This window comes from Lathyrus oleraceus, chromosome 1 (genome assembly GCF_024323335.1).
Source record: "Lathyrus oleraceus cultivar Zhongwan6 chromosome 1, CAAS_Psat_ZW6_1.0, whole genome shotgun sequence".
Lineage (NCBI taxonomy): Eukaryota > Viridiplantae > Streptophyta > Magnoliopsida > Fabales > Fabaceae > Lathyrus > Lathyrus oleraceus.
In genome coordinates this window covers 425,228,214-425,300,302 of record NC_066579.1, presented here as the reverse complement: position 1 = coordinate 425,300,302, position 72,089 = coordinate 425,228,214, and the positions used below count along the sequence as shown (strand labels likewise).

At 38.3% G+C, this 72,089-nt stretch overlaps 2 protein-coding genes, 1 long non-coding RNA gene and 1 other non-coding gene across 7 annotated transcripts in view; 3 read left to right on the top strand and 1 right to left on the bottom strand.

The window, feature by feature from the left end:
* Window positions 1-3,058, top strand: part of LOC127079031 (sugar transporter ERD6-like 16) — a 3,675-nt gene extending 617 nt beyond the window's left edge. The window contains exons 3-19 of one of the 2 annotated variants that reach the window (XM_051019450.1): window positions 16-78; window positions 151-240; window positions 321-380; window positions 464-529; window positions 644-709; window positions 799-874; window positions 979-1,043; window positions 1,145-1,237; window positions 1,324-1,404; window positions 1,487-1,571; window positions 1,653-1,699; window positions 1,791-1,853; window positions 1,930-1,989; window positions 2,196-2,249; window positions 2,378-2,437; window positions 2,553-2,667; window positions 2,749-3,058. In XM_051019450.1, the coding sequence (XP_050875407.1) occupies window positions 16-78; window positions 151-240; window positions 321-380; window positions 464-529; window positions 644-709; window positions 799-874; window positions 979-1,043; window positions 1,145-1,237; window positions 1,324-1,404; window positions 1,487-1,571; window positions 1,653-1,699; window positions 1,791-1,853; window positions 1,930-1,989; window positions 2,196-2,249; window positions 2,378-2,437; window positions 2,553-2,667; window positions 2,749-2,864 (1,260 nt within the window). In that variant the 3' untranslated portion in view covers window positions 2,865-3,058. The remainder of the gene's footprint in view (window positions 1-15; window positions 79-150; window positions 241-320; window positions 381-463; window positions 530-643; window positions 710-798; window positions 875-978; window positions 1,044-1,144; window positions 1,238-1,323; window positions 1,405-1,486; window positions 1,572-1,652; window positions 1,700-1,790; window positions 1,854-1,929; window positions 1,990-2,195; window positions 2,250-2,377; window positions 2,438-2,552; window positions 2,668-2,748) is intronic. The other variant, XM_051019454.1, reaches the window with a different exon arrangement.
* A 9,777-nt stretch (window positions 3,059-12,835) lies between these two features.
* LOC127079021 (LEC14B homolog) lies at window positions 12,836-16,364 on the top strand. Of its 2 annotated transcripts, none has more exons than XM_051019442.1 (10): window positions 12,836-13,016; window positions 13,288-13,697; window positions 13,999-14,118; window positions 14,204-14,281; window positions 14,646-14,819; window positions 15,032-15,109; window positions 15,214-15,389; window positions 15,494-15,649; window positions 15,768-15,828; window positions 15,961-16,364. In XM_051019442.1, exons 2-10 carry the CDS (start codon window positions 13,308-13,310, stop codon window positions 16,165-16,167), a joined length of 1,440 nt encoding a protein of 479 aa, XP_050875399.1. In that variant the 5' UTR covers window positions 12,836-13,016; window positions 13,288-13,307; the 3' UTR covers window positions 16,168-16,364. The 2 variants fall into 2 exon arrangements, with proteins under 2 accessions (XP_050875399.1, XP_050875396.1); XM_051019439.1 differs by having other exon boundaries at window positions 15,491-15,649.
* A 7,822-nt stretch (window positions 16,365-24,186) lies between these two features.
* LOC127116213 (small nucleolar RNA R71) lies at window positions 24,187-24,293 on the bottom strand. Its single transcript, XR_007801184.1, has one exon. It is a non-coding gene; the product is annotated as a small nucleolar RNA R71 (small nucleolar RNA).
* Window positions 24,294-30,017: 5,724 nt separating this feature from the next.
* On the top strand, window positions 30,018-42,306 carry LOC127079012 (uncharacterized). Of its 2 annotated transcripts, none has more exons than XR_007787891.1 (3): window positions 30,018-30,482; window positions 41,977-42,074; window positions 42,163-42,306. It is a non-coding gene; the product is annotated as an uncharacterized LOC127079012 (long non-coding RNA). The 2 variants fall into 2 exon arrangements; XR_007787890.1 differs by lacking the exon at window positions 30,018-30,482 and adding an exon at window positions 41,592-41,806.
* Window positions 42,307-72,089: the final 29,783 nt, after the last annotated feature.

The window sequence follows — 72,089 nt, the reverse complement described above, 5'->3', positions numbered from 1 at the left end:
TATTTTCGTTATTAGGTGGGTTATTCAGCACCTACTCAAGCTGCTATAAGGGAAGATCTTAATCTATCTCTTGCTCAGGTAATTACTATACTATTCTTGTTTTTCTATTATCTTTTATACTTTTAATAATTGAATTTTTTGGATTTGCAGTTTTCAATGTTTGGTTCTTTGGTGACCATTGGTGCAATGCTTGGAGCTATAACAAGTGGTAGAATTACTGATTTCATTGGCAGAAAAGGGGTATGTACTATGTATGTCACACTTTATTCTGTCGATTTTTACACACGAATAGAAAAAATTGTGAAACAACAAACAAACAGGCTATGAGAATTTCAACCGGATTTTGCATTATAGGGTGGTTAGCTGTTTTCTTCTCTAAGGTATATATCTTTTGAACAATGTGTTCATCTTTTGAATAGTTGATGCAAAAAAAAAACTTATTGCGTTATTCCGTCTAATTCAGGGCTCTTCCACACTTGATTTAGGAAGATTGTTTACAGGATATGGAATTGGAGTTATCTCATACGTGGTAATTAATTCATCGATTAACTTCGATTTATTTTTATTCAACAGAGATTAGTTAAATGCATGTAGCGTTACTTAACGTATAGTTTTACTAACAAAAATAAGAAGACTTGATCAGGTTCCGGTATATATAGCAGAAATAGCACCGAAAAATCTTCGGGGAGGACTCGCAACAACAAATCAAGTGAGGAAATGTTAAAAATTTCCGTTCTGTTAATTAAGTGTCATTGAATTGGATAATACTAATAGCATTGACTATGCTTATTTTTGCAGCTTATGATTGTTATTGGTTCATCGGTATCATTTTTATTAGGAAGTGTTCTAAATTGGAGAAAACTAGCACTAGCAGGTAGTAATTCATAACAGTAGTTTTGAATTTTTGCCTCAAGGATTAGATAAACTAATAACTAATCGTTGATTTGGTTTGGTTTGATTTGCCTTGAAATTTTGAAGGAGTAGCGCCTTGCATTTGCTTGTTGGTTGGTTTGTTCTTCGTTCCCGAGTCTCCTAGATGGCTGGTAAGGAATAAGCTATAATGTCTGGTTGATTAACTTATTTGAGCTTATCTACTAATATAAGCACTTAAGAGACTATTTGAGAGATGATCATAATTTTTAAGGCAAAGGTTGGTCGTGAAAAAGAGTTTCAACTAGCTTTAAGGAAACTTCGTGGTAAAGATGTTGATATTTCTCATGAAGCTATTGAAATTATGGTACATTCCAAGCTTTCTCAACTGATTAAAGTTCCAATTCACTTGACATGTTTGATGACAGAAGCTGAATTCAATCTTGCTTACAGGATAATATTGAAACTCTTAAAAACCTTCCTAAGACTAAGATGTTTGATTTGTTCCAAAGCAGATACGTGCGGTCTGTAGTTGTAAGTAACATACTTTACTTGTAGAAATTAAGCTCATTCAACAATCTGTGTGCATAATAAAAACTTTTTGTAAAAATCTCAGATCGGCGTTGGACTAATGGCATTTCAACAATCTGTTGGAATTAATGGCATAGGATTCTATACGGCTGAAACTTTTGTTGCAGCAGGTAAGTAAAACGGTGATTCCAAACATGTTTCGTTTGTCATAGTTGTTATGGATTCTGTTCTAACTTGATTTTCTGTTTCAGGGCTTTCTTCAGGAAAAGCTGGTACCATAGCTTATGCTTGTATACAAGTAATTGATTTCCTTATCATTTCTAAAAAAATTAACAATATAATTAATCATGATTTGTCTAATCTTTATCTGTTACATTGAATTATGACAGGTTCCATTTACCATGTTGGGGGCCATTTTGATGGATAAATCCGGAAGAAAGCCTCTTATAACAGTAAATCTATTTGCAAACTACATCTAAATGAAAAGGAAGTAACAACTTTAAGCTTAATTGTTATATAAATGTTCAGGTTTCTGCAAGTGGAACATTCTTAGGCTGCTTAATTACCGGAATTGCTTTCGTTTTCAAGGCAAGTCTTTCCCAAAAAATTTCCTTCTCAAGTTTTTACAATAAGTTAGAATGAACTCATATCACAACTTATTATTATAAGTCCTTCCAAACACTCACAATTATAAGGCCACCATTTCAAATAGCTCTTTGAACTACTCCCATAGCGTGTTTCGGTATATGTATGTATCAATTCAAAGTTCATCTTTATGGTTTCATATTGATCAGGACCAAAGCTTATTGCTTAAGTGGGTGCCAACATTAGCAGTTGCAGGCGTGTTGGTGAGTTTTCTTCCTCTTTGCTTTCCTTTTCAAATCCTTGGAATAATTAATAAAGTAACTTTACATTTCTTATACTATAACTCATGTTTAATCTGAAATTCACTCATTTTTTTTCTTCTTATAATCAGATCTACATAGCATCATTTTCAATCGGGTTAGGATCAGTTCCTTGGGTGATGATGTCTGAGGTATGTATGTATTATTTGACACAACACCAAAATTTAAAACGGTTTAGCTACACGTCGAGAAATAAGAACATAAGACGAACATTTTGCATTAAAAAAACCAATTTTGATATTGCAGGTGTTTCCTATAAATGTTAAGGGAATTGCTGGAAGTTTGGTGGTTTTGGTAGCCTGGCTAGGAGCTTGGGTAGTTTCATATACCTTCAATTTTCTTATGAGTTGGAGTTCTCCTGGTAACAATTAGTCAACAAACACCGATGCTTATGACAGTTATCTGATGATTGTGATAATAATTGTATTGTTTTTGGACACAGGTACAATGTTTTTGTATGCTGGATGTTCCCTTTTAACCATTCTATTTGTTGCAAAAGTAGTTCCAGAAACCAAAGGAAAAACATTGGAAGAGATTCAAGCTTGCATTAGTTCTTAGAGAATAGGCTAAAAATATATATGAATTGGATACATTTTGGACATTGTATCTCTCATGATTTGCATCAAGTTTAAGGCATGAAGAGACTAGGAAGAATGACATTCATAGCATATGTTAATTTAGTTTGGACATTTTTTGGTACAAAATTAGGATATGTTGTTGCCATATTAATAAGAACTTTTCACATTCTTCAATTCTGTTTATTTAATTTGCGCCACAAATGCAAAGAATGTGAAAACTCCACCACTACTTATATTACCTTTTAACAATTTAATTTTTATCTACAAGCTTACCTGTGATCAAAATAGTAAAATAATTTTTTTTTAGTTTCATTTTTATTCAAAACCTAACGACACAAGAGTGGCATTTGGAATTGTTAAAGAAAAGGAGAGGTTATAGAAATTTTTACAAAAATAATCTATTTTTTCAAGAAAATTCAAAAATATCTCTAGTTTCAAAAAAAAATTCAAACTATCCCACTTTTAGGAGGAGGCGTCAATTCAATTGGCGACTTGGATTGACTAGGGCATGTGCCATAGCCAATCCAATTGGCGTCCATGTGTATTACTTGAGAGGAGACGCCAATTGGATTGACACCTCAGTGTAAAATGCATTTTTTTTTGGTAAATGGTATACGTGATAGATAAATTTGAAATATGATCAATTGATATTAATAAAAAATTTCGTTTACACAAAAAAGCCTAATGGTGATGACCAGGATCACCTAACCGACCTCCGGTCCCACATCCCCTAGCTACCCTAACCCGTGATCCTAACCCACGTTGATGATTCACCACTAGTGTTTGAACATCTGAGAGGCCAGGAGCGTCACTACTAAATACAGGAGATGGTCTGTTGAGGTAGTCAGACAAGTCGACATAGTCTTCAGTATGCATCGATCAAGTTGTGTGTATCCGGTCTGACATTGTTGTTGGGGGTTTGATGTTGAGGTGTCAGGTGTGTAAGTCATCTGGCGTGGGTCGTACAAGTACATATCCTCGGCGATGAACTGAAAACCAACCGATCTGTACCAAGCCATATAAGTACGACTTGGTTTTTCTTCAGTTGACATGACTGCGTCAGTTAAGACATGGTCATGGCGGTGCTTCCATTTGCGACACTCCGATCTTGCGAAGCTTTGCCATGGATTGAAGTTCCATTGGTCTTTAACTTTGCGCAGATGCCATTCTCATAGGCTTGCTGGGGGATCTGGGATATTTTCGGGCATACCGAACTGCAACTTCACACGATCACTGTTGTGTATCTCCACAGTTGTGAACCGTATTATCGGTGTGCGTGCAGTCCATACGACCGCGTCTTCAGCGTTGACCTCATGGTCATGATCCAAATTAAGGTATGGACGTCAAATGAACTAAAATGTGAAAGAAGATAGGATTATGATCTAGGTAGAAGAAGTTAACAAAATATAACGAAATAATTAAGTTATTATCCTTACGTATGTCGGTCGAAGGTGATCCAACATGTTGCGATACTGAGAAATACAGTGTCTTGGACATCTGTTGTAACTCATACCACGTGCAGACCATCTAGACCAAAAAGTAAAAAAATATTAGTTAGAGATAATAATCTTTAAAGAAGTAAGTAAATAACAATTTAAACAACTTACTTTTGTGCATACGGAAATGTGAAAGGGTTGTTGTTGACGGGTGCTAGGGACGGTAGTCTTGACCAATCTCATGCTTGTAGTAAAACAACACATCCAGAAAATGTAGATGTGTCTTTGTGTGAGTTTTTGCACAAGGAGCTATAGAGATAGGCTAGACAAGCAAATCCCCAACTGTAACTTCCTATTCTATCTACATGTCCAAGTAAAGGTAAATACATAATATGCATGCTAGAACAACTACCTTCGGGAAATTAAAAAAGAGCCAATTAACAGCATAATGTAACACCTAATTTTTATTATTCGAGCATCTTCGGTAGAATGTTCATCTAAGTATAAACTATTATAGTACGACTTAAGGCGTGAAAGTTGTATACATTGACCTCTTGCATTATCATCTAACAAATCAGTCTCCAAGAGATCCATGCAAATTGAATTTGCATAGTTGGTTTTACCATTAACAACCTTACCTTCAATGGACAGTCCCAAAAGCATGTAGACGTCTTCTAACGTCACAGTACACTGACCGGTTGGGAACCAAAATGTGTGTGTCTCTGGTCGCCATCTTTCGCATAAAGCTAGAATGAATTTGTTATCTACGGACCAAGACAAAATCTTGCTTATATGACCAAAACCAGCGAGTTCAACATAAGGTTGAATCATCGGGTCCATATGGACATATTCGTGGACCCGAGTCCGAAATCTTGATACATCTTATAAAAGAAAGAACAAAAAACTTGACTAAGTTGGTATGTTAAAATAAAAGGGGGTTGGTGAAGATGAAAGAAAAAAAGTTAACAAAAGAAAAAACCTACATATGTTGCGATGTTTGCAACCGTTCCTCTATGTGATTCGTCCATTGTGAGGATAGACATTTTGTCGGAGGGTTGGTGCAGATGAAACTACAAGAAGTTGTTGCAGATGAAATTGTAGAAGAAGTATTGTAGAAGAAGTAGTGAGAGTGATGGTATGGAAAAAGTGTTGATGGAGTGGATGTATTTATAGGCAAATGGATGGAAGCATGAAAAGTTGTGCTTGCATGGTGTCTCCACTTGAATTGGTGACCATGTACAATGTAACACCCTTCTAAAATACCCCAAATATTTAATTAAAATAACAACATATATATAAATCAGAGTAATTATGCATCCAAGGGTGTCACACAACATTTCACACTATTCATCAAAGTAGCTTGTCATGCTCATTTATTCATCAAATAAAACAGTTGCATAATACGCAGCGGATAGAGATCAAATTATCATTCGAAACATGTAACATATTACATGTAAAATGGTTCACAACCAATCAATAAAATATTCAAAACATCCCATCCCGATGTTACATCTATCAGAGCATGACCCACTAAGGAGACTACACTAGACTCCAAGTATTAGCTTCTACTCAACTCATTGCTCGTTACCTGAAAAATAGTTGTAAGGGTGAGTTCCTCAATCGATATAATAAGCATTATAAATTATCATGTCATGTTAAGTAAATAACACATTTCATCACCCAAATCAGATTACACATTCAGCAACGGCAATATCAACTCAATCATACTCATACTCAATGTCAACACAACCACACATATAATATTGGAATACATCCATTCATATTATACGCCATACATACGTTATGCAATGAGACTCCACACATGCGGTACCGACTATTCTTGAACATATAGTTCAAGCTCACCGATCAATCCAGATACGGCTACTAAGCTCACTAGTCCCACTCATTTGAGATCTAATGACTCACTCACTAATTCCTCACCATGGGAATTAGCTACAGCCCCGAAGGCTATGCTATGCACACTAATCACCTAGTATGCCAACATCAACAACAATTTCACAATGATTCACTCACTAATTCCTCACCATGGGAATTAGCTACAGCCCCACAGGCTATGCTATGCACGCTAATCATCTAGCAATGCAACATCAACAACAATCCACAATGGACATATGCTCACACTCTAAGCCATACAACAGTCCATTCACAAATACATGCATAATATATACATTCACAGCATTATGCATATCATCATACATCATCAACACAGGTATCAACACATCATATCATGTCAAATAATTAAACACAGTATTAGCACACTCTACTAATACCTATACTGCTCAAAACAGCGGGAAATAATCCCTACTATATCACACACCAATATAGGCAACCACGAATTAGGCACACAACATTTTAATTAACAATTTTTCCACTCTGCAACAGTGTTAACCGGTTAACGCCCTGGGTTAACCGGTTAACGCAGGCAAAACACGCTCACTGCCCAGAACTTCTCAGCGTTAACCGGTTAACGCCCTGGGTTAACCGGTTAACGCAGGCAAAACAACACAAATTCTCAATTCGTAACAGTGTTAACCGGTTAACACCCTGGGTTAACCGGTTAACGCAGACAAAACAGTAGTTCCTGCGCTAACACAAAGCAGAATGCAGAATTCTCCGCATTTTCCGCCGTTAGAGGACTTCCGGACCTCCGATTCCAATTCCGTAAAAAGCTATACGTTAGGGAAATTACAACACACTCAATTACAGGTTCAATTTCAGTTTTTACACAACATATCCATCACAATTTTCAGCATTCGACAATCCCAATTAGGGTCAATTCAACGGTTTATCACTACCCATTACATGCTAACCCATAATACCCATTAAACGACGATAACCCCCCTTACCTGAGTTAATCTGGCAATCTCTAAGCTCCAAGCTCTTCTCTTCTCCAATCTTCTTCCTCTTGCTCTGCCTCTTTGCCCTTTCTCCTCTTTCTCAATCGCTTCTCTGTTTCACGTGAAAACCTTTTCTTTACCAATTGGGCTCTTTTTCTTTATTTCACACTTATATATTTTCCAATCATTTTATTATCCCAATAAAATAATAATTCAATAATTCCAAAATAATAATAATAATAATCCAATTATCTAATTAAATTAATAAATATATTATTAACTTAATTTAAATAATTATCATATTATTATCGGGGTGTTACATACAACCTTTAAGAGGTGTCGCCATTCAAATTGGCGCCTCCATAGGGACATGCATGCAAGACCTAGGTCTGGTTGCTTGGTTTCGAGGTCTGCATGCATGCTTTGACAAGGTGTCGCCAAATGGATTGGCGCCTATGTGCAAGGAATGAATAGGGGCGCCAATTCATTTGGAGTGTGTGTCTGTATGTCTGACACGTGGATGTCCTCTCTCTTGCATGCTGAACATGTCACTTCTTAATAGCTTGCATGGTTGACACATCATTTTGTAGTAGCTTGCATGTGCGACACGTCACTTCGAACTAGCTTGCATGTGCGACACGTCACTCCGAACTAGCTAGCATGTGAGACACATTATTTCCCTATTTAAGTGTCTTACTATCAACATCCAAGATACTTCACTCACATTCGTCTGCAGCAAGAAAATAGTTTTCATCTGCACAATGTCATCTTCACCAAAATACAGTGTCAACGTTCACTGCAACGGTGAAACATACGAGTCTGAGTTATATGGTTTTTATTTTCGAAACACTGATACCATTAGACTCACGATCAAGATAAATGCAACCTTCTTGCATTTGAAAAAAAGAATACAATCCTGTATAGGATCGGGTATTATGTCAAAGATCACATATCAAAGTCCAATATTTTTTGAGAATAGTCAATGCAAGTTTTTTCCCCTTAAGGTACGAGACGATGAAGATGTTGAATACATGTTTGTTAGTCATGAACATTCAGGCTGCAACTGTATTGAGTTGTACATTACTCTTCAACCATGTATACCATCTCAACAGTCTCAAATAACCAGTCAGGATGAATCTGGTGAATTTGATCTACAATGGTCAGATGAAGTCAACCCAGAAACAGAAGCAGAAGTGGACGTCGTTGATGAAGAAGAAGAGGAGACCGAGATACAGGTTGATCACATGCTGAACAACGACATTGAAGATGATGATCAACCACCACCAATACCTCATTGTCATGTCTACAATCCGCCTAAACATATGACAAATATGGATCTGCACGACGATGAAACATCCAACAATATTTTCTATAATCCGTATCCGAGATCAGAAGGCGAATTAAAGGTGGGAGACATGTTTCGTACCAAAGAAGAATGTGTTCTAGCTATCAAAAATTTCCACATGAACAACTTTGCTGATTTTACAGTGAAACACACTGATTCTAGAAGGTATGTCATCGAATGTCGTAACATGCTTTGTAAGTTTCGTTTGGCTGCGTCTTACAAAAAGAAAAACGACTCTTGGCAGATCACTTCAATAGACCCACCTCACAGTTGCATTGCGTCTAACGTTGAACAAGATCACCGTAAACTAAGCGTTGCGTTGATATGTCAAGACATTCTACCGTTGGTTAATAAAGACCCATCAGTGAAGGTGAGTATAATTATATCCCATATCAAAACAATATATAATTATACTCCATCTTATAAGAAAACCTGGATTGCGAGAACAAAGGTTGTTGAACAAGTATTCAGCAACTGGGAGGATTCATATAAGGAATTGCCACGGTTTTTATGGGCACTAAAAACATATGTCCCAAGAACATATGTCATACAAGATACTGTCGAGTCTCTCGATACTTCTAATTTTTCTCCCTTCTGGTATTTTCCTATATAACCAACAAACCAGCTCCCTCTTCAGTTGATCGAACATAGTGATGTTCCAGAACAGCATCAGCATCTGAGGTTTGTCTCTCGCATAAATCACATTTCCGTATCGGCGACGAATATCAAACATGATTGCCAAATGATTAATTGAGATGTGGAACAATGACTCACACATCACATCTATTTATAACATAAAAATTACATTTTACACAGAGGCGCCAATCCAATTGGCGCCTCCTCTCAAGCTATACACAGGGGCGCCAATCCAATTGACTAGGGCACCTGCCCTAGTCAATCCAATTGGCGTCTGCATTCAATTTTTAAGAGGAGTCGTCAATTGAATTGGCGCCTCCTCCTAAAAGTGGGGTAATTTGAGATTTTTTTTGAAATCAGGAGTATTTTGAGAATTTTCTTAAAAAAAATGAATTATTTTTGTAAAAAATAAAAGAAAATTCATATCATATTATAATTTAGTTTGGACATTTTTTGGTACAAAATTAGGATATGTTGTGCCATATTAATAAGAACTTTTCACATTCTTCAATTCTGTTTATTTAATTTGCGCCACAAATGCAAAGAATGTGAAAACTCCACCACTACTTATATTACCTTTTAACAATTTAATTTTTATCTACAAGCTTACCTGTGATCAAAATAGTAAAATATTTTTTTTTAGTTTCATTTTTATTCAAAACCTAACCACACAAGAGTGACATTTGGAATTGTTAAAGAAAAGGAGAGGTTATACTCTATATTTACTGAAAAGGTGAGTCTAAGCATAATAGATAGACGTTTGAAATATCCTAATATAGATTGGAAGGTACTATTAATATAAAAATATATATATTTATATTTTAATGAAAACACTTTACTAAAAAAATGGAAGAAAAGAAAGATGAGGGGACTTAAAATCTCATAAAAAAAATTAACAAAATGATAGTTGATCATGTCCAATCTATCTTTAAAAAGAATTTTAAAAACAAAAATAAGAGTGAATTTCGTCAAATATTTGAATCAATAAAACTTTTTTTGCATTAAACTATCGACTCATATATTTCATTTTCTAAAAATATAAGATATATTACATATTTAATAATTTCATTCTCTAACTCCTAACATATTTTGTAAACCCATGAAAACTATTTGATAATTTACTAGAGGATTCAAAACTCCTAACTTAAAAATGCATATTTTAAAAGAAACAAATTATTAATTTTAAAAAAATAAAAAAGAGAAACTTCAAAAATTAAATGAAAATCATATAAATACTATTTGAAACTTGCATAACTTATATTCAAATTTGTTCATGCATAAAAAAAATACCCTTCAGTGATACTTTTAAAACAAAAAAATGACTCTTTTGAAGCCTTAAAAATATTCGGTAAAAGAGTTTAAAATGAGAAAAAACAAAGATGATAGGGGTAAGAAGTGACTATGGAAAACAACTTCTTCTTCAACTATGGGTTATGCAATTCAACATCCCTATCATAAACACTTGTTAAAAACTAAAATGTATCAAAACATGTATGACTATATAAATCTATTGGTGGTTCCTTCTTTGACCTTTTCTTATTTGGTTCTCTTTCGGCGCCGATTAACTTGGTGAACTCTTCCATCCTTTCTAGAAAATGATCCGACCAAGTTTCAACATCTTGTGTGAAATATGTCGTCCACCCCGGTGATGTCTTTGGTACAGAACAATCCGGTTTCAAATAAACCTGAACAAAATGTTGTATTTTTTAAAGTCAACCAATACATATGATCTGATTGGATGGATTTTGAAGTGGCCAACTTCGAAGTGGATTTTTTTTCTTCTAAGAAACTATATAGTGTAAATCAATACACGCCCTATCATAAGCACTTGTTATAAGTTATCCCATTTTCGGGAAGCACGTCCATTTTTCAAACGGTGTCGAACCCCTAACACAAGGAAAAAAACATTGAGAATTGCATTGCTCACCTAGTCTAAAATAGTAGTCTCGATATATTTCAGGAAATCAGGATATCTCGCACACGACGTCGTGAAATCCATTACAAATTTAGCATATAATTTTTCTCTGGAAGAATTTATTATACCATTTCATGCATCCATTATTTTTTCCACCACTACCCGAAATTTGACCATTTTCCCTTCTCCCCCTTGATTTGTTTGATGCCAACCACACATTTTTGTTATGTGATACTTATAATGTAATGCATACGATGTAGGAAACACTATTGCAGTCGAATTTTGCGATCAATGCCTATTACTTGCGACATGTTCTCTAGGACTTTCAACATAGTCTTGCATGTTTCCAAATCCCATATAACATTGTCCTCTTTTTTTGGATTTCAAAAATGAAAAACCGACTTAAAATGTCATCTCCGTAGAAGTAACACCAATAATTTCCAAGAATTAAAGTCTATAGTTGTTTGTTTTGTATGTTGAATCAATTATGAATATAGTGGAAAATATGTTGAATAATTTGATGGAATCAGGATGAGTCTAAAAAATGTCTCGAACGGTGACTTTATCCTCACAAACTATGTATCTAGAAACATAATGGTCATCTTCCAAAAGCTTCAACAGTTGTTGTGTCTCAGATTTTAGTTCTCTTACAGCCTTTTAGTTTCGAGTACGCACGTTGTTTATTTGCTTGATATTTTAAATATTTAGAGGTCCTTTTTGTTTCAAAGATGCAAATATATTTTTTCGACGCCACCATGTTAGTGCCATGTCCAAAACAAGTTCCCCCTCCTATGGAATAAGGCGACATACAATTGGATGACCGACTAGTTTGTCACTCAAGGCATGATTATGTATACCAGAAATCACATTAAAATTCCATGTGTCATTCGCCATACGGTATCCGTGCAATTTAAACAGACACTCAGATTTTCTCGATCCAGTGTCATCTCATTTCAACTTCCTAATCCATGGTTGGTACGTGCCACTTCTTTCGCATCTCATTGTTATAAATGTTTGTCTTCTATCCAAAGCACTGTCGGACTTTTTGATTACAAAGTCAAACTCCAATTTTCCAGCCTTCATGCGAACCCATCATAAGATATGTTTACGAACCATAAACTCTTGTTTATTTGTAAATTGTGCACGAACATCTACCTCGAAAACAATAAGTCGATCACCCGATTTAACACCATATGATTTAACATCATCATTCACTTCATCCAGTTTAACATCGCACTTCACTTCGCCCAATTTAACATCCATCCTCACAATAACTTTAGGAAAACATATTTAGGTGCACCATATCTAATACAACAAATAACAGAAAAACAGATCTTCAAATTTAAAGTATCAGACAAATCCAGAGGTGCATATCCAGACTCAACGTTCATTTTTTCAGTATAAAAAACTCATCAATGCAAGGAATGAGGATGAAATGAATGAACTTTACTTGCAATTTCAACTTCTTTTCCTCTCTTTGATGTGATAAAATCAAAATTTGATGTTTTGGTATTGAAAAATGGTTTGAGAATGAATATTTTTAAGGGTTTTTACTTTGAGAGAGACATTTCAACGTGAAGAAAATCATGCAAAGGTGACGTTTAATCTAATTTATCGTTTGACATTTTCGGATATACAATTTCAAAAATATCTCTGAAAATTAAATCAACTCAATGAATAAAAAAAATATTTGTAATGCTATAAAGAGGAAAGATATTTTCTGATATTTATTTCTAGCATCCATTGCTCCACGTGTACACTTAATGCAAAATGAGAATGTATCTAATAAAAAAACATAGACATTAACAAATCCAATCCTCGATAGTGTTTCAATCTTCTTCATTCGTTAAATCCATCATACACACTCACAATAACACAACACTCTCGACGAAAACTGATGCAAGTGAATCAAGATTCTCGCGTCTTCATTTTCCAATCACAGGTTTCATTACTCACTCATCTAAACCCTTTTTTCTTCATTTCTGAATTCACTTTCAATTCCCACCTACCCACATATTCATTTTCCTTTTCATTCTTACAATTCAATTAAAGTTGTGTTCTTTTTCATGAATCTATTCGATTTCTTCTTTTTCTTATCGACCCTTTTGTTACATCGATCAAAAGTCAACTTGGAATTTTTTTTGCCTGTTCTTTTTGTTGTATTTATATGATTAAGAATTCCTCTGGCTAAGGGTTTGTTTGATATGATGCAGTTTTGTAGGATATAGAAATTATGAGTCGGTTGAACAAAGATACAAGTAACTGTATGGATGATGATGGAAGTGGGAGTAATGAATCTAGTGAAAGTGAAATTTATGGAGAAGGGACAAGTTATCTTGTTCATGAAATTGCACAGATCACAAAACTTAGGTCAAGCCCTAATGAGAATTTGAGTCATGTTGTTCCTGGTAGGATGAGAAGATTACCTGCATCAACTGTGAGAATGTTGGTAGGTAGAGAAGGTAATTATTCTGGAAGAGGGAAATTTTCAGCGGCCGATGGATGTCACATGTTAAGCCGCTATTTGCCTACCAAAGGTCCTTGGATTGTTGATCGGATGGGAAGTCGTGCTTATGTTTCGCAGTTTTCCGATGATGGTTCTCTTTTTATAGCTGGATTTCAGGTTAATATTGCGACCATCAATGTCATTGTAGTTATTGTTTTGTATAGTTATTTGTGAAGTGAAGGTGAAATATGAAGCACTATCGTAGACACGTTTACTGACAGGTCAATACTGATAATAATTTGAAAAGCCAAAGAATTTAAATATAACTATGTGTCGGTGTGGTGGTGGATACCAGACACACCTTTAATATGAAGATGATTTTGTTAAAAGAAAGTCTTGTATTTGTGAAACTATAATTATGGGATGAAAGTATCTTTAAATCCTTTTTTTTGGTTGTTTGTGATTTGTTATGAAACAGGGAAGCCACATCAGGATCTATGATGTTGAGAAGGACTGGAAAGTTAAGAAAGACATCTCTGCTAGAAACTTACGGTGGACAATTACTGATACATCTCTTTCACCTGATCGACAATATCTTGTAAGTTCGACTTTTGAGCTATCATTTATCACTTTGTCTCTTTTAACTTCTTGCATTTTGACAATTTGTTAATTCATTATTGCAGGTTTATGCTAGTATGTCACCGATTATCCATATTGTCAATGCAGGATCGGCTACAACAGAGTCAGTAGCAAATGTGACCGTATGTGGTTGAAATTTCTCACCTTTGTTCTGTTATCAAATTGCAATTCAAATTGTGATACGCGTCACTTAATTTTCGTACTCTTAAAGTCTAAATTGTGTGATTTGGAGACACAGTAAAACTAGCTTGAAATATATCAAACAAATGATCTATAATACTTAATGCAACACTTTTAAATCTGGAATTGACATAAAACAAAACTAACTTCTAGGCTGACAAATTTTTTGTCACGATTGGGTTTGGTGGCGTCAACTTAAATATTTATACCAGCTAATAAATTAATATTTATGATATTATGTATGTATTTATGAATCTCTACAAATATTTGTTTGCTTTACGGTCATAAACCATTCTTTTATTGCAGGAAATTCATTATGGATTAAATTTTGATTCTGACAATGATGGTGTTGAATTTGGGATTTTCTCTATCAAATTTTCAACGGATGGGCGAGAGCTAGTGGCTGGAACTAGTGATAGTTCAATATGTGTATATGATCTTGGAGCAGATAAGCTAAGCCTTAGAATTCCTGCTCACCTGGTATTATATATTATTTTCCTATAATTGGTCACTGATTTTGCATAAGTCGTTTTAGAATTATTGATCCGAATCTTCTCAAAACAGAGTCTTTTGGTTCCCTTTGTTATAATTGTCGATCTTTTTGTTCATCTCTTTAAAGTGGCATTTCGACTTCACCTGGAGTTATATTTGTCACAGTGGATCATATCTGATGTTCCATTTTTACGTTGCAGTCTGATGTTAACACTGTATGCTTTGCCGATGAATCTGGTCATCTCATATATTCTGGAAGTGACGATAGTTTCTGCAAGGTACACTTCACATTATAACTACATGAGACTTTGTTATGCCTATTTCGCATTTGATGTTTTCATTTAATTCATGTCATAATTTGTAGATGTTATGATCTGTGCAGGTGTGGGATAGGCGTTGCTTTGTCTCGAAAGGACAACCTGCTGGTGTCTTAATGGGACATTTAGAAGGCATTACATTCATTAATAGTCGCGGAGATGGCCGCTATTTAATTTCTAACGGAAAAGATCAAACTACCAAATTATGGGACATAAGGAAGATGTCTTCTAATGCCATGAAGTAAAACTTTTTATCCTTCGCTTTGTTCGGTTAATATAGTCATATGCTAATAAATAGTCTATTTCCCCCCCTCTAATGATGATGCTTATTACTTGAACCAGCAGTCTTGGCCTCGGAGACGACGAGTGGGACTACCGATGGATGGACTATCCTAGATATGCAAGAAATTTAAGACATCCGCAAGACCAGTCACTGGCAACATATCAAGGCCACTCCGTGTTGCGTACTCTAGTTCGCTGTTATTTCTCACCATCGTACAGGTAACTTGTATTTTAGGCACATTCTTGTTCTGGTATACCGTATATCAGTGTTATTTTACATGATATATGATTTCAAACCAACCGAAATATTTTACATTGCGGGTGTTTCTTTTTGCAGCACTGGTCAAAAATACATTTACACCGGATCTAGTGACGCGTCTGTCTATATATACGACCTGGTAAAAACACCTTATAAATTTCAAATCATATATGCAACTTTAGAACTAGTTATGATTATAACACAATGTTCTTAATGATCTTACAATTACAACCGATTAGAAGATTAAAATTTAGTTTCGCGTCGTTTATAGGTGAGCGGAGAACAAGTTGCGAAACTTGATCATCATGAAGCACCGGTAAGAGATTGCAGCTGGCATCCTTTCTATCCGATGCTGATAAGTTCAGCATGGGATGGTGACATTGTTAGATGGGAGTTTCCTGGAAATGGTGAACCAACAGCTCCTCCTCCAAATAGAAGATCAGGTGGAGTTCGTATTAGAGGAATGTATTATATGTAAGTGCATGTTCTTTGTACATATATCTATATATCTATCTGGATTCATACATTTAGGTAGCATAATATTTTATGCAGCTTTCTTTCTTCACTTTTTCTACACCTATAGAAAGGGTTCCAAAAGTTTGTTACATTTATCTATAACCTTGTTTTTGTAAGCCTATCATGGATGAAAATAAATAGTTGGATTAAAGTTCTGTATATTATTGTCAAATTAAATAATAATGATATCAATAACAAAGTTAATATTATTTTCTTCTAATATTATGTTCTAGATTATGTCATGAAAAAAATGCTTTAAAAATTAAAATATTTTCTCTCATTTATCGGTTTTTTTACCGAGATAACCCACATTTTCGAAAAAATTCCCAAAATACCCCACTTTTCAGGAAAATTCCCAAAATACCCCACTTTTAGGAGGAGGCGCCAATTGGATTGGCGACCCCTCTTAAAAATTGCAAGGAGGCGCCAATTGGATTGGCTAGGGCACCTGCCCTAGCCAATCCAATTGGCGCCTATGTGTTATTTTTAAGAGGAGGCGCCAATTCAATTGGCGACTCCCTTAAAAAAGCCTCAAATGAAAAAACCTCCAACATGAAAGTTGTAGATCTTTTCAAGACAATGAATTTGGATATAAATTTTGCATCATTTGGATTTTTTATGAGAAAGTTATGGGCAGTTGAAGTTGGACTGCTGAGTTTTTGAACTGTTATCTGACCTATAATGTCTTGCATTATTTCATGTGTTTCTTTTAGAATTATGAAATTTTGTCCAACATAACAACTGAAGTAGACATCTTAAATTTTGCAATGCACTTGGTCCCACCTCAAAATAGTTAAAAATGAGTGAGTTAGGTCCCTGCGAACTTGACCCAAAATTAGGGTTTCTGTCAAAATGACCTATAATGTCTTGCATTATTTCATGTGTTTCTTTTAGAGTTATGAAATTTTGTCCAACATAACAACTGAAGTAGACATCTTAAATTTTGCAATGCACTTGGTCCCACCTCAAAATAATTAAAAATGAGTGAGTTAGGTCCCTGCGAACTTGACCCAAAATTAGGGTTTCTGTCAAAATGACCTATAATGTTTTGAAATGAATGATGAGCTTCCAAGTTTCAAATGGATTTTTGATGAACATGAAAGTTGTTCATATGGCGACTCTTCTTAAAACTTGAATGGAGGCGCCAATTGGATTGGTTAGGGCAGATGCCCTAGCCAATCCAATTGGCGCCTATGTGTAGGTTTTAAGAGGAGTCGCCAACTCAATTGGCGAGTCCCTCATAAAATGCCTTTTTTGTCTTATAAATAGATGCGTTGTGTGACCTATTGTTCCACAACTCATATAATCATTTGGCTATCATGTTTGGTGTTCGTCGTCGATACGGTAAGGTGATTTATGCGAGAGACAAACCTCAATTGGTGATGCTGTTTTGGAACATCACCACGTTAGATCAACTGAAGAGGGAGCTGGTCCGATGGTTAGACGGGAAAATACCAGAAGGGGAAAAAATCAGAAGTATTGAGAGACTTGACAGTATCTTTGGTTGGGTGCGAATGAAGACTGATAAGGATGCTATGGAAATGATGTTCGGTCGAGACGACATTAATTTGATTGTTGTAATCAGTTAGAATTATTTATGTTTTCAGATGTTTTGTACTGATGTTGGTTATGAAACTCGTTGTAACAAGAACTTAATGATATATAATGATTGATTGTTACAGAAATACAATGTTAGGAAAAGCTTAAGATCTAGAAAAAATGTTAAAAAAAAGCTTAAGATCTAAATAAAATGTTACAAAAATCTTAAGATCTAGATGATGCTCCTTGATTGGGACAGTTGTTTTTGTTGTGTCCTGGTTGACGACAGATACTACATAATCTTATCATTTTATCTGTGGAATCCATCTCTGTTCTGATACGTGTGCTGTTTGGCCTTCCTTTCTTCTTTCTACGCATCTCTTCATTGTGCCAAACAATATCTCCTTCATATGGAGGCCAGTAATCCTCCATTGGTAGTACTGAAAAGCTTTGACTGTATACATTCATGATGGTGTTGGCCTTGTACACATCAGATAAATGGGTGTAAGCGTCTTGACGAGTATAAGCGCATGCTGCAATGACATGGGAGCAAGGTATGCGGAAGGCCTGAAATTTTCCACAATCGCACCAACTCCTGTGTAGTTTAACCGCGTAGGCTAAATTTGGCCTCCCCTCGGGGTTGCCCATTGTTTCCTGGACGCTGAAATTTTGTCTTTGACGGTCAAACACTGTTACAACGTGTGTCGTAGCTTTGATGCTCTCCTCTTTCATGACCTTCATGCAACACTCACTGAATACTTGTCCAGACATTAACACTGCACTCCATCTTTCACCTCTGGTTGCGAACATAGAAGCCAACCTATAATAGGTTGATCTTACCAAGGCGGTTATCGGCAGGTTTCAAATTCCTTTGAAAACCCCGTTCATGCATTCCACAATGTTTGTTGTCATGTGGCCCCATCGACAACCACCGTCAAATGCTCTTGTCCACTGCTCTACTGGGATGTTATTTATTCATCTCCCCGCGTCTTCATTAGACAGACGAATCTCATCACGATAATATTGAAAAGACGGTTGAGTTAAAGCATACCCAGCATTCACCACCTTCTTGCGAAGATTCTTATCTTTTATAGCACGCATGAAGTTCTGTGCAATGTGTCTGATACAGTAGACATGTGTAGAAGGAGGATCATGCCATCCGTTGTCATGGTTGTTGTAGGCACTTTCGATGGCAGCATGTCTATCAGAAATTAAACATAGATTGGCTTATGGAGCGACATGCGTTCTGAGATGTCGAAGAAAGAAACCCCATCCACCAGCCGTTTCACCTTCAACAAGAGCAAATGCAATGGGAAATACATTGTTGTTACCGTCTTGTGCAACTGCCATGAGCAAAGTACCCTTGTATTTTCTGTATAACCAAGTGCCATCAATTTGCAGGAGAGGTTTGCAGAAAGCGAAACCTTTGATGCACGGGTCAAATGCCCAAAAAAGACGGTGAAATATTCTATTACCTGTAGCACAGGTTCCGTCTGGCATCATTGCTGGCACTGTCTCCAGAAATACCACCACCAACAAATGGACCATCAACCTTTGACCGAACATCGCTTCACACCCACACCATCACCCTACCAAAGTCGCCTTATCCAAAACACTAACCGCCCCATCACCTACCGTAGCCAAGAACCCCAAACATCACAATACCATAACATCCCACAACCATATCTCTTCCAAACACCCCAACAACCTTTCCAACCTTTCCTAGACCCATCATTGTCACCCATGTCTCCCTTCAACCGTCCCGGTCGCCCATCCATGAGTCAACCACACCCCAACTTCTCTGGCATGGGTCATGAGCTCAGCTACGCCGGTACACCATCATTGAATACTGAAGACTATGCTGAGTTGGCTGAATACCTCAACGGATCTTCTCCTGTAGGAGGTAATGACGCTCCTGGACCATCAGATGAACAAACACCGGTGCAGAATCGTCAACGTGGGTTAGGGCCAAGGGTTAGGGTAGCTAGGGGATGTGGGACCGGAGGTCGGTTAGGTGATCCCGGTCATCACCATTAGGATTCTTTGTGTAAAATCCAAATTTTATTAATATCAATTCGTATTATGTCAAATTTATCTTTGTGTAAACTCCAAACATTAGGTTTCTTTCATAATTCTAAAATAAACACATATCATAATACAAAAATTTATAGGTCAGAAACCCTAATTCAAGGACTTGTTATTGTTATGTTGAAGGGCTTGAATTTGGTCCCTTTTGGCAAAATTCACATACACATGTTTTGACAGAAACCCTAATTTTGGGTCAAGTTCGCAAGGACCTACCTCACTCATTTTTAATTATTTTGAGGTGGGACCAAATGCATTGGAAAATTTAAGATGTCTACTTCACTTGTTATGTTGGACAAAAATTCATAACTCTAACACAAACACATGCAATAATACAAAACATTATAGGTCAGATAACAGATAAAATGTCAAAGAGTCCAAGTTCAGGTGCCCATAGCTTTCTCATAAAAATTGAAAATGATGCAAAACTTTAGTCCAAATTCATTATATTGAAAAGATCTACAACTTTTATGTTGAAGGTTTTGTCATTTGAGGCTTTTATCATTCAAACTAAAGGGCTTGAAGTTGGTCCCTTTTGGCAAAATTCACATCCACTTGTTTTGACATAAACCCTAATTTTAGGTCAAGTTCGCAAAGACCTAACTCACTCATTTTTAATTATTTTGAGGTGGGACCAAGTGCATTGGAAAATTTAAGATGTCTACTTCAAATGTTATGTTGGACAAAAATTCATATTCCTAAAAGAAACACATGAAATAATGCAAGACATTATAGGTCAGATAACAGTTCAAAAACTCAGCAGTCCAACTTCAACTGCCCATAACTTTCTCATAAAAAATTCAAATAATGCAAAATTTATATCCAAATTCATTGTCTTGAAAAGATCTACAACTTTCATGTTGGAGGTTTTTTCATTTGAGGCTTTTTTAAGGGAGTCGCCAATTGGATTGGCGCCCCCTCTTAAAAATTACACATAGGCGCCAATTGGATTGGCTAGGGCAGGTGCCCTAGCCAATCCAATTGGCGCCTCCTTGCAATTTTTAAGAGGGGTCGCCAATCCAATTGGCGCCTCCTCCTAAAAGTGGGGTAGATTGCGATTTTTTTTGAAAAGTGGGTTATTTTGGGAATTTCTTCGAAAAAGTGGGTTATCTCGGTAAATTTGCCTCATTTATCGTCTTTATTTCCTTTTTCAGTTATCGTTTTTTATGGATTTTTTCCACTCTATTGATAAAGGGGTAATTTATCGAGTAGCACTCACATCATCACTCTATTATACTAAATTCTTGTTTCAAATTAATTAACTTATTTTATGACATTTACCACTTCATTAACAATTTGTTTTATTTTGGATAACTGAAAATTGCATTGTTAATTACTACATACATGTGATTAGAGTTTTTCAAAGAATTCATTGAATCAAACCATTGTTAAATAACTGAAGAATTCTTTCTGATTAATGAACTTGTTGACAAAATGATCAAAATAGTAAAGGGAACTCATTTACTTTTATTGAATAAAGAAAGTAGTAATCGTGCTGTTACATTGGTGATTAGGAGCTTATATATTTGTTAGATAACAAAGCTAATTACAGTAAATAACTAATTACCAAAGAGTAAAAATAATTATGCTAGGCTAACTATAGTAATGTTAATAGCCCTCCTCAAGTTGGATGGTGGATGGAACACAATCCCAACTTGGACACCATGGATGAAAAAGCAGCAGAGTGAAGTGGCTTGGTAAACACATCAGCCAGCTGCGATTTTGAAGGAACAGAAAGAAGAAGAATTAGCTTGGACTGCAACTTTTTCCGAATAATGTGACAATCCAGTTCTATATGCTTGCTACGCTCATGGAGTGTTGGATTGTGAGCAAGGTAAATGGCAGACTTGTTGTCACAATAAACCGAAGCCGGTTGCGAAAAAGAGACCTGAAAATCATTGAACAAATATTGAAGCCATTGTAGCTCACATGTTAAAGATGCCAAAGCACGGTATTCTGCCTCAGTGGAAGAGCGAGAAACCGTTGATAACATGAAATAATATCACATTCTTGGATTCGATTTAATTAAATTATATTATTATTTGCTTCAATTTATTTCATTTTATTCGATACTACTGGGTATTTTTCCTTCTATTTATCTCAGGTAGCTTATTTGAAGCATAAGTGAAAAAGGAAGAAAAAGAGGTGCAAAAAGGAATGAAGAGAAGCAATTTCACTAAAGCCTAGCCCAAAACTACAAGCCATGAGCGCTGAGCCTGTGACGAGCGCCACACAAGGTGTGACGAGCGTCACGCCCTGCTGCTTTGTGTTACGAGTGTAACACATGGTGTGACGGACGTCACACCATTCTCCTATATTTTTGGCTTCAGAAACGCAACAGAGGCACGTTGAAGCCTATTATTTCGTTTGACTCTTGGAACGTGAGGATTTTACACGGGAAAGCTTTGGAAACCGTTACAAAGTGGACTAGTATAAATAGTCACTTCCTTCCAACCCTAAAGCGGGGTCTCTCTTCTTCGTTCTTTTTTCTTTTCCGGCCGTGCAAGCATACTTTACATCATTACCTTTTTTACAGTTTTTACTTTATTTGCAATTTTTATTTTCTTTTCCAGTCAATCTTTCAGCACTTAATTAATTTTTCACACAATAGTTTCTACACCGGAAACTATTGTGTATCTTTTACTGGATCTAACCTTACGTTAGATCCTAGATTTTTATTCCTTCACTTTTTATTTTCCTGTCCGATTGAAGAATTCAAGAACAAATCCAACCGGTCTGTGGTGGAGTGTTCAAGATTGCCATTAATTATTCAGGTTCTTTAATTATTGTTTGAATTTATATATGCCCTGCATTATTGTTTATTTATATTGTTTGCTTGAGATGAATTTATTTAAGCATGATGATTGTTTAGATCTGTTTAGCATGTCCGGCTAATTTATTTAGGTATCGGTATGTAAAGTAAGCGGAATGAAGGAATCAAAACTAAGTTGGTTTAATTACGTTTAAAAATAAAATCACTCTTTTTATGGTCTCAATTTACAGGTTTAATACCTAGGTTTTTATACGAGAGTAAAAGACTAAAGAAGTTAAAATCAATAGAACGAAAGTTTGAGTTTTTAACTGGACAGTGTAAATTGGACATTAATTCTAGATCAGGGCGAAAACAATTTTTAGAGTTAATTAAATTCTAATCTTTTTCAAAAAGTATTTTTAAAAGTTAAATGTGAGGACGAGAGTTAAGCATTTGAATTTAATTATATAATCTAAGTCAACAGAGCGAGAGTTTGAGACGAGGGTGTTTAAACGATTAGTATTTTCTTAAAAAGAGTTTATATAGATTCTATTGTTTTCAAAAAGTGATTTTGGACTTAACTAATAAGTGACAGCTACGTTAATTTAAAGTCATGGTCTATTCAACAGAGCGAGAGTTTGAGAGAAGACTTTTAATCAATGGTGTCCACTGAAAAGATTTATTTTAAAATCAAGAAACCAACGAAGACTTGATTCCCTAATTACGACGAACTATATACCGATATCCGCTTAATTGATATTTAACCTAGATCTTATTTTAGTTTTAACTTTTCCCCCAAACAATCAAAGTATCATCCGCCTTAGCTTTACGAAGTAACCTTAGAAAACGGTATATCGATTCATAAGTCCATGTGGGATCGATATCTTTTAAAACTACGCGATAGAACTGTGCACTTGCAGTTAGTACCCCAATCGACTCATAAAGTCGCGATCAAGTTTTTGGCGCCGTTGCCGGGGACTTTTATTTAGTCGATATCGTAACTCTTCTGTTACGCTGTAGAGACTAAGGCAATTCTTATTTCTTCTTCTTTCGTTGATTTGTATGCCACACACTCGCTCACAAGGCGAGCCGTTTTACTTACGAATCAACGACATCGAACTATATCTCCGAGTCTTACGACGAATTCGGGAATATCGTGCTGCAAACAATCTCCCTCCTATCGAAATTCCTGATCTCAAAAATCTTCTTCCTTCACCGATACCCGAGATGGCAGAACCAGCTCGTGCTCTTCGAGATTACGCCGCTCCATCGCAAGATGAGCCGCATTCGAGTATTGCTCCACCCGCAATCGAAGCAAACAACTTCGAACTTAAGCCTTCGCTGCTACAGGCAGTGCAACAGAATCAATTCTCTGGAAATCCCACCGAGGATCCAAACCTTCATTTATCCGTATTTGTCCAATACGCTGATACTGTTAAAGCTAATGGTGTCACTTCAGAGGCAATTCGACTTCGTCTTTTTCCTTTCTCGTTAAGAGATAAAGCTAGAAGATGGCTTCAGTCTCTTCCTTCCAACTCAGTCACAACATGGAATGAGTTGAAGAAAGTCTTTCTTGCCCGATATTTTCCTCCGAGCAAAACAGCTATGTTGAGAGCCCAGATAAATGGATTTAAATAGAAAGATAACGAGTCTCTTTTCGAAGCATGGGAAAGATACAAAGACATGATGAGACTTTGTCCACACCATGGTTTAGAGGACTGGTTAGTGATTTATACCTTCTATAATGGTCTCTTGTACAACACAAGGTTAACAATAGACGCCGCAGCAGGTGGTGCACTTATGGATAAACCTTATGCCGATGCTTATCAACTTATCGAAAGCATGGCCCAAAATCATTATCAGTGGGGAAGCGATCGAGCAATGGTAGAGAAACCTCAAACGAAAAGTGGCATGTATGAGATAAGTAGCCTTGATCATGTTAATGCAAAAGTGGAAGCCCTTGCCCAGAAAATTGAAAGTTTGAATGTATCACCTCCAACCACCGTGGTTGTCGCAACTCAGAATTGCGAAGTCTGTAGAATCCAAGGTCACACTCCTGCAGATTGTCAACTCCTAACAAGAATCCAAGCAGAGCAAGTGAATTATGCTCAAGGAAATCCCTACTCGCACACCTATAACTCAAACTGGAAGAATCATCCTAATTTTTCATATAAGAGTAATAATGCTTTATACGCACCAGGACAAGCTCCAAATCAAGCCCCATCTATACCTCCTGGATATCAAAAGCCGACCCCATCTACACCTAACAATAATGTTCCTAGGAAATCCAACTTGGAAATAATGATGGAGAACTTCATAGTTTCTCAACTGCAAACCAATAACGATTTCTTAAACCAGAATATACACACTAACGAACAAATCAAACAACTAGCAAGTAAAGTAGATGCCCTGGCTACCCATAACAAAATGCTGGAAACACAAATATCACAAGTAGCTCAACAACAAGCGCCTACTGCTGCCCCAACTGGTACATTTTCTAGACAGCCCCAACCTAACCCGAAAAGCCACACTCATGCAATCATACTAAGAAGTGGAACGGAAGTGGAAGGACCAGTAGATCCAAGAACTGAAAACCAAAACTCTAAAAAGTCAACTGAGGAAGAAAGTAAACCTAAGAAAAAGGAAGAGAGTAATAAGGAAACCGTAGAAAAGAAAGAACCTTATGTACCTCCACCACCTTATAAACCACCTATCCCTTACCCTCAAAGGCTTATTAAAACCAAAGATGCGGGCCAATTTAAAAAATTTGTTGACCTACTGAAACAATTAAACGTCACAATTCCGTTTACAGAAGCTATTACGCGGATGCCCTCATATGCTAAGTTCTTAAAAGAAATTCTTTCTAATAAAAGGAAACTTGAAGATAGCGAAACTGTTACACTCACTGCTGAATGTAGCGCTATAATCCAGAATATGCCTCATAAACTTAAAGATCCAGGTAGTTTCTCTATATCATGTCACATAGGAAAATTTGTCATAGATAAAACCTTATGCGATTTAGGAGTCGGTATTAGTGTTATGCCTTTATCCATATGCAAGAAACTAGAAATGGGAGAATTAAGACCAACTAAAATGTCTGTGCAACTAGCAGATCGTTCTGTTAGATATCCTGTAGGAATTCTTGAAAATGTTCCCGTGCGCATAGGTCAATTCTACATTCCAACTGATTTTATAATTATGGACATTAGAGAAGATGAAGTTACACCCATTATATTGGGAAGACCATTCTTAGCAACCGCCGGTGCAATCATAGACGTAAAACGAGGACGACTCACTTTCGAAGTAGGAGAAGAGAAAATTGAGTTCATTCTCTCCCAATTTTTGAAAGCACCTGCAATAGAAGACACATGTTACTTCATGGATATCATCGATGAATGCATAAAAGAAACAGAGTTAGAAAATGACAAATTGTCTGACTATCGTGTAGAAGACAAACTCAACCAATGTTTAGCAATAACACCGGACCCTACGCAATGCCTTAAGAAACCAACCCTAGACCTGAAAACACTTCCCAAAAATCTGAGATATGAATTCCTAGACTTAGAACTTGAACGACCAGTAATAGTTAATGCAGACCTAGGAAAACTCGAAACCGAAAAACTCCTGCATATCTTAAGAAAATATCCAACCGCACTAGGGTACAACATCACCGATCTTAAAGGAATAAGTCCTTCTATTTGTATGCACCGCATCATGCTAGAAGAAGACTGTAAAACTTCTAGGGAACATCAGAGGAGACTAAACCCGATCCTGAGTGAGGTAGTGAAGAAGGAAGTAACCAAGTTATTAGAGGCAGGTATCATATATCCTATATCTGATAGCAAATGGGTTAGTCTTGTACACGTAATACCAAAGAAAGGAGGTATAACAGTTATCGAAAATGAAAAAGGAGAAACTATAACCAAACGAATCGAATCGGGATGGAGAATGTGCATTGACTATAGGAAACTAAACAAAGCAACCCAAAAAGATCATTTTCCTTTACCATTCATTGACCAGATGTTAGAACGATTAGCAAAACATTCTCATTTCTGCTATCTAGACGGTTACTCAGGCTTCTTTCAAATACCAATTCATCCTGATGACCAAGAAAAGACAACATTCACGTGTCCTTTTGGCACCTTCGCTTATAGACGAATGTTGTTTGGCTTGTGCAATGCTCCTGTGTAGGTGTTTAATTGGCTGCATTGTATGGTAAAACACAAATGTCTTGACTGATGTCATGACATGTATATGTAACTACATTGTAGTTACTGCAGGACTAGCTAACACAGGATTATTGAATGCTGTGACATTCATACCTGTCAACAGATACTGAGGAACAGAAGCTCTGTTAGAACTTAGTATTCACTTGCAGTCTGGTTATCAAGGAAGAACCAGACCTGGCATAAGGCCTACTGATTGAATGTCAAACTGGATGTTGTGACATTCATCATTGACAGCAGCTACTGAAGATTGGGCAGAGTGGTGTTCTGCTATACTTCAGCATATTAGTTAGTTTGTTCTTCAAGAGAATTACAGAACTAACCTAAGGCCAACTGTGTAAATGTTAAGTTGGACACTTTGACATTTACTAATGTAATCTGGTACTGTAGTATGGTCATATTGATCATGTACAGGTCAGCAGATTTGTACAGTCTGTTTTCTGGGAAAACAGACTCAGCATATGGACCTTGATGTCAAGCTGAATGTCGTGACATTCATGCCTGACAGCATATGCTAAATTGTAGGTTGTTCAGTTTTCTGTTACAGCTTTCTCAGGCTATTCTTTAGGAAGTCAACAGCTTAGAGAAAATTCAGGAAATCAACAACCAAGCTACATTCAATGAACCTAACAAATAGCCTATTTGTTAGCAACCTAAATATTGAATTTAAGGGAACGTATGTGACCTAAAATTCAGGAAAATACAGGTGCAAAAGCCCAGGTGCTGCAATATAAAAAGGAAGGCATTCCTCCATTCAGTTTCAGGGATTTTGAGGCGTGAAGATTTAGTGTGTCCATCTTACTTCACTGCTGTATTTTTGTGAGTCTAGAATTAGACGTATCTTGTAAGCCAAGTCATTATCAAATAGATGATTGCTTTGGCATAGGGTGTTCATTGAGTTGTAAGTGTTGTGTCACTCAAAGCTTTTAAGCGTGAGTGCTGTGTATCTTGGTTTAAGCTGTGAAGCATAACCAAGAGTTGTTTTTGAAGTGTGACTTCAAAGTGTTTTTAATATCACTGAGGTGATTGAGGGGGAGTGAGTAGGAACTCTGATCTTAGATTAAGATTGAAATTGCATTGGGTAGGGATTAAGTGATAAGTTGTAAACGGGTGAGTTTAGCTTTGAATTGATACTACTAATAGTGGATTTCCTCCCTGGCTTGGTAGCCCCCAGATGTAGGTCATGTTGGACTGAACTGGGTGAACAATTACTTGTGTTATTTACTGCACTTATAATTAAGTTCTGCATAATCCCTGTGTCGCACCTCGAAAAAAATGGGGATACGACTTCAAAGCGAAGCGCGATCGCACGCTCGCAATGATGGACTGAACAGAGTCGCCACCGAACTTTATTTATTCCTAAAAAGGAAAGGGGAAATATCGATAAAACCCAAGACAAAAGAAAGGATAAGATATGGTCATCGCAACCAATATCCGGGTTCGGGAGTCGATTACGCAAGGGGAAGGTGTTAGCACCCCTCACGTCCGTTGTACTCAACGGGAACCATTAGGTCAGTTGTGTGCGTTAATGTTAGTTTGAAATATTAGGCTTTTCAAATTATTAGGTGGGAAAGAATGAATAAAAGAGAGAAGAAATGTTTTTGGATTTTTTAACGAAGGACTAAACCTAAGTTTTTTTTATTAATGGGCCTGACAAGATTTATAAATCCTGCTCCTACGTATCTCAAAAGAGAAATCAAGGCTTACGTAGTTCTGGGTAGAAAAATGTTTGTTTGTTGGTCGATTTTAGCGAAAGCTATATTGTATTAATCGACTAAAACATTGTTTTACCCAAAACAGATGAGGAGTGGACGCATACCACACATCGAACGGATTTATAGATCTACATTCGGAAAAGCGTCATTTATCTCTACTCAACAATCGTGGCCGAAACATTGTTTTGTATCACTTAAGACAATATATCTTTCATTTATAAAAAGGTTTTTGATTAATCGCACGGCGGCGAAAAAGAGTTTGATTGGTTGGATTTATTTTGAGTGATGGCGAGAACTTGGATGAGCGAGATATACATCTCGAATCCTAGCCTCAGGAGTGCATGGTATACACCATGTTCCATTTCCATCTTTATTGAAAAAGTATTAAGGTATGAATTAGGTATTTTGAAGTTTGAAAGACGAGTACTTGTGACCTACAAGCTCTTACAGCTTGGGTCTAATACTCGGGACTACGTCTGGACATTCCACCCAGGCAGTCTGTTTCTTTCCAATATTGCTAAGAAAATGATTCGAATATTTATGAATGTTTTGGAGGGAAGACGAATATTTATGGCTTGCAAGCTCTTACAGTTTGTGCCTAATATTCGGGATTACGACTGGACATTCCATCCAGGTAATCTTTTTCTTCACGCTTTATTTAGAAAAAGTTTTGAGATGATTACAAGTGTTTTTGAGAGAAGACGAATATTTATGGCTTACAAGCTCTTACAGCTTGAGCCTAATATTCGGGATTACGACTGGATATTACGTCCAGGTAATCTTTTTCTTCCAACTTTTATTTAGAAAATGATTTTTGAATATTAAAGAGAAGACGAATATTAACGGCTTACAAGCTCTTACAGCTTGAGCCTAATATTCGGGATTACGACTGGACATTCCATCCAGGTAACCTTTTTCTTCCAATTTTTATTTAGAAAAAATGATTTGAATATTAGATTAAAATAATTAAGGTACCGAGGTTTGAAACTATTGGAAGTAAAGCTGATGTTGCTTAAAAGCTCATTGTAAGAAGGCCCAAGAGTAAGCCATGTGAGGTTGATGGCGATGCTTAAAAGCAATCGACTTACAAGGGTGTGAAAATGGGCTCGATATTAAATCGAGAAAAGCATGATTTTTATAGTTTAAAAATGGTTTTTGAATGAAGGATGCAATTAAAAAAACAAATCATATTATTAAACAACAATAAATAAAAAAATAAAAAAAAAGAAATATGAATAATAAAACCTAAATATAATAAAAGAAAGAAAAACTACACCTAGGAGTATTGAACCCGCTACCCTAAAGATCTAGAAGTCACTCCTCTCCACCAGGCCACTCATGACTAGTTATCATTTAAATAACAACTTAAATATATAAACCATGTTAGATTGGAATAAAAATAAAAATAAAAAAGGAAACTAAAATAATAATAATAAAAGTCTGTTGGATTATCAAAGGAACCCAGCCGCTGGCTGTTGGGTTTCCAAAGAGAAATTAAAAGGTGCACTAAACAACATTATCAATACTTAAAATTAATAACAAGGAATATCAAAGGTAAATGCTATTTTCTTAAAAGTAATTAAAAGAAAATTGGGAACGAAACATTCCTTGAAACACTCAAAATCCATTCACGAAGATTCTCTCCTGTTTCCTCATTCTCCTCAAATCTCCCTCGCTCTCGACTTCACGCTCTTCTCACCGAAACCCTCTCTCCATCGCGCCTCTCTCACAAACTCCACCCAAAATTGTTTTTTCAAACTTTGCTTCTGAAATAGCTCTCTCAACCGTACCTCTCTCACTCAATCGATATCTCCCACGCAAAGGCGGAAAAGAAAAAAAAGTTTAAAAGGAAAAATCCAAGGCGAAAACTCACCTTTGGTGGTGATTCGGCGGTAGCAGCGAGCTTGCAATGGGCTCCCTTCGTTAGGTTTCAAAGTTCTCCGCCGTTGATTGCAACCAGGTTCGTCCCTTTTGTGTTTATCGTGTCCGTTATTTGGATTAGGTTTTTTCTTTTGGTGGTTAGAACTAGGGTTTTCGTTGTGGTCGCCGCTCCTTTATCTAGGGTTTTCGTTTTTTCAAAATCGTCCTCCATCTTTCTGATTAGGTCTCTTTTATATTCACCCTGTTTAGGGTTTTGAACTGATTCCTCAGATAAAAGGGGCAAACTGCAAAATCCTTTAGGGCGCTCAGCTTGGATCGGCCTATTTGGATGTTTGGTTTTGGAAAAGGTATGTTGAACTCACGCTTTTTCTCTCTGTTTTGTCTCTATGCCATTTTGGGACTTTTTCGAATTTTAACTGTTTGCTTTTACTGCAGTGAATTCGGAGTGACCAAAAGCAAATTTCGTTTTTGATTATCTCATGCAGCTCAGAGACACTCCATATCAATTTTTTCTCTTCCAGTCATAGGAGAACCCATGGATTCGAATTGATGGAAAAGTTTAATCAAGCAACGATGAGAGTCAGGGTGAATTCTTCTGTAACAACTTTCTCTTTGAATTCTGAAAAAATTTCCATCTTGTAATCTTTTTGAAACTTCCTTAATTTCTTCAACTGGGTCTGATTGATGCTTAGATTTATTTGTGTTATTGATGCTATTCAATTCTTTGCAGTTTCATCGAAGGTATCGCCAATTTCACCAACTGCTCGGGCATTACTACATCCCACTTCAAGTGTTGATGCCAAATCCAATGTCCTTGACATAGCCGGAACATCTGATTTAGGATCCCATGGAATAACTCGAAAACCGGAAGGAAGCAAAAGTGTCGTCGGCAAAAGATTCGTCTATTGGTGCAAACACAAGTTGAGCACATGCTCTAATTGAATTTTCATCAATTCCACTGCACAGCTGTAACAGATACATACCACGGGTCAATGTAACATGACTTTGAATGGTTTGGGGTAGAAGCTGCTGATGAGGATCAGGTACATTGTTTACAGGACACTCGTCACAGGATGATCCGTTGCTAGAAGAGGGATTGGCATTTTTCAAGCATATTCCACCTGGCCAGAACTGGTATGTTTTCCTTCTTGTGCAATGAATTGCTTTTCTTATCAGTTAATGGTCTGTTTAAATTGGCCTTTGTTACCCTATGTTCAGATTGGTTCCCGAAATTATCCTTGGAGGATGACTCAGTAAATCTATCTGTTGACTTATTCAAAACAAGAGATTCATCACCACATGCCGCACTGATCTCTCTCTTAACGGATGCTTCTGAGTTGCTTAAGTTAACACCATCCGGCTGTTTGATGCTTCCAAAGCACGACTAATTTCCATTACTTGTATCCATTGACTTTCCTGTACATAAGTACAAATCACTAATTTAAGCATTTGAACTTGACTGAGGTTGTACTGTTACCATGAGGGTTTTGCTGCCCGGTCTGGCGCTGCAATGGCCGGTGAGGTTTCTGTCACTGTTTTCTTGCATCTGTAGTGAAAATACAAGTGGTCCCTTCTTTGATTTGGGATTTACTGCTAAGCTATACATGTGAAGGTTAATTAGTTGGTGCAATTGAGATGTTAGGATTAGTTGGTCAAGCTATTGTAATGTTATTTGATTTTGTATTATGTTGTCAAGTGTAAATTGATTTTGGTATGCATTATGTCTTTGTGCAGTTTGCGAACAGGTTCATCTTCGGTGGCCGGTTCGGTTTCAAGTTAAGACCAGCATCACATTATCGCATCGCAGTTGAGCTGCTGCAGAATTTGATGGACTTCCTGCATGTTGCGGAATATCTTTACTGTCCTGCGAGCATAACTGTTTAAACCGAGGACAGGAATTAAAGTTGTTCATGTAATAACATATCTGTCTGTAATTTCTTCAAAACTTTCACTGCATTTTCAGTGTGTCCACACTTTCTACACATATCAATTAGTGCACTGCCCAAAAAGTGTCAAAACTGCAAAGCTGCTTAGTTATAGATTCCAGCAATGATGTTAGATGGAATTACAGGGATTGGGCTATTAAACTCTTGGATAAACGAAAGAGCTTCATTTATAAAACCGTTTTTACTATAAGCCATAACAAGATAGCTTAGTACAGATTCATGATTCTCGTACCCCATTCTTGTAACCAAATTGTGGAGCTGGTGTAGATCTGATATAGATGACGATTTAAGGACAGCAGAAAAAGAAAACCTGTTAGGGATACAACCCCAATCGAAACATTTCTCATAATAACAAAGTTGATGTAGAAGAGCAAACATTTGAGTAACCCAACATCCAAGCATTCCAAGAAACACATTCTTCTCTTCTATCATATCAAAACAGTAATGCGTAGAAACCAATTTCTCGAATTTGGAATTGATAACTTTAGCATGAACACATTCTCCACACAACAATTTTCTCAAACCAATACATGACTCAGTAGCAGCTACAAAAGTGGCCTGACTCGGCAACAATCCCCTCTTCAATATATTCAAAAGCCATCTCCAATGCTATCCGAGGCTTCCCACTTTTCAACATTGAATCAATGCCAAACACAAGTGGTTCAACAAACTCCAAGCTTCCACTACATTTCCACGTCGAGTGTAAGAAGTGAGCATATTATAAGAGACAAGTGTTCTTTTAGGCATTTCGTCGAACACTTTCCGTGCTTGAATGGAGTTGTTGTGGGATATGTATGATGAAATGAGTTTGGAAATGTTAATGAATATGCAATGTATATATGAAAATGAGTTTGGAAATGTTTGAAAACTAAATGTTATGAAATATGTGTATGTATTATTTTGATTTGGGATGCATTATGGATGGAAACCGGGGTCATGTTTGGTTACAAAATGGATTTTTAGAAATTGTCCAAGACTAATTTAAATATCAATTTAAATAGTAATAACAAATCAGTAAAAAAACAAATTAAAAATCAAATTAATTCATAATTTATTAAAATTACTTTGATATCAACTCTAACATTTATTTGAAAATTAATATTAATTAGAGTTTTGAATCATTAGTAAAAATAACAATTAAAATTAAATTGAAAATTTGGCTTTAAACTTGATTTGAAATTAAAATCAAATATTGAAAAATTACAAAAGTCAAGTGATTAAAATCCATTTTATACTGATGAATGTATGCAAAAAATGCAAAAATAAAAGAAAAAAATGGAAAAATTTCAGGGTCAAAATCGGGGTATGACAGTTGCCCCTATTTAAGTATCTTCAACTAGAGAATATGAAGCAGGACACTCTTCATATGATCATAGTGGGAGATGATTAAATACTAAGAAGACCCGGATTTTGATCCTGAATCCCCATGACATGATGTGATATGATATGATATGCATGGGTGCATGACTCTTTTTTTTTTTTAATTTTCTTCTACTAGGGATAGGATGGACCCTTGACGGGAAGCGCTGCTAGACAGACCAATCTGTGGGGAAAGCTGATGATCCACATGGAGACAGACAAATGGTAAGAAACAACTTGCTGGGGAAACCAATCCTGCTGGAGAATCTGACACACACTGGGGAGTATTCAAAGTGAGATTTGATAAACGACACTTGGGATACAACCGAATAAAGAAAAAGATGCTATGACAGGCTCATATAAGACCTGACAACGCCGGGGAATAATCAAGGAGAAAACTCTTCAGAACAGGTTCATGTATGACCTGACACCGGAATAAGGAGGTTCAATAACAGGTTCATACATGACCTGAATAGGATTGAACAAACAGAGAAAAGATCTTCAGAGCAGGTTCAAGTATGACCTGACACCGGAATAAAAGGGTTCAATGACAGGTTCGTACATGACCTGAATAGGATTGAACAAAGAATCTTCAGAGTAGGTTCAAGCATGAACGGACCCCGGAATAAAAAGGTTCAATGACAGGTTCGTATAAGACCTGAATGGGATTGAACAAAGAATCTTCAGAGTAGGTTCAAGCATGAACGGACCCCGGAATAAAAAGGTTCAATGACAGGTTCGTATAAGACCTGAATAGGATTGAACAAAGAATCTTCAGAGTAGGTTCAAGCATGACCGGACCCCGGAATAAAAAGGTTCAATGACAGGTTCATATAAGACCTGAATAGGATTGAACAAAGGATCTTCAGAGCAGGTTCAAGTGTAACCTGACCCCGGAATAAAAAGGTTCAATGACAGGTTCATATAAGACCTGAATAGGATTGAACAAAGGATCTTCAGAGCAGGTTCAAGTGTAACCTGACCCCGGAATAAAAAGGTTCAATGACAGGTTCATATAAGACCTGAATAGGATTGAACAAAGAATCTTCAGAGTAGGTTCAAGCATGAACGGACCCCGGAATAAAATGGTTCAATGACAGGTTCGTATAAGACCTGAATGGGATTGAACAAAGAAAGGAAAAACTCTTCAGAGCAGGTTCAAGGATGGCCTGACCCCGGAATAAAAAGGTTCAATGACAGGTTCATATAAGACCTGAATAGGATTGAACAAAGAATCTTCAGAGTAGGTTCAAGGATGACCTGACTCCGGAATAACAACAATTGGACTTTGAAATGAGTTCCAGTAACAACTGAGCTTGGAATAATGCCTAACAACAACTGATTTTTAGGAGACACCAATGAGCCTTGAAACAATTCCAGGGAATGACACAGGGGTTCTGGAACTTCGTCAGAATAAAAGTGACATGTCTGAGAATTCATCAGAGAGTAAAAGAAACAAATTCTGGAAATGCATCGGAATTACAAGTGATATTCCGGAAATACAACAGAATACAGACACATCCGGTAATACATCAAGGAAATTCTGGAAATACATCAGAATATAGACACATCAGAGAACACCTCAGATAGATGGTGAAACATCTGGAAATACATCAGACCAGTTATGGAAATTCATCAATAAACCAAGGAGTAATCCGGAAATTCATCGGATAATCCAAAAAGAAAATGAACCTTAATGGAAAATTTTCTAATAGGTGCCAACTGGGTTGGATTTGAAAATGACTGCAAAAACCGGATGATGGTTTAAGGGCACCAAATACAGACTGGAATCAAAGGTCAAAGGATATAGGATCAACAACAAGACCTGAGTCAATGCAAAATGAGCACGAAGTACATTTCGGCTATGCATGATTTGAATTTCCTTTTATGCATGATATATGAATGATCATGATTACGAGAATGCTGACACTGGGCAGACTGGGAGTTTGTAAAGGCTTTTTATGGAAGCTCATGATTCCTCAACACCGAGAACTTAACCAAATATTTGTGATAGATGTTGTCAAAGGAGAATTCTATCCAGCTTGATAGCCACAACTTAGCCAATGGATCCTTTTGGAGGATCAATGAATCGTGCTAGCATAATTTTCAGGCACTCGTCTTAAACTCGATAGTTGTTGACGTATGGCAGAATTTGTTTGAGCAGTTTGAAAGCACGAAGAAAGAGGTTCTGCCCCTCTGTGGCTCATCTTGCCCCAGTTTGTTGAGACTTTGGCAATGTTAACCTTGAGAGTGGGTTTGGAAACAACCTGCCATGAGACTACCTCGAGATGGCATGCCCCAAGCGTTTGTAACTTGCAGCGGTCCGAACTTGACTAACCAAATGCTGGAATGGTAGACTCTTGATTGATTGTCCTTTGGATAGCTGGACTCATTGAGCTCTGAGGTGGCTTGCCCCAGCCTAAGTCTTAAAGCAAAATACTCTTGGCTAACTGAACCATGGAGTGATTAGCTCGAATTAACTGATGCTCAAAGTGATTTGCCCTTGACTAGACTTCTTTCACTCCATCAAGTTCTTCAACTGTATATTGTTGGAATTTCTTTGACGCTAAGTGTTGACTTGCAAATAAGATTGTGCATTCAAAAAAAATGGTAATTTTAATGCAATGTTTATGCAAAAATTTGAAATCAAAGTTTATTGATATAAATGGGTGAAATACAGTGAACGAGTCATTGATAAGAACACAATGGTGATCAAGTCATTCACAGTATGCAAGTTGGTGCCATCAAATGATTAACAAAAATCGTTTGGAGTCAGGTTAACACAGCCTTGTTATAGTATGCCTTCAAAATAAACCCTGCCTCAATTAGGTCTTTTAAGGGTTGTAACGTGGTCTGGTTCACGGTTTTTTTGAAACAAAAGGATATAAGGCTCAAAATTTATTTTTTACCCACCCCTTCTTCTTGATGATCTCCAGTTCCTACGTTCAGTTAATTCAATACACGCATTCGACTTCCAAGAGGGTTCGAAGGTGTGATGAGGATTCAAGACGAATTTTCTTGAAATGGCAGTCACCATATTTTTTGTCGAGGATTTAATGACCTCTTTTGATTGATTTTCTTTATCCCTAATTTTGCCTGGACCGCTTCTCTGAAGCTTTCGGTCCATCGGGATGCCCTAACTTTTGCCTAAGTCATTTTTGTGGTATTTGACTTAGCGGACTTTTTCTGTTTTTTTTTTTTTTTTTTTTTTAGGTGTGACTGCCATATTATTGATGGATAAGGATCAACCAACACTAATTTTAGCTTTTCTCAACTTCTACGACACTTCAACATGTGCGTGAAGGGTAACGTGTGGTTGAACCTAATTGGAGGGTGTACATATGGACGATTTTTGAAAGATCGAAGGCATGATCAAACTATCTGAACACAACTACCCTGCCCCAGGTTAAGATTAAGGGTTTTAGATCCGAAATAAACACCAACTTCTAGGCTCAAAGTGGTTGACTAGGGATTAACTCCTTATCTCTTCAGTGTTTGGGGATTTGAAACAATGCCTTACATCATCGGCAAGGTTTTCTTCAAAAGCATACCACAACAATTTCAGGTGTTTCGTTTTCATCATCCTCCCTCCAATCTTTGTTAACACAACAGTTTGATAAACAAAAGTGAATGAGAGGAGAATTTTTGTTTTTTTAACATAAATGAAAAACGAGTGAATACGAATGGATCAATTCAAAAGATGCATAAACCTTTCATTAATCTTACCAATTCAAAGAAAACAACAATGCTTAAAAGCAAATAACAAGCAACATGCAAAGAAACTACAAAAGAAGTGTTGAAACAGCCAAATGATTGCCGACTTTAGGGAATTGACTTCTTCAAACTTGAAGGTTTGGATCAACAAGCTTTTTGACATTGGCATGATGATCTTCAAATTCTTTTATTTCAATCTCATCGTCGAACGCAGCCCTCTTGGATCCACTACTCACTTCTCCTTTTCTCTCATTGGTATAGGTCGTGACATTGGAAATCCAAGGCGGTATCTCAATGCTCTTACCAGGAAACAATGATAGCTCACTAGCCACATCCCTGACATCTTCCTTGTGGTACAAAACCTTGAGGGGTCTCAAAGGTCCTTTCCCTTTCTCGTTTCCTGGCTCAGAAATCAGGGTATATGTACTTGACCCTTCCTCCTTGAGTGTTGGTGACCTTATGTCAATTAATCCTCGCAGTTTGAGCTTAAAACTCTTGCATTCCTCGATGGGGTGCCCCATTGTTCCAGTATGGTATTCGCACTTGATCTTCGGGTGATCTTCTTCAAAGACTAAACTCTTCTTGTTAATCAGTCCTCGTACCAAGGCTTTTAGCGCACAGCAAGAATCTAGGTTATGTCCCAATGCCCCTTTATGGAATTCACATGTTGCATTTGGATTGTACCATGGCAGGTATGGTGACACAGGCGTGAGAGCTCGAGGTGTCACCAAAGCATTTTGGATCAATTGCAGGTAGAGCTTGCTATACGGCACCGGAATCGAGTCATTGTGATCCTTGTTCCTCTTGTTCTGATTCTGATTTTTGTTTTGAACCTGGTTTTGGTGACTTTGAGGAGCAATAGCCAGAGGATGTTGATGATGACGCCTTGAGGGAGGTCCATATACTGGTAAATGAGGAGTTGCCACATAACACTTCCCTTGACTTGAGGTAACACCGGATGGATGCGGGGTTGTAGCTCTCTTTGTTGCAGCAATGTATATTGGGTGACCCTCTTTTCTCAACAAGACTTGCAGGGTTTCCAAGACCCATCTCATTTGGCTCTTCAAAAGGTTAAGTTCCTCCTTCAGTGCTTCTTGGCTTTTCCTTAGCTCGTCCATCATATCTTGAGACATGGTTCTTTGTTCTAACGCGTGTTGAGAATCACTTTGCTTCACGGACAAAGGATGGATGAGTTTTTTTTGGTATTTTGTCTGGAGAAGTCCATGCGTTATGATGAGATGCAAATGCAATGGAATGCGAATGAATGCAATGCAAGCCATGCACATTTGTTTTTTCATACACGGGTTCAAAAGTCCGAGGTACTGATAAATTTGATTGCTTTTCCAAAACGGGGTTCTCACCAGGTATGATCTAAGGTTTTTTTGAAAAAGTTCCTAGAGTCATGGATCCATTAGACTGTTTGCTACCTGCGGCAACTTACTTGCCGGGCATCAACTCCATCTAAAGAATCTACTCTAAGTGAGGTTCTCGCATTGATCTAACGAGAAATACATCTCGCAGACCCACACTACGCAACCATCTTTCCTAGTTGGGCAAAGAACTAAGGTTCTACAAATGGTTCTCAGAGTCATGGATCCTAAAGAAAATATCGAAGCTTACGACAACTTACTTGCCGAGCGACAACATCTTCTCAAGAATCTACTCTAAGTGAGGTTCTCGTACCGACCCAACGAGAAATACATCTCGCGGACCCGCACTACTCAACCTCGTCCTATCTTATGTTTTTACTCGAGACTCAGGTAAAAAGTCTTTCCCACAAGGTTTGCAATCAGAATACCCAAGTACCCAAGCATATCGAACCAATATAACAGATTCATATCAATATGATAATAGAGATAGTAAAAACAATAAAGAAAAGCCACATAGGTAAACAAACAAAGGCACACAAACGACCTAACTAGGCTTGACTCACTTAGGGATTTGTTGTCCCCAGTGGAGTCGCCATCTGTCGCACCTCGAAAAAAATGGGGATACGACTTCAAAGCGAAGCGCGATCGCACGCTCGCAATGATGGACTGAACAGAGTCGCCACCGAACTTTATTTATTCCTAAAAAGGAAAGGGGAAATATCGATAAAACCCAAGACAAAAGAAAGGATAAGATATGGTCATCGCAACCAATATCCGGGTTCGGGAGTCGATTACGCAAGGGGAAGGTGTTAGCACCCCTCACGTCCGTTGTACTCAACGGGAACCATTAGGTCAGTTGTGTGCGTTAATGTTAGTTTGAAATATTAGGCTTTTCAAATTATTAGGTGGGAAAGAATGAATAAAAGAGAGAAGAAATGTTTTTGGATTTTTTAACGAAGGACTAAACCTAAGTTTTTTTTATTAATGGGCCTGACAAGATTTATAAATCCTGCTCCTACGTATCTCAAAAGAGAAATCAAGGCTTACGTAGTTCTGGGTAGAAAAATGTTTGTTTGTTGGTCGATTTTAGCGAAAGCTATATTGTATTAATCGACTAAAACATTGTTTTACCCAAAACAGATGAGGAGTGGACGCATACCACACATCGAACGGATTTATAGATCTACATTCGGAAAAGCGTCATTTATCTCTACTCAACAATCGTGGCCGGAACATTGTTTTGTATCACTTAAGACAATATATCTTTCATTTATAAAAAGGTTTTTGATTAATCGCACGGCGGCGAAAAAGAGTTTGATTGGTTGGATTTATTTTGAGTGATGGCGAGAACTTGGATGAGCGAGATATACATCTCGAATCCTAGCCTCAGGAGTGCATGGTATACACCATGTTCCATTTCCATCTTTATTGAAAAAGTATTAAGGTATGAATTAGGTATTTTGAAGTTTGAAAGACGAGTACTTGTGACCTACAAGCTCTTACAGCTTGGGTCTAATACTCGGGACTACGTCTGGACATTCCACCCAGGCAGTCTGTTTCTTTCCAATATTGCTAAGAAAATGATTCGAATATTTATGAATGTTTTGGAGGGAAGACGAATATTTATGGCTTGCAAGCTCTTACAGCTTGTGCCTAATATTCGGGATTACGACTGGACATTCCATCCAGGTAATCTTTTTCTTCACGCTTTATTTAGAAAAAGTTTTGAGATGATTACAAGTGTTTTTGAGAGAAGACGAATATTTATGGCTTACAAGCTCTTACAGCTTGAGCCTAATATTCGGGATTACGACTGGATATTACGTCCAGGTAATCTTTTTCTTCCAACTTTTATTTAGAAAATGATTTTTGAATATTAAAGAGAAGACGAATATTAACGGCTTACAAGCTCTTACAGCTTGAGCCTAATATTCGGGATTACGACTGGACATTCCATCCAGGTAACCTTTTTCTTCCAATTTTTATTTAGAAAAAATGATTTGAATATTAGATTAAAATAATTAAGGTACCGAGGTTTGAAACTATTGGAAGTAAAGCTGATGTTGCTTAAAAGCTCATTGTAAGAAGGCCCAAGAGTAAGCCATGTGAGGTTGATGGCGATGCTTAAAAGCAATCGACTTACAAGGGTGTGAAAATGGGCTCGATATTAAATCGAGAAAAGCATGATTTTTATAGTTTAAAAATGGTTTTTGAATGAAGGATGCAATTAAAAAAACAAATCATATTATTAAACAACAATAAATAAAAAAATAAAAAAAAAGAAATATGAATAATAAAACCTAAATATAATAAAAGAAAGAAAAACTACACCTAGGAGTATTGAACCCGCTACCCTAAAGATCTAGAAGTCACTCCTCTCCACCAGGCCACTCATGACTAGTTATCATTTAAATAACAACTTAAATATATAAACCATGTTAGATTGGAATAAAAATAAAAATAAAAAGGAAACTAAAATAATAATAATAAAAGTCTGTTGGATTATCAAAGGAACCCAGCCGCTGGCTGTTGGGTTTCCAAAGAGAAATTAAAAGGTGCACTAAACAACATTATCAATACTTAAAATTAATAACAAGGAATATCAAAGGTAAATGCTATTTTCTTAAAAGTAATTAAAAGAAAATTGGGAACGAAACATTCCTTGAAACACTCAAAATCCATTCACGAAGATTCTCTCCTGTTTCCTCATTCTCCTCAAATCTCCCTCGCTCTCGACTTCACGCTCTTCTCACCGAAACCCTCTCTCCATCGCGCCTCTCTCACAAACTCCACCCAAAATTGTTTTTTCAAACTTTGCTTCTAAAATAGCTCTCTCAACCGTACCTCTCTCACTCAATCGATATCTCCCACGCAAAGGCGGAAAAGAAAAAAAAGTTTAAAAGGAAAAATCCAAGGCGAAAACTCACCTTTGGTGGTGATTCGGCGGTAGCAGCGAGCTTGCAATGGGCTCCCTTCGTTAGGTTTCAAAGTTCTCCGCCGTTGATTGCAACCAGGTTCGTCCCTTTTGTGTTTATCGTGTCCGTTATTTGGATTAGGTTTTTTCTTTTGGTGGTTAGAACTAGGGTTTTCGTTGTGGTCGCCGCTCCTTTATCTAGGGTTTTCGTTTTTTCAAAATCGTCCTCCATCTTTCTGATTAGGTCTCTTTTATATTCACCCTGTTTAGGGTTTTGAACTGATTCCTCAGATAAAAGGGGCAAACTGCAAAATCCTTTAGGGCGCTCAGCTTGGATCGGCCTATTTGGATGTTTGGTTTTGGAAAAGGTATGTTGAACTCACGCTTTTTCTCTCTGTTTTGTCTCTATGCCATTTTGGGACTTTTTCGAATTTTAACTGTTTGCTTTTACTGCAGTGAATTCGGAGTGACCAAAAGCAAATTTCGTTTTTGATTATCTCATGCAGCTCAGAGACACTCCATATCAATTTTTTCTCTTCCAGTCATAGGAGAACCCATGGATTCGAATTGATGGAAAAGTTTAATCAAGCAACGATGAGAGTCAGGGTGAATTCTTCTGTAACAACTTTCTCTTTGAATTCTGAAAAAATTTCCATCTTGTAATCTTTTTGAAACTTCCTTAATTTCTTCAACTGGGTCTGATTGATGCTTAGATTTATTTGTGTTATTGATGCTATTCAATTCTTTGCAGTTTCATCGAAGGTATCGCCAATTTCACCAACTGCTCGGGCATTACTACATCCCACTTCAAGTGTTGATGCCAAATCCAATGTCCTTGACATAGCCGGAACATCTGATTTAGGATCCCATGGAATAACTCGAAAACCGGAAGGAAGCAAAAGTGTCGTCGGCAAAAGATTCGTCTATTGGTGCAAACACAAGTTGAGCACATGCTCTAATTGAATTTTCATCAATTCCACTGCACAGCTGTAACAGATACATACCACGGGTCAATGTAACATGACTTTGAATGGTTTGGGGTAGAAGCTGCTGATGAGGATCAGGTACATTGTTTACAGGACACTCGTCACAGGATGATCCGTTGCTAGAAGAGGGATTGGCATTTTTCAAGCATATTCCACCTGGCCAGAACTGGTATGTTTTCCTTCTTGTGCAATGAATTGCTTTTCTTATCAGTTAATGGTCTGTTTAAATTGGCCTTTGTTACCCTATGTTCAGATTGGTTCCCGAAATTATCCTTGGAGGATGACTCAGTAAATCTATCTGTTGACTTATTCAAAACAAGAGATTCATCACCACATGCCGCACTGATCTCTCTCTTAACGGATGCTTCTGAGTTGCTTAAGTTAACACCATCCGGCTGTTTGATGCTTCCAAAGCACGACTAATTTCCATTACTTGTATCCATTGACTTTCCTGTACATAAGTACAAATCACTAATTTAAGCATTTGAACTTGACTGAGGTTGTACTGTTACCATGAGGGTTTTGCTGCCCGGTCTGGCGCTGCAATGGCCGGTGAGGTTTCTGTCACTGTTTTCTTGCATCTGTAGTGAAAATACAAGTGGTCCCTTCTTTGATTTGGGATTTACTGCTAAGCTATACATGTGAAGGTTAATTAGTTGGTGCAATTGAGATGTTAGGATTAGTTGGTCAAGCTATTGTAATGTTATTTGATTTTGTATTATGTTGTCAAGTGTAAATTGATTTTGGTATGCATTATGTCTTTGTGCAGTTTGCGAACAGGTTCATCTTCGGTGGCCGGTTCGGTTTCAAGTTAAGACCAGCATCACATTATCGCATCGCAGTTGAGCTGCTGCAGAATTTGATGGACTTCCTGCATGTTGCGGAATATCTTTACTGTCCTGCGAGCATAACTGTTTAAACCGAGGACAGGAATTAAAGTTGTTCATGTAATAACATATCTGTCTGTAATTTCTTCAAAACTTTCACTGCATTTTCAGTGTGTCCACACTTTCTACACATATCAATTAGTGCACTGCCCAAAAAGTGTCAAAACTGCAAAGCTGCTTAGTTATAGATTCCAGCAATGATGTTAGATGGAATTACAGGGATTGGGCTATTAAACTCTTGGATAAACGAAAGAGCTTCATTTATAAAACCGTTTTTACTATAAGCCATAACAAGATAGCTTAGTACAGATTCATGATTCTCGTACCCCATTCTTGTAACCAAATTGTGGAGCTGGTGTAGATCTGATATAGATGACGATTTAAGGACAGCAGAAAAAGAAAACCTGTTAGGGATACAACCCCAATCGAAACATTTCTCATAATAACAAAGTTGATGTAGAAGAGCAAACATTTGAGTAACCCAACATCCAAGCATTCCAAGAAACACATTCTTCTCTTCTATCATATCAAAACAGTAATGCGTAGAAACCAATTTCTCGAATTTGGAATTGATAACTTTAGCATGAACACATTCTCCACACAACAATTTTCTCAAACCAATACATGACTCAGTAGCAGCTACAAAAGTGGCCTGACTCGGCAACAATCCCCTCTTCAATATATTCAAAAGCCATCTCCAATGCTATCCGAGGCTTCCCACTTTTCAACATTGAATCAATGCCAAACACAAGTGGTTCAACAAACTCCAAGCTTCCACTACATTTCCACGTCGAGTGTAAGAAGTGAGCATATTATAAGAGACAAGTGTTCTTTTAGGCATTTCGTCGAACACTTTCCGTGCTTGAATGGAGTTGTTGTGGGATATGTATGATGAAATGAGTTTGGAAATGTTAATGAATATGCAATGTATATATGAAAATGAGTTTGGAAATGTTTGAAAACTAAATGTTATGAAATATGTGTATGTATTATTTTGATTTGGGATGCATTATGGATGGAAACCGGGGTCATGTTTGGTTACAAAATGGATTTTTAGAAATTGTCCAAGACTAATTTAAATATCAATTTAAATAGTAATAACAAATCAGTAAAAAAACAAATTAAAAATCAAATTAATTCATAATTTATTAAAATTACTTTGATATCAACTCTAACATTTATTTGAAAATTAATATTAATTAGAGTTTTGAATCATTAGTAAAAATAACAATTAAAATTAAATTGAAAATTTGGCTTTAAACTTGATTTGAAATTAAAATCAAATATTGAAAAATTACAAAAGTCAAGTGATTAAAATCCATTTTATACTGATGAATGTATGCAAAAAATGCAAAAATAAAAGAAAAAAATGGAAAAATTTCAGGGTCAAAATCGGGGTATGACACCCTGTCTGTGCAGAATTGGATGTCATAACAACCTGTGTGACATCCAAAGTCTGATAACTAGAATTTCAATTGGTATCAGAGCAGGCACCCTGCCTGTGAAGTTCTGGGTGAGATCTAGGGAAGTTACTTTCTAGTACCATGGACAAGGACTTAGGACACTCAAATAGACCACCCATGTTGGATGGCTCTAATTATGATGACTGGAAGCCTCGTATGATAGCCTTCTAAAGGTCTCTAGACAGCAAAGTCTGGAGAGCTGTCAACAAAGGATGGGAACATCCAATGAGGACAGGTGAAGATGGAGTCAGTGTGCAGATTCCTGAAGAAGAGTGTGTAGCGGTGTATTCGTCGCTATATGATCTATCGATTAAACCATAAGCTAAGAGATACATTGAAATTTCGAGTCGCCACCGCACTTTTATTTATCCAAAGGACTGGCTAAAAAGCGAACAAAAGCCTAAGAAGTTTTACACGTAGAAAACTAATAAAAAGATCAGAGATTCTGGGTAAGGGGTAAATTACGCAATGGGAAGGTGTTAGGCACCCACTACGTCCTAGGTACTCCTAGGGAGCCCTTTTCACACTTGTTGTAAAAGATTGTTATTTGTTATGACATGAATATTGTGCAAACATGATTGGGATGATGAGAAAAGAATATACAAGTTAGTTATTGGGTTATTGGGTTTTATTTATTTTTGTGTTCGAACGGATGAACCCGCTGCCTACGTACCTTCCATCAAAGGTAAGGATCAAAACGCCGTAGTTCGGCTAAAAGATTTCCAAAAGTGGGTTAGGTTCAATTTTAAACACAAACCCCAGGTCTTACGTTATCCACGGGAGAAAACTCAACCTTATACAAACAACAACGTCCACCATGTGAGAACAGCTTCAACTTGCCAGGGAGGGGTTAACCCTATAATAGGCAAGGAAGACTTACAATTCAATCACTAAAGACAGAAGGTGAGATTAACATCAACCACTAAGATAAATCAAACCTATAGCTCATGTATGAAAGCATTAATGGACAAAGCCAAAACAAGTGAATGAGTGAAATTAATTGATTGTGATTATGAAAATGGAGTCAAAGTATGATTAAGATCAATTCAAATAAGTATTATGAAATGGAGTTTTGAAAAAAAGTCAAGGACTTGAGTCCAGGTTTTTAGTTTGAAAACATGAAGATGTTTGCACAATATCTATGTCAAGTTTGAAAGGTAATGTGTGAAAAGGTTCTAAGACGTAATGAATGATGAATGGATGAGGATGGAAAGTAAAACTTCTTAGAAGGTTCACTTCTTGAAATCATATAGCAGATGATTCAAGTGTGTCCTTTGGAATAGCAATGAATAATAACAAGCAAAGCAAAAGAAAAGCGGATATCGGATGCCAATCAATGGTCTTATACCAATCTCCTAAAACAAAACGGGATATCAGAAGCCACTCAATGGTCTTACACTAATCTCCACAGGCAAAGAAATAAAAAGCGGATACCGGATACCAATAGATGGATTTACACCAGTCTCCTAAAACAGAAACGGATATCAGATGCCACTCAATGGACTTACACTAATCTCCACAAAAGAAAAACAAAGATGAAATATGGAAGTCAACTGCCAATCTATCTGGACTTAGGTTAACTCCACAGTATGGTCCTAGGAAATCCAATGCCACATCACAGGGACTTATAATGGATCCTCACATACAAGAACAAAAGCAACAATATGATCACAGGAATGCAAATGCCAACTTACAGGGACTTATAATTGCAACCTCTCACACAAACAGACAGATCAAATTATGATCACAGGATAACAGATGCCAACTTACAGGGACTTATAACTGCAACCTCACATACAAAAAGATAAACAGAAGATATGAGTGACCAATGAGGTCTTACACTCTATCTTTCCATATCATAGGAGCAAAGGCCAAAACAATGGACTTACAATTGTCCTCAATGGGCAAACAACAATAATGAAAGTCACACAGACAAATGATATGATCATGCACTAATGGCAATTGATGATGATGATAAATGCATAACATACAAGCAAACATGTGCATATGAAGCAATCAATCAATCAATGAATATCAAACAGCACACTCTATAGCCAAAACAATGGGGGCTCACACAAGAGGGTTTGACTTTGAAAGTCCACTGTAATAGGTGAAGGTCGCTCTTAACCTGGCCATTGAGGGGCTAAGGTGAAGCAGATGAAAAGGAGATGAGGGGTGTGCCTCATTGCTTCTATCCCTGATCAGGGAGAGCATATAAGAAAGTGTGGGAGCTCAGAAAGATGGAGCTCTCTCCACATTATTGACTCGATTAGATCTTGGGTATTTATCTCAATGCTTCAACCATGTAATGGGAGCAGAGAGAGGACACACTGAATAGTGGGGGATAGATTGCTTATCCCTACCTTCCACCAATTGCCTTACTTGAAGGACTTTTCCTGCTTGGGACAAATATAAACAAACACAGGCATTGCCTCTTAAGGAGGACTTCAGACAGTTTGCCCGGTCAAATAACAGACCGGGTCTCCAGACTACATGAAGAAGAAGTAATTATACCTCAAAGCAAATGCTAAATAGCAAAGCAAGCAAGTTCAAAGAACTTAAGCAACTAAAGTACCTGCAAAAGTCAGACCAATTAGTAAACAGCTCAACAGTCAAAATCAAAAGGAAATAACCCAATAGTCAACCACAGAGGGACCAATTGTGCAAGGCACAAAGACTCAAGCATATGAGTCACCTACAAAACAAAGGTTAGCACATTAAACAATCAAACTAAAACACATTTGAGTGATCCTCAAGGCATTGGTGCTTAACCTGAAACAGATGAACTCAACATAAGCTTAGAAGACCACTAGGACTAGCCTAGGGTCAAAAAGGAAAGAAAAAGTCAAGGCAGCAAGGAAAAGTCAACCCAAACCAAATCTAAACATTCAAGAAGCATTCTCAATTGGATTCATAATTATATCATGCATCATGGTCATTTCATATGCAAAAGGATGCAAAGCATGGCAAGAGAAGCATACAAAAGTCAACAGCAAAGACCTCTTTCAAAAGTCAACCCAAACAATCTCAAAAATCATGAAATAAATCACACTCAATCCTAACATCTAGCAGGGTAGACATGTAAAATTTCATGGCATTTGGATGAGAGGAAGGCAGTCAAATAAAATCATGAAGTCAAACCAAATTCAAGTAAGCATGGTGAAAGTCAACAAACATGGGTCAACTTCAAAAAATCATATCAATTTGAAAACAGAAGAGAAATGAATGAGATTAACACCAATGCAAAGCTTGAGATGTCTAGTTATCACATATGAAATTTCATGGTCATGTGATATGGTATGAGGATTTCACAAAAGATTTGGCAAGGCATAGCACAAAAAGTCAACAAATGACCAAATATGGAAGAAAATTCTCAATCAAATGGAAAACAGCATGATTAATTCCAAGAAAATTCATACACAAACTAGACATGTGATGGATGATTCATGCAAAATTTGGGGTCAATTGGATAAGAGGAAGCATGTGAACAAAAATTGGGAAAATACATGATCATGGTATAGCACCAAATGTAACACATAACTTCAGAAAATCATAACTCTCAATCCACAAATGATAAATGCACAAACTTTATATGGAAATGAAGGTCAATGTGTCTAGTTTCACCACAAAAAATTTCAGGCTCATTGGATACAACATGACAATTTCACAATTGAAATGGCAAAGGGTGTCATTTATGCATACATGTTGGGAAAATAATTATCATTAAAAATCCAGCCAATGGAAAATTAATTAAAAATCATGATAAAATAGAGGACACATTCATGAACATGAGGAAAAAAAATTTCATAATTTTTGGATAAAAATTGAAAAAGAAATTAATTGTGGAAGTTGATGCATACATGAATGAAGTATGAACAAGATAGCATGGCAAAAGGGGTCAAACATGGTCAACCGATGGCAAACTTGTAATATCTGCAGTCACTTATTGAAGTGCTGCGTTTTGGCAAACAGAATGAAATGTTGTGATTGGTTGGCTGGCAATAAAACAGTACACACGCAGGAAATTCTATCAAACCAAACAATTGTGTTTCAAGATCAAAACCCTTAGGGTTTATGCAGCATGGCTCATGGTATTTTCAAGCATCCAAACAAAATTTCGACCAACATACACAGCAGGATATTCATCCTTTTTGTCACAACAGCAATAGAACAAAACATTCATGAGAAAATTCTGTGCATACTCATCATAACAGCAAGCAACATCATCTTCAGCAACCAAAATTCAAACCAAACATCATTCAAAAGCATGGTATGGGAATGTTCATACTGCAACCCAAACAACAGCAAACAACACAATTCATATGGTTTTTTTTCTGGGAATTTTCGAGGGTTTCAAACAGCAGCAAAGTTTATGCATCAAGTTCATGGTGTCTTCAAGCAATCATCAACAACATCAAACAACATGATTCGACCAAGCATACAACCTCATGCATCATCAACCAACAACAGCATAAACATATTCATGAGATTTTCTTGGCAGCTTAAGGCAGCAAAACAGCAGGGGTAAACATCATCTTTAAACAAAATTCGACCAAGAACAAAAGCATAGCAAGTGGTAATGGTTCATGCAATTAAAAACAAACAACAGCAGCCAACAGGAATCTGGGGAATGGCTAAGGTTTATGCGCTTGGCTGTAGCAGCAGCAGGTCAAACTTATATTCCTCACCCAACAGCAAAATTCCAACAGAAAGAAAAACAAAATATGGCAATGGCACTTATGCAGCCTCAACACAAACAAGCAAAACATGAACTCATGTGAATTTCTAGACAGGGTAGGTTCAAGCACAACAACATAAGTTCAACATCAATGTTCATCATTCAGTCCAAAATCGAATGGCATGGATCAACACAGCATGGTAGTAACAAGGCTCTTCATGCAAGCACATTATAAACAACAAACCAACAACCAACATGAGGAATTCTGGGCATAATTCTAGGGTTTGAGCATAACAGTATATATTCATCATCATTCAAATCCAGAAATCGACCAAGAACAAAAATCCCCAAAAAAACAACAATCAAGCATGGTAATCTCATCAGCATTCAACATACATCAAGAATCAAAGTATGGTTTCCCTTAAAACACCTTATCCATCATGAATCGAAGGCAAATACCTTTGTACATCATATTTCAAATCCAAATATCTTACAGCATACTTAACCATTTCAAACCAATTAAAGTTCATTAAGATCAGCACAACACAAACTAACTAAAACATATCATGGCATGGTAAAAATAGTAGGTCGATTACTTACTTGTTTTGGAAGAAAAATCGAAAACAGTGTTGTATTGATGGATTTAAGGGCAAACAGGTGAAGATGATGCTTGGCAATGATGAATCCTTGAGGAAAATGAGCTTGATGATGCTTGGAAGCTCCCACGATTCAAACTGCCATTTGAGCTGCTTGGAGAAAACAGGTTCTGAAGATGAAGTTCCAGCCAATATTTTATACTTGGAACCAACTCATAGTGATGATGGATGATGAAAGATGCAAGGGGCTGCTTGAGTTTTTCGAATGGTTTGTGCAGAAATCCTGCTTTGGCAAAAATGCAAGATGAGAGTGAGAGTCTTTTTGTGCTGTGGCTGCTGCGATTCTTTTCCTCTAGGGTTTTCAAATGTCAGAGAAATGCACTTTTATACTTCTGTTTATCCTTGCTTAATCATATGCTAAGTTGGTTTTGCTTAAAATGAGACATTTGCCATTTTGCTAATTATGGAACAAGTGAATGATGGAGGGTGTAAACTGGTCGAGCTGGGCCTTAAGACAGGCTGCTAGTGGCCTTGCCAATTGCTGTTTTGTGTGTGCTGCAGAACTGCTGTACTTGCTTTACTCTTATGAAGCCAAATGCAAAATTTGCCAAGTTTGTATTTTTGGTCCAAAATGATGGCACAAGGGTGAAATGAACATGGTTTAAGGTTTGGAACAAATCTCAAATGATATATGAAACATTTCCCAATTGGCCAATTGGTGAAAAAAGTCTTAATTCAAAAAGTCAAAGTTTGGTCAAACTTTGAATTTAAATGAAAAAGGTCCAAAAATGCCATTTTGAATGGTAGGGTTTTAATGAATGAAATTTATATTTTTGGAAAGAGGATGAAAAATGTGGTTTGTAGGAAAAAACCCCACCAAATTTGGCCTTATGGTTTGAGAGATATGGCTCTGTGAAGTTCAAAAATTGGTGAAAATGATTTGATCATATCTTGACAACCATACATGGGATTTGAGAGTTCTTGGACTTTTTGAAAATGGGAGAACAAGATCTTCAACTTTCATGTTGGGCAAAAATTCATTTGAAGCTTGTATCATGATGTAAGTTTAAGATCAAGAAGTTTCCATTTTTGGCAGTTGAAATTACAGGTCCACTTTCTATTTCTGGAAAATTTCTGATTGACTTGATTTTCTTCCATGATGAGGTTTGACATGATAGATGAGGCTTATACAAGCATGAATGAGCTCCTTCAGATCAATTCTATCCATCAAATCTCTGATTAAATCAACAGTTGACCAATTTGACTTTTCTAGGGTTTTGCACTGACTAAACCACTTCTGATGAATTCCAAACCCTAATTCCTTGAGCACTTGACTTCAAATGATGTCCCAAGATGTATGAACCTTTGATTATTGATCATGGTGCCCAAATTCTGCAAGAATGGCCACCATCCATTGCTTTGACTGATCAATGACTGATTTTGACCTAATTGCTTCATCTGCAATCAACAAGGTTAGACTGACAATATTTTTGTACTTTTTGGAAGATAAATACATGAAAAGCAAGAATATACAAATGCAAAGTATGCTTGGTGATCAAGAAACAACCCACAAGGCAATCTACCCACTAGGAGGGAAGCTAAGGCATGCAATGATCCTTGAGGTTATGATATGAATGATATGGGCCATGAGGGATCTTAGGGCCCAAAATTGGGGTCTTACAGATGCCCCTATTTAAGGTCATTCTAGCCGGAGAAGTGAAGTTTAGAAATCTTCATCTCGACGCGGTAGAATGGGCTTAAATAACAGTAATGAGACAAATTTTGGTCCCTAAGAGACCTCATGATGCAAATGTATGTATGCAAAAAGACACAAATTCTGTGGGGAATATGATTCACACAGAAGAAAAGACGATCCATCGGAGTAATACACTCACCAGGAACAGAGACTCTAACAAGACTCTATGGGGATAATAAAACTGACACAGCATGAACAAAACACGACTCTGATTAGGAAATAACAGAAAACAGACTGGAGACCTCACTGGGGAGTGAAGAACTCACACTGGGGGAAAGAATTCCAAAGGAAAATAAATCCATTGGAGAGACACAAACTGACTCCTGCGGAGAAGCAACAAAAAGTTCCACTGAGGGAAAGTAGCAAAGAAAACAAGATGTTACCAGGCATACGGGTAACAAACTCAGGAAAATCTGACTCCACAGGGGGACCGAGGTCATAATAGGGAGCAGAAAGGAGGGAACACCAAGGATACCGGTTACTGGGTATATAATAGGTGACCGACCAAAGCGTGAATTGGATTTCACTTCCAATACACTCATCATCCTGAAGAGAGCTAGAAAAGCAAACTTGTTTATAGGATGGACATTCAATTCCACAAGGAAAATGAATCTTACTCTGAGGGGAAAACAATCAAAAGATTGACTCAAGAGCGCACGAGATATGATATCCATTACCGTCAGAACGTGGATAGAATACTCAGATGAGACATATTATTCATTACCGGCAGACCGTGAATAATATACTCGAAAGGAAAATTATCCTGAACCGGTTACTGGGTTGTTTATAGGATAAGATCCGAAGACGTGAATTGGTTTTCACTTCCAAAACACTCATCATCCGAAAGGAGGGCTTGAAAAAGCAAATCGACTTACAGGATGGACATTCGAATCCACAACGGGAAAACGAATCTTACTCAACTGGGGACACAAACCCAAAGAGTGCATGAGATATAATATCCATTACCGGCAGACCGTGGATAAGAATACTCGCATGAGATATATTATCTATTACCGTCAGAACGTAGATAATAAACTCGCATGGTAAGAAACACCAGAGATATCGGTTACTGGGTATATAATAGGTGATCTACCGAAAACGTGAATTGGTTTCCACTTCCAAAACACTCATCATCCAAAACACAAACTGGTTAAAGGATGGACATTCGATTCTACAAAGAATACGAATCTTGCTCAGTTGGGGAAAATCAACAAAGGATTCCAACTAAAGAGCGCATGAGACATATTATTCATTACCGGCAGACCGTGAATAATATACTCGCAAGGAAAAGACACCAGAGATACCGGTTACTGGGTATATAATAGGTGACTAACCACAACAGAGAGAGACAATCGATACCAAGCATACGGGTAAACGAAAGACAACTCAAAGGGATAAATTGCAAGCATCCGGCAATTATCCAACAACAAGAATATTCGACTCCACAAAGGGAAATAACGAATCTTACTCGACTGGGGAAACACAAAAGGCTTCGACTGAAGAGTGCATGAGATATATTATTCATTACCGGCAGACCGTGAATAATATACTCGCATGGAAGATTATCCACAACCGGTTACTGGGTTAATAAAGGATAAATCAACCGAAAAGAAAGGCATCGGGATACCAAACTAAGTATATAATGATGACCAATCAAAAGGAGCAACAGACATTACCAACAGAAAGGGTAAATGAAAGGTGATCTGCTGAGGATAAATTGCAAGCATCCGACAATTATCGACAGAAGACTAGCTGGGGATGCGCTGGTAAACAACCAATGATCCGGGGAACAAATCACTAGCATACGGTGAAAAGACCCACTGGGGATAAAATTGCTAGCATACGGCAATTATCCACAAAATACTTGCTAGGGATATAAGTGCTGATCTGAGCAACTTATACAAGCAAAGGAAAATCATCATCAAAAATTGAATGAAGATAACCACAAAAATTAGGGTTTACATCTACCGAATACGGGGTAGAAGACCAACAACTCCGCGTGGGGATAGAACAAATCACAAATCCGCACGGGAAACCAAAATAGGGTTTATAACAAACCACAAACTGCTGAAGAGCAGGAAAATAGGATTTTACAACTACCAGTATACGGGTAGAAAACCAAAAACTCTGGCTGGAGAATAAAAGGTGTATAACCACAAATTCTGTTAAGAAAGCCAGGAAAAGTAGGACTTATAACTACCAGTTATGAGGGTAGAGGCCCAAAAACATTCCGCTGGGGAACAACCCACTGGGAAGCACAAGACATCTGACAAATAGCCGATTCGGGAATAATCCGAAAAGACAGACTGAATCAAGACACGTCCTAATGAGGATGTAACTCAAATAGGAAAATCCATCCCAATATATGTGTTGGGAGGAAACGGAAGAAACCGTCATCCACGAGGAGATATCTCAGTGGGGAACTGCAGAAGGAAAGACGAACATTTTCTGCTTATGGGGTTGACTCTATATGGAGAGATTTTAAACACCCAACATCTGCTTGAGGAGATCTGTAGAGAGATCTATATCACCATAGCAGGAGACACGACAAACAAAAGATATATGGCAAGAAATGCATCATGAATATCTGAATGTTTATGAATATGCATGAATATGCATGATTTATGCTTGATGAATGCTGACAAAACAGACAATTCTAACACAAACAGGTTCGGGAACAAACGTCCGGTATTATACTTCCAGGGGAAAAACCAGCTGGAGAGCCAATCTGCGGAGATCTACATGCTGTAAAGCAAAGATCTGCAGGTACTGCTGAAGAAGCAGAGAATCAAAGATATCAGGAAACAACCCAATCAGGGTACAGAAAGTCACAACGGGCAAAACGGCCACCAAGACGAATCTGTAGGGGAACAAGAGAAGTTCCAAAGCATCTGCAGGGGATCCCAGTGTTAACTGAGAACAAAAGAGTGCGTTGCACAGGCACAAACTGCTGTAGAAGCAACTCCACACAACTCCGCTGGGGAACAACCCACTGAGGGAGAATGATATCATCCAAATAGAGTGTAACTGCATAAGCAACTCTACTGGGGAAAAACTGTCGACTACTCTCTTGGGGAACAAACCACTGAGGGAGGACAGATCAAACAAGTAGATTCTGCAACAAACCACTCCACTTGGGAGAATACACATAGCAAACTGATCACAACAGGTAGATTCTGCAATATAAGCCACTCTACTGGGGATCACAAGCAGTCAGGAAATAAATCCGTTCACTGGAGGCAAAAGCCATCATCCGACCATACTGGATTGAAAGAGTATTCAACAGGCGAAACTGCCACAACAAACACTCTGCCGACTAGGCTGAGGAAAGGATGGTTAAAATACTGGGATGTCAACCCAATCAACCACGGAGTAGGAAAATAAATCCTGCTCTGCTGAAGCGAATAACTCTGATGGAGAGATAGCAACAATTCCGCAGACGACTTCGCCGGGGAAAAGGTAAAGTACCGGGTATCAAACCACTGACTTACCGAGTTTTCAAAAAGAAAACGATCATACTGAGGAAACAGACAAATCCTGCTGGCACACTGCATGGGGAAAAGCGGTAACAACTCCACTTGCAACCCTGGTGGGGATATTAATAACAGCTCTACTCGCGACTCCGAGGGGAGTATCAATCAATCAGTTATACTCATGACTGCGCTGAGGAGACAAATAAAGTCTGGGGATACGACCCACTGGAGGAAATGACGGGGCACCAAGATGACAAACCATCAACCACCGAAACTTCTATAAGGAAAACACCCATGCTAGGGGAAAACTGCTGCTGGAGAAAACAAAGTCTTCAACAACAAATCACTTGCGACTGTATTGGGGAACAGCCCCAACAACAACTCTGTCTGAGGAACAACCTCAACAAAGATCTGGAGAAAGAAAATACCACCAAACCAGGAGTATGAACAAATGTCTTACCTGTTGGAAATCATGCCACCCTCGGGAGAGCACTGAGATATTCTTGAGTATCCTTTCAATCTTGTGAATGTTCACTTTGTTTAAAACAAAAATTTTGAAAAATTGATTTGTTTAAAACAATGACATTTTATCAATTTAAAACATGCAAAACATTTGTTGAATTGAAACAAATAAGAATGCAAATAATTGGATAAAGCTCAAATTGATTTGATAGAATGGTAGCCTGCAAATGGCAAGACTCCATAGATCTGTACAAATTTGAAATCAGTGATATATATTGGAAGAGGGCTACATTGAACATAATGATCCTTTCTCTACCAATTTGAATCTCGATGTATCCGAAGCTTCGGTTGACAACGAATCGAGAATCTTCTGACGAAATGACGACTGATGAACCAGAAAGTCTCGTCAGGATGCAATTACTTGCCAAATCCCTAATTTTGCCTAGATTGCCCCAGAGTGAGGTACTCAATCTAGCGGGATGCAAATATTCTTTTTTCAAAGTCTCTAATTTTTGCCTGAATTACCCTTGCGGGTTCTCCACCGAGACGCTCATTTTTGCCTAAGCCGCCCTTTCGGGTTTTCAACTTAGCGAGCTATTCTGTTTTTTCATTCTTTTTTGTCATTTGCATATACTTTTTTTCTAGGCGAAGTATCTCTTGACTGCATCTGAATTCACAGGACGAGTGAAATCCTCCCCATCCATTGTTGTAAGCATCAAAGCTCCGCCTGAAAAGGCTCTCTTAACAACATATGGACCCTCATAGTTTGGAGTCCACTTGCCCCTGGAATCGGGCGCGAAAGACAAAACTTTCTTGAGCACAAGGTCACCTTCTCGGAACACACGAGGCTTGACCTTCTTATCGAATGCTTTCTTCATTCTCTGCTGATATAACTGACCATGGCACCTGGCAGTTAAACGCTTCTCTTCGATCAAATTCAACTGGTCATAACGACTCTGAATCCATTCAGCATCAGTCAACTAGGGACTTGAGGGTATAATTTTTCTTTTTTCCTCTGGAAAAATTTTGAAAAAATTTTCCTGGTTTTTTGATTTTTTCTTATTTTTCACCCTCTCTTTTTCCTTTTTTTTTTTTTTGATTGATTTTTTTTGATTTTTTTTTTTTGATTTTTTTGATTTATTTTTGTAATCCCCAGTTTGACTGGTTAGCTGATTCTCGTGATACAGCTGAATGAGCTTCTTTTGTGCTCAAGAAGGTGGGTAATCTCATCAGGAATCCCCTTCAACATCATCTTCCTCTGCCTCAGATACAAGGACTTCAAGATTGGGAGATGGCGTTGGATCATTATGTTCAATGGGTTTTGAAATCCCTGCATAATGATTCTGGATAATGAAAAGCTTTTGAATTTTAAACAAGCAAATCATTTATGCAGATGAAAAAGGTGTTTTTGTTTTTTCATGGTTTTTTGTGATCACTGATTTCATGCAAAAGCAAAAAGTGAAAACAAAGGAAAAACAAATGTTTGACAATGCATTAATTGAATGAAAACATCATTGTATTAAATGCTGCCAACAATGTTATCACTTCTCCTTTTGGCATGGGAGAAGGATTTTAAACAAAATGAACAAATCACGCTGACTTATGAATGACCGTAGGAACATCCACAGCGACCCAATTGTGGCAGACACCACCAGGAATGATGAAATTGTTCAGATCTTCTGCATCTTCTTCTAAGATAACAGCTTCTTCATCAGGTTGATCATCATGGATAAGTCCTCCACTTGCGAACAAACCTTGCTCATTACATGCCCCAGAACAGTAGCCAATGCCAACCCGGGATCGGTTAACCAGGAATAAATCCCTCAACAAGAATAAATCCATCAACAGGAATAAATCCATCAACAGCACTAAGGCTGGCAAAATCCTCCGAGTTCACAGCTCTCTTGCTCAGGATGATCCATCAATCTGGCAGAGTTGGCCTTGGTATAATACCGGCAAAGTGCGTCTTCCAAATAAATGAAGATCGCAGGGTCAGACCACAGGACGGGAGACCGGAACGAAACACCTGCTTATGCAAATGATGCATGAAGTGTTTATGCATATGCTTGTTTTTTTACTTCAAAGGAACCCGAGGGTTTTATTTGCAAACTTTGAAATTTTTAAGCATTTTGATTATACGAGAATATCTCATCGGATATATCAGGTGAAAAAATTTTCCCGGTTTTTTCATGTTTTGAAAATTTTTGCAAATAAACTCCTTTGAGTTCCTTGAAAATTTTCTTTTTCTATGACATGAATGCGGATGAATGCGTGAATGTATGAATGCAACAATCACACTCAAGGATCAAGCAAGGCACGCCAAACGAAGGTCGTGGGAAAGCTCATTGTATCCCTAATATCAATCATCCATTTTGGTGGATTTAGGTTTTCACCTTATCGACACCCAAGTTCCATTGATATTAACGGTACGTGAACCGGTTCAAACATTCTTAATATCAACCAGCCGCTTTGATGGATTTTAGGTTTTACACCTGATCCGGGATCCATTGATATTAACAATGTTTGAACGACTCAACCACGAATCACGGGTTTGTTGAGAGTCACGAGCATGGAGTCTCGGTTAAGAACCACCCAAAGGGAGTGTACTAGGGTTTAAACCTGCCAGACATGTTCTATCAGAGGTTCCCATAATCATCGTTCCATCTTTCGAATATTATCGGAGGAACGAATACTCGTATTCCAAGAATATTCTCAAGAGAAACTCTTATGAGTGTAGTATCGCGTAACAATCGTATCAGAACTGACATCTGAACGACCTCCGCACTACGGTCCTAAAAATAGGCCAAGATGGGTTTGGTAAACTAAGGTCCTTGGCTTCTGCGGAACATGATTGAAAGAATAATGTCTAACCACAAATAACTTGTGTGACATTATTAATTCAACATGACCTCCACCAAGTGAATGGACTCGCAAGTCAACTGGCTAAGGACTACTCCACACCAGTCGACAAGACTATGCCATTCTCCTATCCTAGAGTGCACTCGAGTTCGGGTATAGAACTCATCTCACAGATCACCAAAGCAAACAGCATATGTATATCGAGCAATTCAAACATTACAATCAATACAGTGATCCCAAATTGTACAAAAATATGTCAGATAACAAATAACAATATAGCACAACAAGGGTGAAAAGTAGGCAATACCACCAAGGATCGACTTATCTCCCCAGCAGAGTCGCCACTTTTCTGTGACATTTCCCCAGTGGAGTCGCCACTTTTCTGTAGCGGTGTATTCGTCGCTATATGATCTATCGATTAAACCATAAGCTAAGAGATACATTGAAATTTCGAGTCGCCACCGCACTTTTATTTATCCAAAGGACTGGCTAAAAAGCGAACAAAAGCCTAAGAAGTTTTACACGTAGAAAACTAATAAAAAGATCAGAGATTCTGGGTAAGGGGTAAATTACGCAATGGGAAGGTGTTAGGCACCCACTACGTCCTAGGTACTCCTAGGGAGCCCTTTTCACACTTGTTGTAAAAGATTGTTATTTGTTATGACATGAATATTGTGCAAACATGATTGGGATGATGAGAAAAGAATATACAAGTTAGTTATTGGGTTATTGGGTTTTATTTATTTTTGTGTTCGAACGGATGAACCCGCTGCCTACGTACCTTCCATCAAAGGTAAGGATCAAAACGCCGTAGTTCGGCTAAAAGATTTCCAAAAGTGGGTTAGGTTCAATTTTAAACACAAACCCCAGGTCTTACGTTATCCACGGGAGAAAACTCAACCTTATACAAACAACAACGTCCACCATGTGAGAACAGCTTCAACTTGCCAGGGAGGGGTTAACCCTATAATAGGCAAGGAAGACTTACAATTCAATCACTAAAGACAGAAGGTGAGATTAACATCAACCACTAAGATAAATCAAACCTATAGCTCATGTATGAAAGCATTAATGGACAAAGCCAAAACAAGTGAATGAGTGAAATTAATTGATTGTGATTATGAAAATGGAGTCAAAGTATGATTAAGATCAATTCAAATAAGTATTATGAAATGGAGTTTTGAAAAAAAGTCAAGGACTTGAGTCCAGGTTTTTAGTTTGAAAACATGAAGATGTTTGCACAATATCTATGTCAAGTTTGAAAGGTAATGTGTGAAAAGGTTCTAAGACGTAATGAATGATGAATGGATGAGGATGGAAAGTAAAACTTCTTAGAAGGTTCACTTCTTGAAATCATATAGCAGATGATTCAAGTGTGTCCTTTGGAATAGCAATGAATAATAACAAGCAAAGCAAAAGAAAAGCGGATATCGGATGCCAATCAATGGTCTTATACCAATCTCCTAAAACAAAACGGGATATCAGAAGCCACTCAATGGTCTTACACTAATCTCCACAGGCAAAGAAATAAAAAGCGGATACCGGATACCAATAGATGGATTTACACCAGTCTCCTAAAACAGAAACGGATATCAGATGCCACTCAATGGACTTACACTAATCTCCACAAAAGAAAAACAAAGATGAAATATGGAAGTCAACTGCCAATCTATCTGGACTTAGGTTAACTCCACAGTATGGTCCTAGGAAATCCAATGCCACATCACAGGGACTTATAATGGATCCTCACATACAAGAACAAAAGCAACAATATGATCACAGGAATGCAAATGCCAACTTACAGGGACTTATAATTGCAACCTCTCACACAAACAGACAGATCAAATTATGATCACAGGATAACAGATGCCAACTTACAGGGACTTATAACTGCAACCTCACATACAAAAAGATAAACAGAAGATATGAGTGACCAATGAGGTCTTACACTCTATCTTTCCATATCATAGGAGCAAAGGCCAAAACAATGGACTTACAATTGTCCTCAATGGGCAAACAACAATAATGAAAGTCACACAGACAAATGATATGATCATGCACTAATGGCAATTGATGATGATGATAAATGCATAACATACAAGCAAACATGTGCATATGAAGCAATCAATCAATCAATGAATATCAAACAGCACACTCTATAGCCAAAACAATGGGGGCTCACACAAGAGGGTTTGACTTTGAAAGTCCACTGTAATAGGTGAAGGTCGCTCTTAACCTGGCCATTGAGGGGCTAAGGTGAAGCAGATGAAAAGGAGATGAGGGGTGTGCCTCATTGCTTCTATCCCTGATCAGGGAGAGCATATAAGAAAGTGTGGGAGCTCAGAAAGATGGAGCTCTCTCCACATTATTGACTCGATTAGATCTTGGGTATTTATCTCAATGCTTCAACCATGTAATGGGAGCAGAGAGAGGACACACTGAATAGTGGGGGATAGATTGCTTATCCCTACCTTCCACCAATTGCCTTACTTGAAGGACTTTTCTTGCTTGGGACAAATATAAACAAACACAGGCATTGCCTCTTAAGGAGGACTTCAGACAGTTTGCCCGGTCAAATAACAGACCGGGTCTCCAGACTACATGAAGAAGAAGTAATTATACCTCAAAGCAAATGCTAAATAGCAAAGCAAGCAAGTTCAAAGAACTTAAGCAACTAAAGTACCTGCAAAAGTCAGACCAATTAGTAAACAGCTCAACAGTCAAAATCAAAAGGAAATAACCCAATAGTCAACCACAGAGGGACCAATTGTGCAAGGCACAAAGACTCAAGCATATGAGTCACCTACATGTCGCAACCCGAAAAATACGGTATGCGAAAAAACAACCGGCGAGAGAGAAATGACAGAAGAGTCGCCACCGTGCGTTATTTATCCCAAAGGAGGGAAGGGAAACGCTCGAAGTAAACCTGGAGAAAGGAAAGGAAAAGACAAGGTCTCGCAACCAAATCTTGGGTTCGGGAGTCGGTTATGCGAAGGGAAGGTATTAGCACCCCTACGCATCCGTAGTACTCTACGGGATCCACTCTTGTTGTTTCTTGTCTAAAGGGTGTGTGTTTATCTAATGTACTATTTACTAAAAGGGTCAAGAGAAAAATGACTCGCACAGATGTCGCATCCACTGCATACGTATCTCATCTGAATATGAGAATCAGAGTCTTCGTAGCTCGGCTACCTAAGGGTTAAGGATAAGTGTGCTCGCTAAGACATCGCGTCTTATGCCTACGTATCTCATCGGGAATGAGAATCAGAGCAAAACGTAGTTCAGCCTAACTACGGGAACAAAGGGTCTCGATTGCAACTAGGGCAAGAGAAGGGGAAGGTCTCGATCGCAACGAGGGCGAGAGAAAGGGAATGTCTCGATCGCAACGAGGGCGAGAGAAAGGATCGCGACGAGGGCGAAAGCAAACAAGGATTAGTTGTTAGTCGTTAGTCAAACTCGGCAAGACATCGCATCTTGTGCCTACGTATCTCATCTGAACATGAGAATCAGAGTTGCCGTAGTTCGGCTACATAGGGATTGCCATCTGAACATGGCACCTACACACAAAAAGGTGGCAAACATGGAGCCCGACTGCCAATCACTGGACTTACATCAGCATCCGAACCAAAACACACACAAAAGGGCAAACATGGAGCCCAACTGCCAATCACTGGACTTACATCAGCATCCGAACCAAAACACACACAAAAGGGCAAACGTGGAGCCCGACTGCCAATCACTGGACTTACATCAGCATCCGAACCCAACAAACCCACACTGGAACCCGAATGCCACTCGATGGGCTTACATCAGCTTCCAAGCACACAACAAGCACAAACAAACAACAAATCGCTAAGGAGTCGGGAACTCGAGCCTAGCAACTGTCAGACAAACACACACAAAAAAAAGGGAAAAGTGCCCGGAGAGGTCTCGCACGACCTCCTGCCTACATACCTCGTCTGGAACAAGGATCAGGGCGATGTAGTTCCCCTTCATAGGGGTTGCCATCTAAATATGGACTTACGAATGGAGGACACCAGTTGTGTCAAAGGAGAGTGGGCAATGTGTTCACGTCCTAGCAGTAGGTGTCGCAGCTCGCTGAATCGAGTCTTAGGCAGTTACCTCTTTGCAATAGAACGGACTACATGCCACAAGATCGGAGACGCTCGGAAAGGTCTAGAAGTGGGGGAAGCTCTGCCCTAGTGTTGTCATGCAATATGTACTTAAGTGTTTAGGATTTACAAATGGGAATATCTACCTAAGGTTAGCATGCAAAGAATATGGGAATTCTACCTATGTTATCATACAAAGGGTTCTATCTAATGGGTGCTACCTAATCGGAACAAGAATCGACGAAAGGAGCGAGGAGAAGTGTTAGGGATAAAGGTAGATGGCGATGCACGAAGCAATCGACTTACAAGGTTGATGGCGATGCATAAAGCAATCGGCTTACAAGGTTGATGGCGATGCATAAAGCAATCGACTTACAAAAGGGGTGGATGAATACGTGCTGGTTCTGTTAGGTTTTGAAAAATGATTACTCGACGTTGGATCGAGGTTTTGATCTTGTTTTGAAATGGTTATCGGATGTTCATTTTAATTCTTGTATTAACAGGTGAATAGAGAATGAAAAAATAAATATTATACATTTCATGGGAGAGGGGTACATTTATTATGGATGGGGGTTGTCATGGTAATCAAACAATATAAATATATGCCTCATACACCATACAAGTAGGCCACAGTTAATCACACAAGTAAGATATAAACAAGTATATAATCGAATCAAATGATCAAAGAATGAAATAATGAAACAATAAACAATGTATGAGTGTAAGTGCAAGGGAACCGGCTCATTGTAAGAAAGCCCAAGAGTAAGCTGTGTGAAGAAAATAACGACACAACAAGTTGTATTTACAACAAACTTAAAAAATTAAATCGAAAAAAAAGATAAATCGGGGTTTGCACGGATGGAAATCGAGGGACACATAAAACCTAAATAATGTGCTCAAAGCCGGTTTGCGCATGTTGACAATGATTAAAATGTCATATGCGATTAATCGAAACGCGGCGAAATACTATCAATATATCGATAAAATAATCATGGAACTACAACATGGGAATTATTGAGTCCATAGATTAAAATTGATGTTCAACAATATCGGAAAAATGAGAATAAAGTATAAAAGGAGAAAATAAAAATAGTAAATGAGTTACGCTAGGGTCGAACCCAAGACCTAGTGATAAGCCAGCAAATAAAGAAATGAAAAATAAATTAAAACCAACTTGCCACGCGCGGGTATCGAACCCACAACAAGGGAAGGAGCAAACAGGCTTCACACCCACCCGGCCAAGAGCCACAAGCTGTTAAGCCACAGCCAAATGAAATACAAAAGGGCTCTCACATGGGCCGCAGGAAATGGATCAAAGCCAAAAGCCCAAACAAGACTTTGGGCCAAAACGGACTCGAGTCACAAAAATCTACTTCACAGATGTGTTCATGTGGAAGCCAACGAGGGAGTCCGAAGGGCATCCCTAGCCGCCTGGATTTATGGGTGCGGACAACGAAGGGTGCCTAATGCTAGCACTAGCTGGCAACATTAATGAAAGGCTGCTGTAAAGAAAAGCCACAAAAATCAACGGTACGGCAACCGAACCTTTAACAATAGGCTTTAAATGTTTGAAATGGAAAATAAATACAGGGAATGGTATTTGAAGAGGAATCAACAGTGAGCAATAAAATAAACCAACGTTTCTTCCCTAAACGAAAACCCAAACCAATATCAAAGACGAAAAGAAACTAACCTTTCCAACTTGGGGAAATCCAAACGTGAACAACAACAGTGCAACCAAATGCAGGCGACGAAACCGGTTACAAGGAGATCAACGACGGTTGGACTGGTGACGCTTGGATCTTTCGCTCTTTCGTCAGCCGATTCCACTCTGATATGCTCGCTCGCCTGCTTTTCCCTCGGAATCAGTTGTTGTTCAAACGGCGTCCAGATGAAGCTCTAGGGTTCTCTCCAAATAACTCCGCCTCCAGGTTCTTTAGACTCGCCTCCGTCTCCATTTCTTTAGGGTTTTTTCTTCTCTTTTTTTTGAACAATGGCCGCCCCCCAAACTTAGGGTTTTGTGAATAGTAACGGCTTTTTATACAGGACCCCTCTCTTTCCTCTGCTGCGTTTTCTGCTGCGTAGTGGAGCCTTCGTACGGAGGATGTTAGGGAATTTTTGTCCTCTTTCAGCAGGTGGTCCCTCTCTTAGGCTCCTCAACCTTTACCGTGAGTAACAGGCAAGTCACTACTGTAAATTTTTTTTGACACACTTGAAACAAACGGAACGTGACGCTTATGGATTATTGGAACGGGATTGTATCAATCCGTAACTGTTATTGTTGATACTTGCAGGAGATAAAGATATAACAGACGTGACAATAGGAACTGGTTTGGCTATGCATGAGAACACTGCCGCATTGGTGTGAACATTTGTTTGGGCTTCAACTCCGGAATTTGTCACATGATTTGCTCCATCGTTTTTTTCAAGGTTTCCCCCCTAAGGTTGGCGTTCCACCCTGTTTAGTATTTTGATTCAAAAAAACTTCTTATGGTTAACAGATGCACTGGCAGTCATTGGATTGTTGCTGCAAGTGTAACGACGACATCAGAGCTATGACAGGATTCTGGGTGTCGATTTTCATTTGACTTTGCTTAGGTACTTTAGGGGTCTTTGATATATCTTTTTTTTGTTGACAGTATTGGAACCATTGTTCTGCCACCTTCTCCAGATGCTGATAGATCAATTGCAAGAAGCACGACTCAGTTGGCCCGACATCAAGATGCCGATTCTTCAAAGGATTTTTTGTACGCCAATAGCGTGGTCCAATCTCTGAATTCAGCCTCATCTGCAGCTCATATATATGGTGTTGGTATAAAAGCCATCCCTTCAATATGATTTCAAATTAGAAACAATACAAGCTCCTTTGACTGGTTTCTTCTTCATTGATTTGCAGTTCATATCACACCTGGATTTCTCCCAAAGAGTCTTCACACACTAAATTTGTCAAGAAACAAGATCAGCACCATTGAGGGCCTCAGAGAATTAACCCGATTGCGTGTACTTGACCTAAGTTATAATCGCATCTCAAGAATTGGACAAGGTTAGTTTCTATGCGGGCTGATGATCACTGGTGTTTTTTTTATTTCTCGAATCTTAGTCTTCACAGAAGCACTTTCTAAAAATTAATGACTGTTTATCAGGGTTATCAAATTGTACACCGGTCAAAGAGCTATATCTTGCGGGAAACAAGATAAGTGATGTTGAGGGGTTGCACAGATTATTGAAGCTAACAGTTCTGGACTTGAGCTTTAACAAGATAACAACAACAAAAGCATTAGGCCAGCTTGTAGCAAACTACAACTCACTTCAGGCCCTGAATCTGCTTGGAAATCCAATTCAAAGCAACATCGGTGATGAGCAACTGCGCAAAGCAGTGTGTGGTCTTCTTCCAAAGCTAGTATACCTGAACAAGGATGTTGTAAAGCCTCAAAGGGCTTGAGAGATGCTCACTGATAGTGTTGCCAAAGCTGTACTAGGAAACAGCAGGTATGTTAGTAGCTATGATGATGCATTGGTTTAGATGTCACGACCTGCCGTTGATTTTTTTGCTTCTGTTGTGAAAATGCAGGTTTCCGTGTTGCTTCGGGCTTTGGTAGAGGGTGGTTGCGTGTCTGAATTGTGGCATCCATTTCGCACAGCGGTACTTTGGCATCTTCATGATAAATACTGGGAGTTTTAACAACAATCATCTTCCCAGAAGTGCAAAGGACTTTAATTCGTTCTCTCTTAATCCCCGAGACTTCGCCGTCTATTCAAGTGATGACAGGATCCTCCAACCAATCATGGGTTTCAACTTGGAGCAATAACAGCGGCAGGGACTGATGGATTTCCAGCTTTAATCAAACTCCTGCCGAATCCAGAGCAATTTTAGCCCTTGCCGTCCATGACGAAGGTTCTCCATCTGTGCTGCAGAGAAGTTGGTTCAAGTCTCTATTTCATCTTTTCATCACAGCTTTCTGTTGTAATAAATTTATTGCTCAACACTGCATAATAGGCTTTTGTGGAACCTTCTGTAATGATATTAATGTATTGTTAAACTCTTTTTTTTTTTTGGAATGAATTGTTGCTTTTGCAATTGACTGTATAGCTGAAAGTTAAGCATGTCAAAATCTTGGTGTCGATCTTGAATGTTGATAGTGAGGCCTCATAATTTCTAGTGTAAGTTTCCTTATTTATCTTAAGACGGAAAACATGTTTATGGGAGATTTTCATGAAGTCAATGTTATCCGCCCTCCTGAACCATTTTCTCTCCTTTCTAAATGCTCTATCAAGTATCATTTCTCCCAATAACAAAATAGAATTGGCCTATAAGGAACATGAGTATGTGTTACTCTGATCTGAAAATGTAGCATATTGGTGAGCTGGAAATGAATTACCACCGGCTGTTATATGTGGCAGCGTAGATTTGTTCCCATGAGGATGTCTCTTGCTTTCCACCTTGTGCATGTCAAAATGGAGGCCCAGAGCAAATCAAATTAGGAGATGATAACAATACTGTGATAAACATGGGAGATCATTAAGACATTAGAACAAACATGAGAAGAAGCTGACATAGTTTGAGATTCCATTTTGAGCACATTTCACGAGTTTTCATAGGCATAATCCAAGGCAAAACCAATACAACTGTAACAATAGTAAATGTCAGGGTGGCATGAAAACTTGAACTGAAAAGGTGGCATCCTTATTGCATGCGGCAGACAGGTCCTGATGTTCATAAAAATATTGCAATACCAACAAACCAGACATTAAAAGGCTGAACCTTATGACCATTGCAACTTTTATTTTGGACTGCAAAAGAGATAATGCAAATATGCCCAACATGATGATCATGATACATGATGCTATCTTAATCAAGTTTATATATTGAATTCCAGCCTTTGATGCACATTTGTTTCCTTAGGATCCAAGCATAAAGTTTGCACATGAGGATCAGTAGCTTCGACCGAATCCCCCCCTTTAAGATTTAAATCCCAATATCAAAACCAAATTATAGAACATGATTGAGACTCTTTTGTGCTTCTCTTGAATTATCTATTAAAATCCATACAAATAAAGGATGACCTTCGGCCACTAGCTTGATTCCGCCGATAACCAGGCTCGGTCCCTCTTGAGAAAAACTCACATGATAATGACTCTCCCTTAGAATATGGTAAACCACTGGAATCTCCTCGAATCAAACAATGTTCATCATAGTAGGGGAGACCTCCCTGAATCTCCTTGTGAACATGGTGCACCCATAACGGAAAAGGAGGCCACTTGATGCTCATGAAAAAAAGAGTACCATAGTATAGGAACAAAATCATGAGGAGCAAATAATGAATGAAATAATGATATGAATATCAGGGTCAAAATCGGGGTGTGACAGCTGCCCCTATTTAAGCGTCTTCAACTAGAGAATATGAAGCAGGACGTTCTTCATATTATCATAGTGGGAGATGGTTAAATACTAAGAAGACCCGGATTTTGATCCCGAATCCCTATGAAACAATTAACAATGCCTGTCAGAATCGGCAAAGAAGCAATCTCAAAAGAAGAGTCCGTCTGGTACGGTGAAAATCGGCCTGAGTACCGAAACAGAAAGTTGACCTGGATACCAAAATAAATGGTAACACAGGAATACCCATGGCCTGAACGCCGCACATTAGTCTGAACACTAAGCAACGGAATATGAGAGTATCAATGTTGGTCTGATCACCGGAAAACTGGTCTGAACACCACAAGTTCTTCGTCCTGATTGTCGAGAACTTCTTCGATCTGAAATCGGAAACTGGCCTGAACGCCACATCGGTCTGGATACCGCCTCGGTCTGAACACCGGAAATTTGGTCTGAACACCACAAGTTCTTCGTCCTGATTGTTGAGAACTTCTTCGATCTGGAATCGGAAACTGGTGTGAACACCACATCGGTCTGGATACCGCCTCGGTCTGAACACCGGAAAACTGGTCTGAACACCACAAGTTCTTCGTCCTGACTGTTGAGAACTTCTTCGATCTGGAAATCGGAAACTGGCCTGAATGCCACTTCGGTCTGGATACCGGGAACTGGTCTGAACACCACAAGTTCTTCGTCCTGATTGTTGAGAACTTCTTCGATCTGGAATCGGAAACTGGCCTGAACGCCACATCGGTCTGGATACCGCCTCGGTCTGAACACCGGAAACACTGGCCTGAATGCCACTTCGGTCTGGATACCGGGAAAGCTGGTCTGGATACCATAAGTTCTTCGTCCTGATTGTTGAGAACTTCTTCGATCTGGAAATCGGAAACTGGCCTGAATGCCACTTCGGTCTGGATACCGGGAAAGCTGGTCTGGATACCATAAGTTCTTCGTCCTGATTGTTGAGAACTTCTTCGATCTGGAAATCGGAAACTGGCCTGAATGCCACTTCGGTCTGGATACCGGGAAAACTGGTCTGAATACCATAAGTTCTTCGTCCTGATTGTTGAGAACTTCTTCGATCTGGAAATCGGAAACTGGCCTGAATGCCCCTTCGGTCTGGATACCGGGAAAGCTGGTCTGAATACCATAAGTTCTTCGTCCTGACTGTTGAGAACTTCTTCGATCTGGAATCGGAAACTGGCCTGAACGCCACATCGGTCTGGATACCGCCTCGGTCTGGACACCGGAAAACTGGTCTGAACACCACAAGTTCTTCGTCCTGACTGTTGAGAACTTCTTCGATCTGGAATCGGAAACTGGCCTGAACGCCACTTCGGTGTGGATACCGGGAAAACTTCATGTCTATCAGCATCGGCGAAGATAACAAAACAGTGATACGTGAGCCGGCACGCATGCCAAAGACCTGTGCTGGGGATAACAATCGAAAGATTGACCAAAGAGTGCATGAGATATATTATCTATAGCCGTCAAAATGCAGATAGTACACTCGCATGGAAGATTACCCATAACCGGGTTGTAGGTTGTCAAATGAATAATCGACCGAAAAGAAAGGCATCAGGGTACCAGGACTAGGCATGCAAAAGATGACCAACCAAAAGAGGATAAAAGTTGCCAACTTGGAGCAAATACCCAAAAGAAAGGGGAAGACCCACTGGGGACAATATTGCTTGATCAAGGCAAGTATCCAGAGGGGAAAAGACTATCAATACCACAAAGAGGGGATTACATCTACCGGTTTGTAGGCAGAAAACCACAGAAAAGCAACCAGTCATCGACCAGGATGAGCACAAAGGGTTAATTCTGCTAGGGGATGAAAGTGGGATTTTACAACTACCAGCTAGTAGGTAGAAAACCACAAAGATAGGACTTACAACTACCGGTTTGTAGGTAGAAGCCACAAATTCTGCTGAGGATGAGATGAATGAGTGCCGGTTAGCGAGCGACTATTCATTTATGCCCCAGGGAAGCACGGGAGACAGCCAACAGGAAGCCAATTTAGGATCGATCCAAAAAGGCAGACTGAAACAGGACTCATCCTAAAGAGGAAAGAACTCAATAGGGAAAACTCATCCCGTTAGGGAGGGAACGGAAACAACCGTCATCCACGAGGATATAACTCAGTGGGGAGCGCAGAAGGAAATGGTAGACACTTTCTGCTTAAGGGGTAGACTCTACATGGAGAGATTAGACACACCCACTTCTGCTAAGGGAATGGACCTAAGCTTGCAAGATGCTGCCAACTTCGGGGAGTAACACTGCTGGGGATACCCACTCAACTAAGGAGTCACTTGTTGGGAAAGCACCAACCTCTCAACCATGCTGATGAACCCAATTCTGAAGCCGATCCAATGGCGCGAAGCTAAACTCTTTCCAACAAACCAAACTCGGCTGGTCACCACGGCCTAGGGCTAATGGACATGATTGCAATGTTGATGCATGAGTTTTTTTGTTTTACACAATGCCTCATGATCCTGGAAATGCTATGCACTAATGATGCAATATGCTATGCTTATCTAAATGATGAATGCATAAACACACGTCTCCTCCAGAGACAACACCGGGGAACTCCAGGAACTGTGCTGAGGATCCTATAACCATGTCAACTTCCATCCTGCTGGGGAAAGACAAACCTTGCTGGGGATGCACTCCATCGAACCCGAACTGCTTGGAGATTACCCTGCTAGGGGAGGCAACCCATTCTTATCTCTACTGGGGATGATTTTCTCCAAACCCGATCCGCTTGGGGATCTCACTGAGGGAAAACCATCAACACAAACCCTACTGGGAAGGCAGTAACCTTCAGGCTCGCTGAGGAGACACTGATCTCAAATCTGTTAGGGAGGATCTACTGGAGAGATCTAAAAATGTATGATGAATGCTGACAAACAGACATGCTCAACACACAGGTCCAGGAATCAACCACCCGGTACCATTCTTCTTCCATAGGGAAGGCCAAAAACACCAGAGAGCAACGCTATCTGCTGGAAACCGGGATATCAGGGAACAATACCATCCTGCGGGGAGAGGAGAAGACTGCTCTGCTGGAGAGACGAACGCTAACGTCTTCAGTAAACACTCTGCTTGGGGAACTGCCCCACAAAAGTATTTCAACAGCAACCTTGCTGGGAATGCCCCACGGTAGGGCTCAAACAAACCTATACTGGGGATGCCCCACAATAGGGCTAACAGGGACTTGGAGGAAAAAAGTTGCACTGCCGGGAACATGAAGATAAACAACTTCAACCAACACTGCACTGAGCAACCTCTCTGAAGAGAAACCAAAAGAGGTTCGACAGGAAAAAGATACAGTTATGCTCGAGATACGAACAAATGTCTTACCTGTTGGTAATCATACCACCCTTGGGAGAGCACTGCGGATCTCCTAAGTATCCTTCCATCATTGTGAATGTTCACTTTGTTTAAGAACAATTTTTTTGAAAAATTTGTTTATTTTGAAAACAATGATACTTTATCAATTAAAACATGCAAAACGTTTGTTGAGTTGAAACAAATAAGAGTGCAAATAATTGGATAAAAAGCTCAAATTGATGTGATGGAATGGTAGTCTGCAAAGGGCGAGACTCCATAGATCTGTACAAGTTTGAAATCGGTGATATATATTGGAGAGGGCTACATTGAACATAATGACCTTTCCTCTACCATTCCGAATTTTCGATGTATTCGGAGCTTCAGTCGACGACGAATCG

Bases quoted from the DNA above. Each gene is read 5' to 3' on its own strand.
- LOC127079021 (XM_051019439.1), top strand. From the start codon at position 13,308: ATGAGTCGGTTGAACAAAGATACAAGTAACTGTATGGATGATGATGGA. The intron at 14,119-14,203 runs GTAAGTTCGACT...TCATTATTGCAG, and splicing joins CACCTGATCGACAATATCTT to GTTTATGCTAGTATGTCACC. The intron at 14,820-15,031 runs GTATTATATATT...TTTACGTTGCAG, and splicing joins TTAGAATTCCTGCTCACCTG to TCTGATGTTAACACTGTATG.